The 72,089-nt window shown below is 36.7% G+C and overlaps 5 protein-coding genes and 3 pseudogenes across 5 annotated transcripts; 5 read left to right on the top strand and 3 right to left on the bottom strand.

Moving 5' to 3' along the window:
* The first annotated feature begins 2,469 nt into the window (after nt 1–2,469).
* Nucleotides 2,470–5,134, top strand: LOC122914148 (olfactory receptor 52K1-like). The gene is made up of 2 exons (XM_044260781.1): nt 2,470–2,492; nt 4,186–5,134. Exons 1-2 carry the CDS (start codon nt 2,470–2,472, stop codon nt 5,132–5,134), a joined length of 972 nt encoding a protein of 323 aa, XP_044116716.1.
* Nucleotides 5,135–11,939: 6,805 nt separating this feature from the next.
* On the top strand, nt 11,940–12,884 carry LOC122914147 (olfactory receptor 52D1-like). The gene has a single exon (XM_044260780.1). It carries the CDS (start codon nt 11,940–11,942, stop codon nt 12,882–12,884), a length of 945 nt encoding a protein of 314 aa, XP_044116715.1.
* A 10,194-nt stretch (nt 12,885–23,078) lies between these two features.
* LOC122913520 (olfactory receptor 52A1-like) lies at nt 23,079–24,029 on the bottom strand. The gene has a single exon (XM_044260218.1). The coding sequence runs from the start codon at nt 24,027–24,029 to the stop codon at nt 23,079–23,081; it is 951 nt and encodes a 316-aa protein (XP_044116153.1).
* Nucleotides 24,030–32,554: 8,525 nt separating this feature from the next.
* LOC122914146 lies at nt 32,555–33,474 on the bottom strand (annotated as a pseudogene).
* A 13,404-nt stretch (nt 33,475–46,878) lies between these two features.
* LOC122914145 lies at nt 46,879–47,814 on the bottom strand (annotated as a pseudogene).
* Nucleotides 47,815–55,899: 8,085 nt separating this feature from the next.
* LOC122914144 (olfactory receptor 52D1-like) lies at nt 55,900–56,844 on the top strand. Its single transcript, XM_044260779.1, has one exon. The coding sequence runs from the start codon at nt 55,900–55,902 to the stop codon at nt 56,842–56,844; it is 945 nt and encodes a 314-aa protein (XP_044116714.1).
* Nucleotides 56,845–62,303: 5,459 nt separating this feature from the next.
* Nucleotides 62,304–63,248, top strand: LOC122914143 (olfactory receptor 52K2-like). The gene has a single exon (XM_044260777.1). It carries the CDS (start codon nt 62,304–62,306, stop codon nt 63,246–63,248), a length of 945 nt encoding a protein of 314 aa, XP_044116712.1.
* A 6,737-nt stretch (nt 63,249–69,985) lies between these two features.
* On the top strand, nt 69,986–71,139 carry LOC122913519 (annotated as a pseudogene).
* The last annotated feature ends 950 nt before the right edge of the window (nt 71,140–72,089 follow it).

Genomic DNA, 72,089 nt, shown 5'->3' with positions numbered 1-72,089 from the left:
ACACTTTTTATTTTATATCTTCAAAATGTACATCTTGGTGATTTGATGTACAGGTATATTGTGAAATAATTGCTACAATCAAGCTAATGAACATACCCATTACTTTACATATTTACCTTTCTTTTGTATGTGGTAAGGAAACTTAGGATCTATCCTTTCAGCAGATTTCAAGTGTACAGGACAGTATTGTTATCCATAGTCATCATGCTATATATTAGATGTCAGGATGAATACATTTTGCATAACTGAAATTTTGTACTCCTTATCCAACATCTCTCCATGTTTCTTTTCCCTCAGTCCTTGACAACCACCATTATCTGCTTCCACTTTATTTTTTTAACTTTACTGAGAAGCCACTGACAAGTAAAATTGTATATATTTAAAGTGTGTAACGATGCTTTGGTTTACATACACATAAAATGTGCAGTAATTAGCAAAATCAAGATAACTAACACATCCAGCACCTCAAGTAATTAGCATGTGTGTGTGTATAAGTGTTCCTGAGTGGGTCTTAAGATCTACTTTCAGTAACTTTCAGTCCACAGTACCGTATTATTAGCTATATTATTAACAGTATTATTAACTATACTCACCAAGTTGTACATTAGATTTCCAGAACCTATTTTTATTATCTGAAAATCTGAACCCTTTGACCTATAGCACCTGTTTCCCCCTGCCTGTTATTTCTGCAACCTGGCATTCTATTTATTGTTTTGTTTCTATGAAAAAAAAAATTTTTTTTAGATCCCACATGTAAGTTAGATATTCAGTATTTGTCTTTTTGGAACCTACATTTTGTTCTCATGAAAAACATCTTTGATACTCACTATAAGTGCATTTCCATATTTTCAGTGAAAATTAGTAAAAAAATATTAATATTGTAGCGTTCTTGTGCTAAACAAGAGCTTTTAATTCTTATTCATATCAATCTTTCAGAAGTAAAATGTTGGAACTTTTTAAATTGCAGTCGTATTTTCTGAGTGAAGTATTGTTTGCCTTAGAGTTGACATTCTCATTACTATTTGATACACCAATTGATACCAGTCAACATAGCTCACTAACAACCTGATAGGTACACTTCACAGTTATTCCAGAACCATATAATGTAGTGTTTCGCTGTACACAAGACATGAAATTACTGTATGAATCTTTCTATATCCAAAAATCAATGGTTGCATATTTTCATTAGTAATAAACAAAATAGTGTTGGGTTGAGATAACAATGGCCATTTGATAATGAAAGAAATTTCAAGCAACCAAAATTTTTAAAACTTACATGCAACTAATAATTACTTCAAAAATATTAAAACATTCATACAGTTGTGGAAATAAACAAGTGGGAGCAAGCAGATATATTTTATTTAGAACTTGCTGTAGCAATAGTATTGGCTATCATTGTTTCCCTTTTGCTGAGATTCAAAGGCCACCAGACAGTGGGAAAGTTTTATAGGGAATAAAAGGGAAGGCTTAAAGTATGTTCTGACTGGAGGTTGTCAACATGTGGAAACTGGAAGTGGGCTAACTAGCACGCAAGAGACCTTTGGGAAATAATAATGTCCTTATTTATTATCTTAAGGGATAGTAAATAATAATTGCTAAACCTAAAAGTAATTTAGGTCTTGTAGTTTAGGAAGAGGCCCGGTATCTCAGAGGACCACTGGTTTCTCTACAATTGATACCCATAAATCCAGTGAGATTTACATTTGGATGTAATTCCAGCTCCCGTTTACTGGGCACACGTCTTAGCATCTTCTCCCTACAGAAGCTGACTTTGGATGACTCTCAGCTTTTAATCTGGGTGAGTTAAAATAGAGACACAGGACAGAGAAAGAGAGGAAAGGGCTACATTCAAACATTTGCATTTATAGAATTATCAGATCCTCAAAAAAAGTAATGTTTGCCTCTTCAAATACACTTAGTAAAGTTAAGAATAAAGATCACAGACATGTAATATACTGGAATCAACCTTTTATTCCACAACTGATATAAATATAGTTACTCTTGATTAGTTCTGAAGTAGAGGGAACATAAGGTCATAGATACTCCAAATTAGGATTAAAATAGCATTAAAGCTGCTTGACCAGGACAGGCTTTGAGGTCAAAGACAGCTGTGTGCAAAGAACAGCCAGTTTCCTCCCATTCAGCATTAGTTGGGGCAATTCTTGTGAGAGGAAGAATATTTTGGAATGAGGTTAAAAAAAAAAAAGTGTCTGTTTGTTAAGGGGGATCAAAAAACAAGCTATAGCCAGTCATTTCTCTATACATCCTTTATTGTCAAAATACTTCCCACCTCTACAATCCTTAGTCACATTAACTGTTGTAATATTTGATGTAGTTAATCTTCATACTAATTAATCTGCATGGATAAGAGAGTACAAAGTACAGAAAGACTTCCATAGTAGAACTTTGTGGTGTGTAAACATTCCTCCTAATGGGTTTTCTAAAAGAAGAGAGTTGAGGGATGCCTTAATGGCTCAGTCAGTTAAGCATCTGCCTTCAGCTCAGGTCATGGTCCCAGGGTCCTGGGATCAAGCCCCATGTCAGGATTTTTGCTCAGCAGGGAGTCTGCTTCTCCCTCTCCCTCAGCTGCTCCCTTGCTATTCTCTCTCTCTCTCAAACAAATAAAATCCTTTAAAAATATAAATAAGATTCTGAAAATAAATGAATTGGAAAAAAAATATAAATAAGAGAGTTGACATCTCTGTGTACCATCTCCACATTCAGATTTTGATTTCCAGCCTAATAATTCTAAGAAAAAAAATGGAGAGTGTATTTTAATAGGTATAACAGTGTTTTTATGTGCTTTAAAATATAAGCTTATTAAAATATATCCATGCATATTTGAATACACTTATGTGTACATTAATGCAGTGTGCTTGAATGAAGCTTAATGTTGTATTTAAAAAATTGAAGGGTTCCTTTGTACTTGCATCTCTGCATATAGGATACCATAATTTATGACAACACAAGAGAAAATGTCACATGTGAAAAATCTGCTTCTTTGCCTTTTTTAGGCATATGTGAATACTGGTAGGTAGGTCTTCTCTCAATGAATTTGTTAGTTTAAAAAGTGTTGGGAGAAAGAGGAACCCTCTTTTATACTGTTGGTGGTGATTTGAGGTGGTACAGCCACTTTGGAAAACAGTGTGGAAGTTCCTCAAAAAGTTAAAAATAGAGCTATACTATGACCCAGCAATTGCCTTACTGGGTATTTATCCCAAAGATACAGATGTAGTGAAAAGAAGGGGCACATATTCCCCAATGTTCACAGCAGCAATGTCCTAATAGCCAAACTGTGGAAAGAGCCAAGATGTCCTTCAATAGATGAATGGATAAAGAAGATGTGGTCCATACATATAATGGAATATTACTCAACCATATGAAAGGATGAATACCCAACTTTTGCATCAACATGGACAGTGAAATAAGTCAAGTAGAGAAATTCAATTATCATATGGTTTCATTTATTTGTGGAGCATAAGGAATAGTATGGAGGACATTAGGAGAAGGAAGGGAAAAATGAGGGGGAAGATCAGAGGGCGAGATGAACCTGAGAGACTATGGAATCTGGGAAACAAATTGAGGGTTGTAGAGGGAAGGGGGGTGGAGGGATGGGTTATCCCAGTGATGGGTATTAAGGAGGGAAATTGGAGGGGCAGAGAAACCATAAGAGACTGTGGACTCTGAGAAACAAACGAAGGTTTTGGAGGGGAGGGGATGGGGTTTAGGTGAGCCTGATGGTGGTTATTAAGGAGGGCATGTACTGCATGGAACACTGGGCATGGAGCATAAACAATGAATTTTGGAACCCTGAAAAAATAAAAATAAATTTTAAAAAGAAGAAAAATAAGAGTGGGTCAGATGGTGAATTCAGAAAGTGGTATTGAATTTTCTTGTACACGGATGTTACCAAGTTGGGTTTTTTTTTTTTTTTTTAGTTGGAACAAATTTGTAAAATTCATGCCTTGACTGAGAATAAGTGCTTTGTGTTTGGTTGCATAGCTTTGCCTAGTGTCACTAAGGTTTTTTCACTCTAAATTACAACCTTGTTGTCTTCTAATGTGATGTTTTAGGGTATTTTAGATTTGTTTTCTCATTTGTTGCCAGATTTGCTTGTGATGATCTTGCCAGAAAACTTTTGCCCTAAAAAAGAGGCTTCCTTCCAGAAAAGACAGAGAGCAGCAGCACAATGGGACCAGCCAATAAATCTCAAACATCTCCAGACACCTTCCTGCTGATGGGCATCCCGGGACTAGAGCACCTGCATGTCTGGATTGGGATTCCCTTCTGCTCCATGTATGTGGTGGCTGTGGTGGGGAATGTGACCATCCTGGCCGTGGTGAGGGCAGAGCGAAGCCTCCATGAGCCTATGTTCCTCTTTCTCTGCATGCTCTCCATCACCGACCTGGTCCTCTCCACATCCACCCTGCCCCGAATGCTCTGTCTCTTCTGGCTGGAAGCCCATGACATTGCCTTTGATGCCTGCCTGACCCAAATGTTCTTCATTCACAGTTTTACTGCTATGGAATCAGGCTTTTTCCTGGCCATGGCCTTTGACCGTTATGTGGCCATTTGTGACCCACTGCGCCATACCACGATTCTCACCCATTCTCGCATTGCCAAAATGGGAGCTTCTGTGGTACTCCGGGGAGTGGTCTTCTTTTCTCCACACCCCATCCTGCTCAGGCAGCTGCCGTACTGCAGGACTCGAATCATTGCCCACACCTACTGTGAGTTCATGGCTGTGGTGAAGCTGGCATGTGTGGACACAGGAGTTACCAAACGTTACAGCCTCAGTGTGGCCTCTGTCATTGGTTCCTGTGACGGCTTTTTCATTGCTGTCTCTTATGTCTTAATCCTCCGTGCAGTCTTTCGCCTTCCATCACGGGAAGCAAGTTTTAAAGCTCTAGGTACCTGTGGCTCCCATGTCTGTGTCATCCTTGTTTTCTACTCCACAGCTGTCTTTACCTTCCTCACTCACCGCTTTGGCCACAATGTGGCTCCCCAAATTCATATATTTATTGCCAATATGTACCTTCTGGTACCACCTTTCCTTAACCCCATTGTTTATGGTATTCGGACCAAAAAAATTCGAGACCATGTTCTTAGTTCTCTAAAGGTAAAAGTTACTTGACTATCCTGAACTTGTTTGCAAAGATATTATCATAATAGGAAGGAAATTATGAAAATAATCGATTCCATTTTTTTAACAGGCATGAAAAATTACCTCCCTGAAACATTTTAGTGGGAAAGACTGACCACACACAATAGAAATTCTCTCACTGTAATGAAACTAGAGGACATGAGATATTTTGTGCACACCTGGATATTAGGGAGCTTATTCAAAACTTGTTGATTTGGAAAGAGATCCCCTTCTGCTTCTTGCTGCTACTGATCTTCTGTGTTGTAACTGAGACTAGTAGTTTATTTTAAAATAGGGAGTGATTGAAAATGTGAAGAAACCCATGGGAACCTCAGAAAATTCCACAGGAAACATCTGCAATTGAAAAATTAATGAGTGCTGTCAATATTATACAGAAGAGGCAATGTAATAGGATTGATGTCCTTTTAATATAATAAATAATTGTGTTTTATTCACAAGAATGGACACACAGGACAGTTGTCAAACAGAAATGTGGAAAAGTTCAATATTGTAATAATGAAGCCCACAGAAGTTTAGACATTGTATTGCTCCACCAAGAATGACTTGTGCCTGCTATTATTTTGTTACTTGAACTAATTTTGGGTCTCTTTAAAAGTAATCTCTGCCTTCATCACAGAGTGTCCTGAAAACAGAAACAACTTTATGCTTGATGCTATATACTTGGGATGTATGTATGTAATTTGCCCAGAGCTTAGGCACAAGCCACTGAGCTAGCTTTGCCAGTCTTCAGATATTACATGTCCTTGCTAAAGGAGGAAGTCCATTGGTAAAATAACTGAATTAAAAAAAATTGTGATTATGCTACTGGTGATAACTAAAGACAAAATCATTAAAAAAGATGTAAATATTTTTCTGAAAAAAATCTGAGTATTTTCTCTTTAAAAAATATGACTCTTCACTTCTTGGCTTGTACAAAATGGAAATTACCCCAGAATTACTTAATAAATACATGCCAAATTTCATTGAATTGATGCTATTTGTGATTTATTACTTATAAAGTATTATTTGTACTTTCTTTTCTCTTTAATTTCCTTCTACTTAATATAGGAGCTTTTTAGAGGTAAATATCAGGGCTACTTCTCTCCATTTCTCTTCCTTAGACTCTACTAAAATATCATTGTTCAGGGTTTTATCATTTCCCAGTTGGGCTATTTCAACAGTTGCCACTGATATTTTCAAGGCATTAGTTTTTAATTACTATGCCTAGCACATCTCTACATTGAGATCAGTCATCCTCCTAAAAGTTAAAGAATACACAAAATTTGTATGTCAGGACCCTATAAGCACCAGTATAGCAAAGCAAAGCTTAACGAAATCCTTATCTGCTGTTTCTCTTCTCATTCTTATATATCCCTTGTACTCATTGTCCTGTCCATGAAGACTTCACCTTCATTCAAATAATAGATTTCTGGAGCACTTAGGTGGTTGAGTCAGTTAAGGGTCTGGCTCTTGATTTCAGCTCAGATCAAGAACTCAGGGTGTGAGATCAAGTCCTGCCTTGGGCTCTACATTCAGCAGAGAGTCTGCTTCTTTCTCTCCCTCCCTCTCCCATAACCCGCTCTCTCTATGTCTTTCTCTCTCTAAGATAATGCAGAAAAATGAGAATGACAGTAAGGACAGATCTAAAGAGAAGAGAATGCCTAGGGAAATGTAAACTTTGAGACTATTGCCATTATATTGAATGTTTCCTGAAGACAAATTGGTAAGTCTGGACCTTATTGCTGTATTTTTTTTTAATTTGGAGCATCATAAATCATGGAATTTAATTATAATGTATTCCTTAACCAGCATCAGAGCTGTTCACATGTTATGACTGGAAATAAGAACTAAGGAGTTAGTTACATACAAAATGTACAGGATGACAAATAGAAGATGTCCAACAATAACAAACACAAAACTAAATCTTCAAAGATTCTACATTAAATTCTAATCAAGAGGAAGAAGATATGCAACTTATTCATGTATTCATGCAGCAAAAATCTATTGATGGAGTGGCTAAAATGGGCTACATTGAGCTGGATTCTGAGGAGAGGTAGGCAAAACAAAGTCCATGTGTCAGGGACTTTCCAGTCTGGTGGAGGTGAAATGATCAAGTGATGCTCACATGCATAATTCCACTGGATATTAAGTCCTGTCAAGTAGAAACAAAGATTTATATAAGCACATATAACATGGGGTTTTGATATAGTCTAGAGCAACCAAGGAAGTTTTCCTTAAAAATGACACTTACTGGAATGTCGAATGGGAGTCAAGTAGCTGCGAAAAGGAAAAGAGGTCATGAAATGGGACTGGTGATGTTACAGGGAGAGAGAACAGGATGCATGAACATGTGTGGACCTTAAGATAGGAAGTGGTGTCATACACTTGAAGAACCAGAGAAAGTCCATTTCACAGGTCGGAGGATGGAGAGTGAGGTGAAGAGCAGATGTGTGAGGCTGAGACAGTAGCAAGCAAGGGTGATAAGCCATACTAAGGATTCTCAATTTTAGTCTAAAAACGAGAAGACTATGAATGTTTTATGCATAGGAGTGATGTATCAGGTTTGTGGTTTAAAAAGATCATTGGGGAGTGCCCTGGTGCCTCAGTCAGTTAAGCAGTTGCCTTCGGCTCAGGTCATGATTCTGGGGTCGAGCCCTGCATGGGGCTCCTGGCTCAGCGGGGAGTGTGCTTCTCTCTCTCCCTCTGCCTCCTCCACTCACGTTCTTTCTCTCAAATAAATAAATAAATATATATATATTTTTTTAAGTAACAAGAGCATTGTGGCTACAGTGAGGAAAATGGGCTGAGACAAAGAATGGAATAAATGAATGCAAAAAAGACCTTTTAGTGGTTTATAAAAGTTTTCTAGGGCAGTGTGATAGTCATTTGATCCAAGTTGGTAGCAATCATGATAGGAAGAATTAAATTGAATTGAGTACCCTGAATATACTTTAGGTTGAGGAACATGGCTTAATGAAGACTTTGACCAGCTCACAGGTTGTGCGACTGTTGCTTTCGCTTGCAGTGTTATTACTGGCCTAGAGTCTAGAGCAGATGCTTGATGAAGACCTGTGGAGGTAGGGACAGAGTGTATGCATTTATTCATATAAAAATATTTGAAGACCTACCACTTGCCAGACACTGGGAAATAATAGTAAATAAACAAGGCCCAGTCAGTGTTATTAGGATGTTTACCTTGGTCACCTGCAAAATAGTTAACTGTTTCTCCCTTCTTTGCTATTTACTCTCAAATTGAGTTTGTGACTTTTGCCAAGTCTTTCTGAAACTCAGTGTCTCCTAAACCTAGCATTTTGTAATATTTGTTTTCTAGAGTTCCTCTCTTGTTTCTACTTTAATCTTACCCTGATGTTCCTTTTTATATATCTTATTTACCAAACTATGGCTTCAATGTAGTCAATTAAGATTTCTTAATGTATACATTTTTTGAAGTATAATGTACAGTGTTATATTACTTTCAGGTGTACAGCATAATGATTCAGTAATCATACCTTTCTCAGCACTCATCAAGATAAGTATGCCCTTAATCTCCCCCTTTTTTTCAGCTTTTTGTGGATTTTACTTGCTTCCAGGAAATCAATATTCTTTTTTTTTCCAATTTATTTATTTTCAGAAAAACAGTATTCATTATTTTTTCACCACACCCAGTGCTCCATGCAAGCTGTGCCCTCTATAGTACCCACCACCTGGTACCCCAACCTCCCACCCCCCCGCCACTTCAAACCCCTCAGATTGTTTTTCAGAGTCCATAGTCTCTCATGGTTCATCTCCCCTTCCAATTTACCCAAAAGCACATACCCTCCCCAATGTCCATAACCCTACCCCCCTTCTCCCAACCCCCCTCCCCCCCAGCAACCCACAGTTTGTTTCATGAGATTAAGAGTCACTTATGGTTTGTCTCCCTCCCTATCCCATCTTGTTTCATGGATTCTTCTCCTACCCACTTAAGCCCCCATGTTGCATCACCAATTTTAGTTTAAGTTTTACTTATGGGGTCCCCAAAGTCACTGGAAATGAAAATGGTTTAAACTACTGGTTTTGAAGCAAGCTAAAGCAATTTGTATGTGATTATAGCAGTAAGCAGTTCTGCCCTCTATTACAGCAGGAATTCTTTAATTTCCATCCTAAGTGATTCTCCCATAGTCCTTACTCTTTCTCCCTCAAGTTCCTAACATAGACCAACAGTTATATTTACAGTGCTCCTTAATTATCTGCTCTTATCCTCCCGTGGTATCCTTAGTAATTGGCTCTAAGATGCGTTTCCCAGAATATCCAAGCTAGGTAAGGCATTTTGCCCAACAGAGAGGCCACTGAGGACCCAAAAGGGCCAGAACAAACCAGCATAAATCTGCCTCCAGCTTAGACACTCCATCTTATTCTGGCCATCAACAGGTTTTCTTCATACTTGAAGCAGATGGATGCTTTGCTGGTCCCAGTCCCACTGTGACCAGACTCACAACCATCTACAGGTATTACTCTAGGAAAAGGGAGAAAAGGATGAGGAAAGAGTAGAAAATCCTGGGATGCAAAGGCATATAAGGAAAAGAGATTCTCAAATCTTTTAAACCACGTACTACTATCACCAACTCTTGTAAGGCCATGATTGGGGTCCACAGTCTTTAGAATTCCCAGTTACATTCTCTAGAAAATAATAGGTGCATTTCTAAATTTTATGTCTAAATTGATGGTGTCTCTACTTATAATTAGTGTTGATGTGGTTGTTCCTGGCTGGCAACTGTTCCTGATCACTCAGACTTTACCATATTGCTTAACACACTAATGTCCTGATGTCCCTGTGACATGGAGAATTTTCATCTACATTATTACTCATAGATCATCATTCAATTTCTACATGGAAACTTTCACTGGTAGTGAGCCTCTGGTTTCACAGGGCTGTCTTTTCTGTGTGTATTTGTGATAGGATAATTTCCCTTATTGAACTAAAATGTACCTATTAAAATTTTTAGCATCCTTTTTTTGGCCAGGTATCTATTTCTGGTGACAGTACATATTTTTTTTTGTTCTCTAACAAATAATGAATCTAAAAATATTTGAGGATAAAATTGCTAGGGCCATTAAATATTCTTTTTTGCGATGTCAATTCAACACTATTTATTATCCTAGTTAGAGTTTTTTCCAAGAATCAACAAAAAGGACATTATTTTTTTAATATCTCACAATTTTTACTTCATAGAAAAGGAAGAAAATTTGCATTTATAGAACACCAAAGCATGTTGTATATTTTATACAATGTTGGACTTTAATGATGGATTTCATCCTTACTGCAAGCTTTGAAAGGTAAACCTCATCCCACTTTTGAGATGAGGAAATGAGACTTAGAAACTTAAACAACTTGGACAAATCACTTAAGTGACAGGACTAATATTGTATTCCAGACATATATTATCTCAAAAACTTGGCTATTTTCACTGTACCAAGTTACTTTCCAGGCAGTCTGCCTGTCTATCATTTGGCTGTGGTATGCTTTTTGCCAAATGCAGTTGGTATATGAAGTTCTTAGATCTGAATAACTCATTTTATGATGCATAGATGATACAGATATGCCACTCTATTTGGGGTTTTAAATATTTAGAATAAATAAATTAGCAAAAAAAATACAAATAACCTGAGTTCATTGACAATCAAAACAAAAAAGGCCACAGTATGATTACTATACTTTTACTTTTAGAGCAACTTTGTGTTATATTTTCTATCTCTTTATTTTCATCTTATATAGAAATTTTTCTTCTGTGATTATCTTTTATAAATATGTAGTTAGAGTGTTTCTAATAAAATATGGAGTCTAAACCTTAATAGCGGAATTTAATTTCATTCATAGTATAAGAAAAAAGTCGTATTCCTTTGTTATTTTTGTATTTATTATACACTTGTTTGATTTCTACTTCTAATGTATTCATTAAGTACACTCTTTCTGAATTTAATCAAATAACTTATAAATTTGTAAATATGCATTTTGATTCAAAATAGTTGTAGTTAAAATATTTAACAAATATAATAGTCTTAACTTCTATAGAAATATGTATTACCACTAATCTTAACCATATTCCTCACATAAATACACATATACATAAAAAATTATTAATTTGCCTTTACTTTGGCCCACTCCCTAACCATGCCTTATTGAATAATCTGGGACTTTAATACTAAATTATTATGAATTGAGGCCTTTTGGACACCACATTTGTCATCCAAAATAATAGTTATTGCTCCAAAATAACATCATGCTTTTCAAGTATAAAATTGGCAGAATTCTTAGATTCTCTGTCAAAATCAAAACAAACAGTCCAGAGAAGAATTTCAAAGTACCAAAGTCAGACTCAAGAACTGAAGACTCTGGGATAATGAATTCAACTGCCTCAATTCTGTATTAAAACCATGCTTCATAGCTTGTCCTTACCCCACCTCCTGCCTATAATGTCGGAAATGTCGGGTCTCCCATCAGATTGTATATCTGGGAAAAAGTCCTATAGGATTGCACACATTGGTTATTAAGTAGGATCAGAGCCACATGAAAATCTAAAGTATCTCTTTATTGAGCATTTATCCCTGAGACTGCTTCTGTAGAGACAGTAGTATAGAATTATCTCCCTCCATACTTTAAGTAGCTGAAGCATTCATTTGATCATTAGTTTATATAATTATGATTATCACTGTAAACTAGAATACACAGCATTTTAGGTCAAATGTTGCAGTGGTTTCAAAGTGTCCTTTATTTCTTTCTCCCTAGGAATCAGACTTTGAGGAGCTCAGGTTAGGGATGACCTCTTGCAACAACTCCATTCCTCAACCCCTGATATTTGTCCTGGCTGGAATTCCTGGCCTAGAATCTTCCCACGGCTGGTTCTCTGTGCCTTTTTTCTTGGTGTTTGTCATTACAATTATTGGGAATGCCACCATCTTATGCATCATCAGAGTGGAGAAGAGTCTTCACGAGCCCATGTTTCTCCTACTGGCCATGCTATCTATTGTTGACCTGTCCCTTGTCAGTGTCACTGTGCCTCGCATGCTGGGTATCTTCTGGATGAATGCCAAAGAGATCAGCTTCAAGGCCTGCCTCACACAGATGTTTTTTATCCCTTCTTTTTACGTCATGGAGTCTGGGATCCTCTTAGCCATGGCTTTTGACAGATTTGTGGCTATCTGGTTCCCTCTGAGATATACAACCATCCTTGCTAACAGCATACTTGGGAAGATGGCACTGGCTGTCCTGGCAAGGGCAATGGCAGTGCTGACTCCAGCACCCATCCTGGCAAAAAGACTGGAAGGCTTCCAAACTCACATCATAGCTTACTCCTACTGTGCCTACATGGCTGTGGTGCAGATAGCCTGTGGAGACGTGTCCAACCACATTGTCTATGGCCTCATGGTTATTGTAGCATCTGTGGGATTTGATCTGTTTTTTATCATTCTGTCATATGGGCTGATTCTTCATGCTGTCTTTCACATCCCCTCTTGGGAGGCACGGGGCAAAGCTCTCAGTACTTGTGGCTCCCATCTTTGTATTATAGCTCTCTTTTATTCTCCTGTTGTCTTCTCTGTCCTGGCCCAGATTTTAGGCTATCATATGGCTCCCTATCTACAGATTATTATTGACAATCTCTACTTTCTTGTGCCTCCCATGGTCAACCCCCTGATTTATGGGGCTCGGACTAAGCAAATGCGGGAGAGGGTGCTGTGGATCTTCCACTGTCATAGACATTGAGGCTGATATCTGAGGTGGATAGGATACCTGTGATATGGAGCTGGAAATCTTCTTAGGCTAGAGGCAGTGATAATGTCTGCCATATTTGAGGGTTCATGGGAACAGGAATAACCAAGGCAAGAGAAGGATTTCATCTGGGAACGTAACTGGGGCATGTCCTCTCCGTCAGAATGTAGTTGTCATTATGAAACCCATTATGAGCTATCTTTATCCTTTTCAGTCTAACCAAACAGTTCTTCTGACCAATAAAATATTTTTAAAATGCACACTTTTTACTTTAAGAGTATATAATGTCTAGAGAAAAAGTGAATGAAAAACAGTTATGTATTCCAACTCAGAAATACCTGAAGTTTTATGGTTTTTATGAGTACTATTTGAATATTAAACACTTATTTCTTTAAATTATTTTATCTATACATATTGTATTATAAGTGGCACTTTCAACATTACCCAGAAGTTTCCTTCATCAAATCCACCGGTTCATTAGGTATATTGTTTGCTTTCTACCTTAATGAAGGTGACAGTTTTGTTTCCACCATCACAAAGCACAGATTGCTTTCTTCTCTAACACACAGCAACAATTTTGTTATTCTAGTTAAAGCCTTCATTAACAGTCTTACCAGTACCCTTCAAGCTTCTGTCCATGCACTCAAAGCCAGTGCTTCATGTTTTAGGTTTTTGTTACAGCAGAATCCAACACTTAAATTTATTTTTTCTTACATTTTAATTAATGTTGTGTAATAAAACACCCCAACAAAATTATTATTTTTTTTCTCAAGGTTCTATTGATGGACTGGACTCAGTTGTGTAGTTCTTACTTGGAGTCCTTCAAGCAGCTGCAGATAAGAATCCATGACTGGACACTCAAGCCTTCTCCTTTACTCATAGGTTAGACACCTCGGTCTACCTCTGCACCAACTCCTGTTCCATCAGATTAGAACCCAGGGGTTCTTCCATGGCATGAAAATGGGAAAAGCTGTGATAACAGTTAAGGACTCTGCCAAGACCTGGCACAGATTCACTTCTGTTGTATTCATGACAGTTGAAGGGTCTAAAGCATATTCAAAGATATAGGCAAGAGTCCGTTCTTAACTGAGGAGAAGCAAGATCATATAACAGAAATGTGTCTGTTACAGAAGACATGGTTATTAGCCATTCTTAAAAAATAGAATTTGCTACACTCAGCTTTCTTTCATTTTCATCATAAATGATTCTTTAGTTTCTACCTCCTCTCAAAAGTTCTCTATTATGTCCCCAAACATTTATATCATTCTCACTCATGATTATTTGCCAGTGCTTCCCACATTAGCTCATGCACATCTAATTAGTCTACTCTCAATTTTGTGAATCTAGAGATTACAAGGTAGCCAAAACACCTTGGGTTATGTATACAGAAATTTATTGGGATTCATGAAAGCCCAGACACAACAGCATACATCTGTTTCTAGTTGAGACAGCATGCCCTATTCTGCACCACAGCAGTCTTCCTTCCGTAACTCAAGAGGTTAGCTTCTCTTCTGGTCCCTGCTCCACTGTGAAAAGACTCTCAAACTTAGGCTCAATTCCAGGGGAGGAAAAAGTTGGATTGGGTAAAGATATGGGATGTAAGGTCATATAGAAGAAAGAAGCGCTCAGATATCCTCATTAATTAAATATGCCAACAATCCATCATCAGTTCATACTTCTACTGAGTGAAAATAATTATAATTCCTCATAGCTCTGACTCAACCTAACCAGTGGTACTAAGAGCTGCTGTGATTTTCTTCTAATTCCATCTGCCATATAAAGAATGCCCACCCTTATAGAGGATTATTCACTTGCTATTGGAAAATCTCATTAATAAAGAGTCCCCCCACATACAATGGCACTATGTGGCATAATTTACATAATTCACACTATGGCGATGTGTTTCCATAGAGTTTGTAGCAATAGTGAACTAAGATTTACCTTCTTTTTATCACCCACTCTTGAAATATATAAACTCTGTTGGTCACAGAAGAAATAGATTTTTGTCTAACATATTCTCCTTATAATTAAAGACAGTTTCCAGAGCCTTGAAATTATGCTTTCAGAATGGTAAGAATTCTGGGGCACCTAGGTGGCTCAGTGGGTTAATCCTCTGCCTTTGGGTCAGGTCATGATCTCAGGGTCCTTGGATTGAGCCTCACATCGGACTCTCTGCTCGGCAGGGAGCCTGCATCCCCCTCTCTCTCTGTCTGCCTCTCTGCTACTTGTGATCTCTCTCTCTCTGTCAAATATATAAAATCTTAAAAAAAAAAAAGAATGATGATAAGAATTCTAAGTTGTTTAATAACATAAGTTGCTTTTAATTCTGGTTTGTATAGTTTGTTTAGTTTACAGATGACTGACAAAGTTTTCCACCTTATAGAGAAGAAATAACATTTGTACTTCTTAGTATCATTTAGATACAAAACTAAATTATTCCATATAACTGTCCTATCACGATCACAAGATTTGTATTATTATTTTTTCATCAAATGAGGAAATTAAAGCATAAAGTTTTTAAAACAACATGTTCAAGGTCACATCTAATAAGCTCTGAATGCTGGGGCACCTGGGTGGCTCAGTGGGTTAAACCTCTGCCTTCAGCTCAGGTCATGATCTCAGGGTCCTGAGCCTGAGCCCCCATATTGGTCTCGCTGTTCAGCAGGGAGCATGCTTCCCCGCCCCTCTACCTGCCTCTCTGCCTACTTGTGATCTCTCTCTCTCTCTGTCAAATAAATAAATAAAATCTTTAAAAGAAAATAAAAGGAGCTCTGAATGCATCTCAGATATGCAGTACTTTTGATCTGTGGGCTATACCAGCTGACTTTCCTACATGCATTATCATTTAGCTGTCGTTTCCCTCATACCAAGTACAGCCAGCATGTAAAATAAAACTAGAGACAAAAAGCATTTTTTCTCCAAAATATGTATAATTTTATGTCATTTTTTGGTTATTATGGGGCAAGAATGCTTGGGTGGCTCAGTCAGTGAAGTGTCTGACTCTTGATTTCAACTCCGGTCATGTCAGGGTCCTGGGATTGAGACCCGAGTTGGGCTTCACACTCAGCAGGGAGTCTGCTTGAGATTATCTCTCTCCCTCTCCCTCTGCCCTGCCCTTCCACCATCCCCCCGCCTCAAATAAATAAATAAATGTAAAAAAATTAAAAAATAAAAATGAAAAGATGGACTGTTGGCGGAAATGTAAATTGGTATAGCCCTATAGAAAACAGTATGGAAGTTCCTCAAGAAATTAAAAATAGAACTACCGTATAATCAGTAATCATACTTCAGGGTATATAGTCAGAGGAAATGACAATAGGATTTCAAAGACATATCTCTATTCTCATGTTTATTACAGCTTATTCCCAATAGCCATGATACAGAAATAGTCTAAGTGTCTGTTAGTGGGTGAGTGGATACACACACACACACACGCACAATGGAAGATTATCCACCTATGAGAAAGACATCCTGTTGTTTGCCACAACATGGATGGACATTAGTGTTGGGGTTAATGCAGAGCATGAAATCAGCCATAATACCTGGCTTGCTAAAATGTGACAAGGAGGCTGTTGAGGGTGATGGAGGATTTTCTAGAAGGAAGTAGGTTTTTGGAATGCCAAGGCCTGTGTGACCACTCTGCCATTGGAATGCTGAGGGGAGCTGCCGTCCCCAAAGTTTTCTTAGCCAAAATAGCCACCCTGTGATCTAAGAGTTGTATGCATTGTCCCTCACACTGTGTTCAGCACTGGTAGAATACTCTGATTAGCTTTTGTTTCTATCCCATAAACAGGTCCTCCTAGTTTCAGTAAGACCCCTTATCACACGTCACATGCTGGAGAAACAGTGATAAGGATTTGTGACTATCCTGAAGGACCAATAAAAGCAGGAGCAAAGAAGAGCAAAGGGTCTTCTTTTCTGAGTTTTGACCGCATTGTGTTTTCCCATCTTTCACAGCCAAGTTTAGAGTAACATCTTATCCACTGGTACAGGGGTTGCTGGCCATGCCTGGCACATTGGGAGTATTATGTTAAGTGATATAAATCACACAAAGACAAATACATATCACTTATATGTGAAATCTAAAAGAGTCAAACTCCTAGAAACAGAAGTAGAATGGTGGTTATCAGGGGCTAGAGGACAGAGGATAGAGGAAAAGGGTAGATGTTGATCAAACAGTATAAACTTCTTGAAGGGGGGTTGGGAGAAGGGAGGTAGGGTTATGGACATTGGGGAGGGTATGTGCTTTTGGATAAATTGGAAGGGGAGATGAACCATGAGAGACTATGGACTCTGAAAAACAATCTGAGGGGTTTGAAGTGGCGGGGGGGTGGGAGGTTGGGGTACCAGGTGGTGGGTATTATAGAGGGCACAGCTTGCATGGAGCACTGGGTGTGGTGAAAAAATAATGAATACTGTTTTTCTGAAAATAAATAAATTGGAAAAAAAATAAAAATAAAAAAAATAAAAAAAAATAAAAACAAAAACAAAAACAAAAACAAAAAAAACCAGTATAAACTTCTGGTTATAAGATGAATAAGTTCAGGGGGTCTAATGTATATTATAGTGGTTATGTTAGCAATAAGAGAACATTTTAAATGTTCTCACAATAAAAAAGAAATGGTAATTATATGTCATGATGTTTCTGTTAGCTAACACCAGGGTGGTATTATTTTGAAATATATAAGTGTATCAAATCAATATATTGTACATCTTAAATAATGTTATATGTCAGTTATACCTCCACAAAGCTAGAAAATAAATAAATACAATGTAGAATTAAATTAATTCTGCTCTGGTTTTGAAGGAGGTTCTTGAGTAGAATACACAAAGGAATTTTCTCTCTAATTGATCTCACTTGGACATTGGTATGTGAACATAAAGGCATGGACATCAGTAGAAATTTTTATAAAAATTAACTTCAGGTTTTCCCTAAAATTATTTTCAATTATATGTAATAAAGTAGGGGAGCTTGGGTGGCTCAGTCAGTTAAGCTTTACCTTCAGCTCAGATCATGATCCCAGGGTCCTGGGATTGAGCTCTGCATTGGGCTCCCTGCAGGTAGTCTGCTTATCCCTCCCCTTCTGTCCCTGACTTATGCTCTCTCATTCTCTTTCTCTCAAATAAATAAATAAAATGTAAAAAAAAGAGAAGAAATAAAGTGTCCATGTATCAAATATTTTATGATTTTTAAAATTTGTTACCTTTTTTCTATTTTTAATTGTTTAATTTCTTTTTTATTCAATACAGACATTGGTAATATGTCAGATCTAGAGTTCAAAATGACAATTCTCAAGGTTCTAGCCGGGCTTGAAAAAGGCATGGAAGATATTAGAGAAACCCTCTCCAGAGATATAAAAGCCCTTTCTGGAGAAAAAAAAGAACTAAAATCTAACCAAGTTGAAATCAAAAAAGCTATTAATGAGGTTCAATCAAAAATGGAGGCTCTCACTGCTAGGATAAATGAGGCAGAAGAAAGAATTAGCGATATAGAAGACCAAATGACAGAGAATAAAGAAGCTGAGCAAAAGAGGGACAAACAGCTACTGGACCATGAGGGGAGAATTCGAGAGATAAGTGACACCATAAGACGAAACAACATTAGAATAATTGGGGTTCCAGAAGAAGAAGAAAGAGAGAGGGGAGCAGAAGGTATACTGGAGAGAATTATTGGGGAGAATTTCCCCAATATGGCAAAGGGAATGAGCATCAAAATTCAGGAGGTTCAGAGAACGCCCCTCAAAATCAATAAGAATAGGCCCACACCCCGTCACCTAATAGTAAAATTTACAAGCCTTAGTGACAAAGAGAAAATCCTGAAAGCAGCCTGGGAAAAGAAGTCTATTTTCTTTTATTTAAAATTTTGCTAGTTAACATACAGGGCAATATTGGTTTCTGGATTAGAATTCAGTAATTCATCATTTATATACAATGTCCACTGCTCACCACAAGTGCCCTCTATAATACCCATCACCCATCTAGCCCATCCCCCCACCTCCATCTATCATCTTATTCTTTATCAATAAGAGTCACTTATAGCTTGTTTCCTTCTCTCCTTTTTTTTCTTTCCCCCCTTCCCATATGTTCATCTGTTTTCTTTCTTAAATTCCACATGTGAGATCATAAGCTGTTTTTTTTTTCCTGAATGACTTATTTCACTTAGCATAATACATTCTAACTCCATCCATGTCATCGCAAATGGCAAGATTTCACTCTTTTTGATAGCTGAATAATGTCCCATTGTTTGTGTGTGTGTGTGTGTGTGTGTGTATGTATATTTACCACCCGTTCTTTATCCATTCATCAGTCAATAGACATCTGAGCTCTCTCTATGGTTTGGCTATTGTTGATAATGCTGCTATAAACATTAGGGTGCATGTACCCCTTTGACTCTGTATTTTTATATCCTTTGGGTAAATACCTAGTAGTAAAATGCTGGATTGTAGATTAATTTTATTTTTAACATTTTTGCAGGACCTCCAATCTATTCTCCAGAGTGGTTAGTGCAGTCTGTATTCCCACCAACAGTGCAAGAGGGTCCCCTTTCTCTGCACCCTCGCCAACATGTGCTATTTCTTGTGTTGCTAATTTTAGCCATTCTGATCTGTGTAAGTTGCATCTCATCATGATTTTGATTTGTATTTTGGTGTTGATGAGTGATGTTAAACATCTTTTCACGTGTCTGTTAGCCACCTAAATGTCTTCTTTGGAAAACTATCTATTCAGTCTTCTGCCCATTTCTTAACTGGATTATTTATTTTTTAGATATTGAGTTTGGTGAGTTCTTTATAGACATTTGGACACTACCCTTTATCAGACATGTTGTTTGCAAATATCTTCTCCCACTTCATGGGCTACCTTTTAGTTTTGTTAATTGCTCCCTTAGAAAATAAACAAACAAGTAAATAGATAGATAAATAAATAAATTTGCATTTCTTTTAAAAATAGGTATTTTTAAAAATTGACATTCTTATTTTAATTCAGAACAAGAAGCTGTATGTCAAGAGGACTAGAAAGAGAAAATAAATCTTAATGTAGTAAGATTTTCTTTAAAATATTAACATTTTGCAATAGAAGCAACAAAAAATACACATCCAGTGTTTCCCTACTACCTCTAATTTTTCTTATTTCAGGTAGCTATCCAAGCAATTACTCCATTGTATTTTATACTGGATTTTTAATGTCTGTCCTCATTATTATTGTTAACAATTTTAATAATGATAATGCCTATCTTTTAAGCACCCTATCATTGTATTCTATGCTTAAAACACATTTTAAATTATAATTTTCATGCAACAGTTCTTTTAGGCAATTGTCATTATCCCAATTATAAAGATGAGGAAAACCACACTCAATTTAAATATTTTAGTTGTTTTTTTAATAACACATAACTAATAGACAGTTGAATCAAACGTCAAGCCTAGATCTGTCTGATCACTTTATCTATGCTTTTAATCTTTGTGTAATACTGTTTTCTTTGACAGAATTTCTTGAAAACAGGGACTACCTTTCATACTATGTGCATGATATATATACTGAGTTAAACAAAATGAATTAATTAATAAATGGATAAATAGATGAATAGCTCTCGTACCTGTTTTGGATCTCAATCAGATAGTGGCATGAGGATTTAAAGTTTCCTTCATTACTATATTCCTTACTTTTATCTGAAGACATTTACGTTATCTTATTTGCAAATATCACTCTTTTGACCTATCTTTCTTTTAAAAGGCTTTCTTTTAAAAGACTTTTAAAAGAAAAAGCCTTTTAAAAGGTTCCAAATGGAATTCTAGTCCCACAAAATATGTAGAATCATATTATAAAAATTACTTTAGGAGAAGAATTTAATCCAATATGCCTCAGTATATCTGGTGAGGACAGGCAAGATTATCCTAAATAAATAAATAAATATAAAAATAATCCAATGAGCACCATGTTGTCTTCCTGGGAAACTAAAGATGCCCTGTCCCTCCCAGTAGAAAAGGCCGTATTAACCAAATTCAATATCCCATTAGATCAGATAGTGGAGAAATTCTCCATGTACTGGAAAGCCAGTGTTTCCACTTGCTCTTCTAAATAGTTGATACTTTAATTTAGAACTATTGCCATAAATGTCAGACTGCCTGGTGCCTTACACCAATGTGTTAATTCTTCTACAAGTCTATTTCATGGTGATTCATCTGTCTGGAGTACAGTCTATGAAGCATCCAGCAGTGTCACATATTCTGTCTACCTCTGTGAAATCATGAAGGAACTTAGAATATGTCTTCAGTGTTTTTTTTTTTTTTGCATGCTCACCCAATAAAACATTTTTTTTTTTTTAGCTACACTTAAAAAGACTACCCATATACCCTCATCCTGCTCCATAAATTGCCTGTAGATAGTCTGTTAATTCCAATGGATATCTATGACTCTTTGTTTGAGCCCTTCCTCTGACCTGGGGAGCATGCTCTGATTGTGACTGGTACATGTGAGAAGTGTTTGGGAAGGTGATTACCTTCTAATAAGAGATGGAGAATTACCATCTAATAAGAGATTGAGATTGCTAGATAAATATGCTGTTTTGAGACCTTCAGTGGGACAGTTTCAAGTGTGATCTTTATCTTTTTCTAACACATCCAACAGGAAAAAGCTCTGGTAATTTATAGCAGTAATCTGCTCACTCATACACACATTATTGACTTTCTTCACTTCACTGTCTTACGTACTCAGTCCCTTACAAAATTTATTCTGGAGTCAATTCCCAAATATACCACATACCCTAAAATTATTGCTTCAATATGCTTCTGGGGGAACACTTGATAGACACTCCTATATCATATTCACCTGTTTATAGTTTGAGACCATCAGAAGATAAACTTCAATCCTCTCTTCCTACTGTAAGTAACTATGTAAGTCATTAGCTTGACCATTAAGAGGAGGGAGATAAACCACTGTGGTAAACAGAGAAATGAGCTGAGTTAAAATTATTGGTGTCCATGTGGTGATCGTGATGGTGGGATATGTGCTCTCAAGCCACAGAGACACTGGACAAGAAGGTCTGATATGAAAAGGGAACTAAAGGAGATATGGCTAAACTTAAAGTCTTTGGATTTTCTTCACTAGCTTGTAAAACCTTCTGAGCAGTAAGGATAAGAAAGATGGGAGAAAAGAAGCTGTTATGTTCCTAATCAAAAAGCCTGCTCAGATTGGTGGATTGTATCTCAAAACTTCCCAGAATCTCTCCAATGGCCTTTTAGGTGGAAAAAAAAAAGTAAGTTCATAATGAGTTGCCACACAATACAGAAAATGAACACTTTTTAAGGCTATCACAATCAATGCCAGCTAGTTAGTGGTAATTCTGAAAAGTTGAATTTTTCATTTACCCAACAAAAGGATTATATTTGTGAAATTAAATAAAACCATGTATCAAATACTGTTATATTAATACATTATTCCCTACATCAGAATTATTTATGTGTTTTGATCACGGATGAAAGCACAGATGAGTCTGGCTTTTTCCCGAATCATGCGCTCAAGCAGGTTAGAGTTATGCAAACCTGCATATACTTCTTCACATCTACATGAATTATAATGATAGTTAGTGCTTTAAAAACTTGAAATCTTGGTTAATAACATTTCACCATCTGAAGTAAAATGCATTATTCAAACTTCACATTTGCCATGACTTCTTGTATAAGGTCTTTTCTGATTTCTTCTAAAATCTAAATTAGTTGCTTCTCACATGTGAAAATAAATCTCTTCTATTCTCTTACCATGGCCTAAATAATATTAAATTATATTTGCTCCGTTTTTTATATCATCACTATGCTGTGAGCTTTTGAAATCATGGAATATGTCTTTGTCACTGTTACACATCAAATGTTAAACTGCCTCTTGGTATTGCAGAAAGATAAAATAGATGTGTGAAAAAGGGAAGACGAAAAAACAAGGAAGAATGATGGAAGGAAGGCAATAAGAGAAGACAAAAGAAGAAAGGAAGAGAGAGGTGGAAAGATGATAGGAACTTATAAATACATAATTATTTTTTCACTCAAGTTTATCTCACATTCAGAATTGTTTTGTTTGAGGAATATAAATCTTTTAAAAAGAGATCTTTATCAGATAAATTTTCACCAACATAGACATAGTACAAAGACTTTGCATATATTTGCATATATCTTTTTCCTGTGTCATAATATTTTTGGATCACTGTCCAGTGCCAGGCTTCAGAATACAAATCTGAGCAACACACATGTGGATCTCTTTTGTCTTCACACCATAGATAATGGGGTTAAGGGCAGGAGGCAAAAGCAGATAGATGGTAGACAAAAGGATATGAACATAGGGTGATACATGTCCAAAACGGTGGCTGAAGAAGGAAAAAAAGGCAAGGATATAAAACTCCAGGAATACAGCAATATGGGCAGTACATGTATTGAATGCTTTGAGTCTTGCCTCCTTCTGGGGAAGACGAAAAACAGCCTGAAAAATCAGAATGTAGGAAACAAAGACAAAGATCATATCAAAACCTAGAATTGCAAAGGCCACAAAGAGCCCATATGATCTATTAAGATGAACATCCTCTGCAGCCAGCTTGACGACCGCCATATGTTCACAGTAGGAATGAACAATAACCATAGAATGGAAAAGTTGCAAGCGTTTAAGTAGAATGGGTAAAATTCCAACAAGCACCGTTGCCCGGATGGCCACCATCAATACCATTCGAAATAGAAAGAGAGGTGTAAGGATGGATGTGTGCCTCAAAGGATTACAGATGGCAATGTAGCGGTCAAAGGCCATGGCCAATAGGGTACCAGATTCCATGCCCTGCAAGGCATGGATGAAGAAGAGCTGAGTGAGGCAAGCATTGAAAGCCATGGAATAGGAGCCAAACCAGAAGATGGCCAACATCTTAGGAGCAATGGCTACACAGAGACCTAGGTCAGTGGCTGCTAAAACTGCTAGGAAGATGTACATGGGTTGGTGAAGACGGTGGTCTGAAGGGATGATGATTAATAAGAAGATGTTCCCCAGCAGAGCCAGCAGGCACACGCCAAGGAAGGGAAATCCGATCCAAAACTGCACATGTTCTAGTCCAGGGATCCCAATGAGGATCACTGTTTGTGGGTTCAGATATGACATGTTTGTAGATCCCATCAGGTCGATAAATCCTTTTCTCACCATTGATTCTGAGACTTATTCAGAGAAAAATCATGAATGAAAAAGAACAAGGGAAATCTTATAATTTCTTCTATAACATGAAAAACATGGATAGAATTTGGCTTTATGACTTTGAATCTTTGGAAATCAAGTTAAGGCTGTGTTATATAGGATTCTTCAATATCTTTTCCCAAAGCCAATGTGGGTATTTGTGCATGAGGAAGTTGTAGAAATGAAATTTATGATTCTAATAGCATTGATGTTGTTAGGTTCTGAAATGTCCTCAGAAGCTGCTACAGATGACAACATTAACTTTTTTGTCTATATCCCTCTCCAAACTCCAGACACACTTCAGATTAAGTGAAATCCCTTTGTAGCACTTGAAGTTGTGGAATAGATTCTCAATCCCACAGCCCTGTCCATTGTGTTCAAAGTTTAGAAACTCTGGAAAGCAGCAGCCTTTCCCAGTCTTCTCATTTTCTCTGGTTTAGGGAGTAAAATATCTCCCTACAAATCTTAGAAATTGACTCTCAGATCAGGGAGTGAGGAGATTTTGTTCTTTCAGCAAATTTTATTTGAGTTGACTGTGTGCAGACCCATTATCCTGTTTTTGGAAGTGATGTGAAGGAGCTGTATTTTATCAGTAGAAGCAGAACATATTTGACTCGTTGGGATAATTCTGGACTGTTAGCTTTCAGAGTGGATGTGTAAGCAGAATAGGGTAGATGATGATGTAAGTCCTCTTGGATCTTAGAGGAGACAGAAAGTTGGGAAGATAAATAAATAGGAAGTTAATGGAATAAAGACAACAAATTAGGATAAGATGGTAACATAAAAACAGATCTATTAGAAAAGGAGTGTAGCTTAAATATTTTGATATTAATATATTTCAGATGCAAAAAGTCAGAATTAGGTTTGAGCTACTCTCTTGTCCATAATGGAGCTTAACCTAAACCTGGTACTTTCATTCATTTACAAGAAAATAATATGCTACTTTTGATTACAATTCACACAAATGATCCCATTTCACACTCACACCACACTTCTGAAATTTTAAAAATTTGTTCTTTTTCTTTAGAAATTTGTTCAGTAAACCTTAAGATAACTTTATGTACTCATTTTTACTTTTTCATTAATCATTCTACAAACTTAAAGTCATCCCAAAGTTTCATTCTGTTTTCCTTATGATTTTGTCATAGTTGAATCATTGAATAGGGAATACTGAATGGGATTTTATGTATTTTTCCTTGAAGAGAAACTAGAAGGATTACTGTTGTAAAATTATAGGAAAAAATAGTGGTTCCCAGTCAGTAGGATATATGTGTGGGTATAACTAGGAAGTCCCTAGTGCAGTAAAATCTAAAATACTTTACTAGTTCATTGAGATTAGGAGATCGTTGTATGACCTTCTGTAGCTATATATATATCCATTGACTATGACCAAGGCAATAAAGAGACATATATTAAAATTGGAATTTTTGTGAAAAACAATTCCCTATGATGCCCAAATAAATGAGTTTAGGTGAGCAAGTTGTGGATTCCCTAGAATTCATTGGGATAAACATGAATATACCTCAAGGTGACATGAGTAGACAAAGGCAAAATCTAAAGGAACTAGAGAAGGCAATACATCCTAGACATGTTTAGAAATGCCTGATAATGTAAGGATAAAATTCCATATAGTATAGCATATATATTATATGTAAATATATTAGTTTTGTAAGTATTTATATATTTATAGTAATGTGTATTCATATTCTATTATAATACATATACATGTAATATATATTTGTGTTACCTTGTATTGTAGCACAAATATATATTTGTATTGTTTATATATTTATAATGTATATTTATAAATAAATAAAAATATATGTTATTATAGATACAAATATATATGTAAATATAGTATAGACACATATAATTATACTATATATTATATATACAATATAATACAAAGATAAATATAAGTATATAATACATACATTATAAATACAAATATGTAAATACTAATATATTTGTATATAAATATATACTAAATATAATATAGATAATACAAATACTATGCATATATAATACAAATATATTAAATGTAAATCTAATATGTAAATTGTATGTACATGTGAATAATACAAATGTATTACATAAATTATATACATATTTAAACAATGCAAATTTAATATAAAATTGTATGTATACAATTAGATAATATAAATGTATGTTATATAAAACAGATTTGTATTAATAAATTTTATATTTCTATAAAATTTATGTATAATTACATATAATTTATACACAATTATATAATTAATAAATTAAATCAATAAAATATGTTATTAAGTTTTGTATTCATGTTAATAAATTTGTAATTTACAAATATATTTATTAAACATTTGTATATACTATGCATTTTTTAAAAAGATTTTATTTGTTTATTTGACAGACAGAGATCACACGTAGACAGAGAGGCAGGCAGAGAGAGAGAGAGAGAGAGAGGAAAGCAGGCTCCCTGCTGAGCAGAGAGCCTGATGCAGGACTGGATCCCAGGATCCCAGGATCATGACCTGAGCCAAAGGCAGCGGCTTATCCCACTGAGCCACCCAGGCGCCCTATACTATGCATTTTATATAAACATATAATGTTCAAATGTATCGAATATTTAAGTAGAACATAGATACAAAATATATAAAGAAACATAAATATAATAAAAATGAAATTTATATGCTATAATACACATTATACATAATGTCTTATATATAATATTTTATATATATATGTAATATTTTGTATGTTCATTCCTGGTTCCTGAATAAAAAAGGGCAGAGATTGGAAGACACTTTAAAATGAGGCAAGATAAAGTATAAGGAAGAAGAGACAAAAATACAAGATTTTGATACTGCAGATAAAGAGAAGACCATATTTCAGGGGATGAGATATGAACTGAAGTTGCAGGGTAGCAAACGCAGATAGCAAAACAGATACAGGCAGTAAATAATATGCTCCCATCTTCGATATCCTCTCCATTTCTTACAAGCTCTCCTGTTCAAACTGCAAACACACACACACACATACAGACAGACAGACACTCCTTTCCAAAACAGAGACTGCCTTCTTATTTTTGATAAACCAAGCAATGTTAAAACTACTTTGTAGTCAAATTAGAGGAGGAGCCTGAAAACCTTATTTTTCTTGCCCTGCCACTAATTAACTGGGATGTCAGTTCAAAAAAATCACATGTGATTAAGAACATGCTACTAGATCACCTTTGCATTACTTCCATCTCTAAATGACATGAATCTAGCCCATGCCTCATATTACTGATAAATACACTTGGGTCAGAGAAAATAACATGGCATGCCAAAGGAAAGTATGTTACTGAGAGACACAAGACTGAGATCATCTAATTCACTGTCCTTTCCATTACCTTTGAACGTTTGCTATGGTTAGAAACACTGAGCTATACCCAGGTTCTGATTCATGGTGGAGTAACTCACCCAGAGAAACAGACAGCCGGCTAGAATATAAAACTGATGGATGGAACAGGTTTTTTTGTCTGCCAGGATTTGGATTTGCTAAGCGTCTTTTATCATCTGTCTTTAGCTGTTGCTTTTTTTGGCCTTTGAATCTGAGGCCATCCCCAGGCAATTTTCAGACCTGTCCCTAAAGAGTTCATGACATGTCTGAAACTCAGCTCTGTTTTGGAGCAGAAAGGTATCTCTTGCCTGAACACAAAGCCAGAAAGCACTGTTACTTTCAAGGAACGATAACCAGGAAATCTCAAGTTATGGGTCATGTTCAGATCATGGTCAATCTGAGATCAATAGGAATGTGAGGGTTAAAAAAAATCTAAGAAATGGGGTGCACCTGGCTGGCTCAGTTGATTGGGTGTCTGCCTTTAACAGAGGTCATGATCTTAGGGTCCTAGGATCCAGCACCATGTGTTGCTCTGCACTCAGTGGGAAGTCTGCTTGTCCCTCTGTTCCTCCCCACCACCCCAAGCATACTCTCTCTCAAATAAATAAAATCTTTTTTTAAAAATCTAAGGAATTGAAAAATTGGAAACTGAAGAGGGAAGAGAGCAATTTAGTTTACTTTCTGGCCTGTGGCTAGACTTGAGGCTTAAGGGAACGGAAGATGCTTATCTTTATAAATACACTTTTACTACAGCTGAAACTCATACCATGCAAAATCATGTTTGAAAACTTAGTTTCCTCTTCTTTACTCTGTCAACTTAGACATAAAATAGCCAGTTATTTTACTAGAAAAATCAGTTTATTCAGGAATACCAGGGAAGTTGTAAGTCAGGACAAGCAAACTATGGCAGACCATTGAAAAGTTCTAAGAGGCAAAGGAAAGGTCAGCTATTACTAATTTTTGGAGAAAATTGGGGACAGTGGTTTTGAACAAAAGTTCATGGAGGAGAACAAGAGTCCGAGGTTGTGATGGGGTTTTTTTTTTGGCTGCAATGGAGTGTGCTGTTGCTGTCAGGGAGAGATCTTCACTCTTTTTCTTAAAAGCAGTAAATAAAATTCCTATGTGAAGTGTCTTTACTTGTCAAGATAAGAATTGTCTTCCTTCCATGTGTCTGCATGTTTGATAATGTGTTTATTACACATAAGTTGATGTAACACTGTATCATGTAAATGACATTTGCTGAGAGTAGAATTTCAATGTTCTCAATAACAACAACAAGGTAAAAATATGAGTTAATAGGTGTGCATTAATTTGATGGGCAAAATCCCCTCACAACGTATACATATATCAAATCATCATGTTGTTCATCATATTGTACTTACAACTTTATTTGCAAATTATACCTCAAGAAAGCTGGAAAAGTGTAAAAAAGAAATTATGTTAGGTGTTCGACTAGGAATGAGCCAACTCCCTAACTCCAACCACCAGGTTGTCTCAGTTGTTGATTCTATGATCAGAAAAAAGATATTAATTCTACATGTTCAATATTCACTGTAAGTAAAAGGGATGGATGAAATATTTCCTTATCTTTTGCTTCCTTCGTTTTTCTTTTTTTTCCCCTACCAGACCTGTGATCAATCAGTTTCTCCACAAATTTGGCTTTAAAGTCTATTGCATTTGTTTTCCTTTCTACTAATCTTTTAAAATCTCTTCTGTAAATATGATCTTTATTTTGTCCCCACAATATCTTTTTCTTCTTTAATTTTTTTTTCATTTTCTCTTTATGAATGACTTCAAAGCAGGGGTACCCCATCAATTGCCTTTTCTTCATATCTTCCAGTATTGCCTTTCTATTTGATCCTTCTTTAAACAAGCAAGCATGTTCAAGTCTTAAAAAATAAGGTTTTGAAAGCTAAAAGAACTCCAGAGAACTATCTCTCAGTCTTTTTCCCCAAAGCAAGCTTTTATTGCCCAGTTGCTCTTGTTTTCATCACACCTTTATATTGTTTCCTTTCTCTCTATTAAATATTCTACCTCAGTTTGTTGAGGGAAACCATGTTTACAATTAACAACCTAAGCAAGTACTTCCTTGTCTCTGTGGAATTAACTTATTCATAATTTTTTACATGACCAATAACTAACTTTGAAATTATTTACTGTGTTGATTTTATCCCAACATTGTCAAATACTTCACTTTTCAATTCTCTCACCATTCCTTTGTTTGTGGATTGACTTTAAAAATGTATGCTAGGTTCCCCTAGGGAGAGGGGTTAAAAGTCTAGGAACAATTCCTGTCAGTCACTCTCTTTCTAAATGTGTTTGTGTGTATACACATGAGTATATAAGAATGTACACAGGGATTAGAGAGTAGGTGGGTTGCAATAGTCTGTTGCAGTGTAGGGTAAACATGAGCCTCATGGATATTGGGGGAGGGTGGAGTTGCAATCAAGAAATATAGAAAATGCAAAGACATAGAAATAGAACATGTTATGCATGTTTGAGCTGCTGTAAGGGGGCTTGGGTAACTAGAAAGGAATAAGCAAAGGGGGATTCACTTACAAAACATAATTTCTTAGAGATAAGAGTGGTGCAGAGAATATGTGTCCTGTAGCAATTTTAAGACTAGGCTCTCACTAAAACTAAAGAAAAAAAAAAAAAAAAGGATAAGGAAACAGAGAGAGAGAGAGAGAGAGGGAGAGAAATCTGGGAATCTAGGTTGGCTTTCTGGTAAAGGAGTGCTAAGGTCCTGAACTGTAGTTAAGTAAGATGCCTGGCTATTCCTTTAGTAATTGCCTAAATGGAAAATGCTGAGACAGGGAGCCATTTATAATCTGTATCAATGAAAACAGACTAAATAATGTTCTGATAATATGAGTTCCCTAAATCTCAAGAACTCATAATAATAAAGACATAGTTCTCACTGATATGTCCATTTTGCAGCTTTGATCTGGGGCTTAGGCTGAAGATGGAGCCCCTTTGTGAACCACTCTGTTGTTGTGTCAGTGGAGAAAGAGACACTATGAAAGTGAATGATGAGTTTTAAAGCATTAGCTCACAAGTGATTAAGTCTCTCCATTTACATCTCCTTGACAAATGGAAGTCATATGATGGATACTGATGTGGCTAATATGGAACAATAATGCTCACGTAAGGAGAGGACTGGTATGGATGACATTATTAGGAGAGCTTAGTAATTATGAGGAACTGATAATGCAATCTACTACATTGTGACTGCAAATGAATGGTTTGTAGCAGGTAGTTAGTAAAGTGGCAAGATTTTTTTTTTATTTTTTAATTATTTATTTGACAGATAGAGATCACAAGTAGGCAGAGAGGTAGGCAGAGAGAGAGAGAGAGGAGGAAACAGGCTCCCTGGTGAGCAGAGAGCCCAATGTGGGGCTCGATCCCAGGACCCCGGGATCATGACCTGAGCTGAAGGCAGAGGCCTTAACCCACTGAGCCACCCAGGCACCCCAAGGCAGCAAGATATTTTAATAAGAACCCCATACACTAAGATATTGAACGAGGAAAAAATTCATATTGATACATGCAGATAAAGAATTTTTTAAAAGTTCTATATGCAATTTTCCTTAAAAAAATAAATATCCAGTCATGAGCAAAATTGAAGTATCACTCACATCAGCCCACGTGTTTCATTTTCATAGTGGAAAGCCGATTACGAAACATAGCTGGCCTATAGTACCTTGTACCTCAGCTCTTAAAATACCTTCAGCTTTGATTTCAGGAGAGCTGAGTATTTACACTTGGTCTGAGCTTTCTTACCCTATTGCTGACAACAGTATCAGAATAAGATGAATTTCCATTTGCTCATCCTGTCCTTTGGTTTCATTCTTTTCTTTAGTGGATGTCGAAGAGAATATTTAATTGTCAGCTCTATAGGTGAGGGAGGCTGCGAGCACTAACACTCACTGAAGAGAAATGGCAGACTGCCCCTGCTTACATATTGTGTTCCCAGTACATGTCCCAATAACTTTATTGTTTGCCATGCAGGTTGTGCTGGTTAAAGACTGATTGCCTCTCCGCTCCAAGTTCACTTTTTGCCTTCTTGGTGAAAATGTACGTTGGCCCTCTGAGTACTTTTTCTTTCTGAGCTGGAGCAATGCTGAACTTTGTCAGTGGGAGGGCACTGGTAAGCCATTGCAAAAGGAGAAGGTTTTGCTCCCTGGTTCCTATTTGGTCAGTCCACAGACTCAATGCAGTTTGTTGGCCATCTCTAGTCTACAGTGAGCTCCTCTAGCTCTTGCAACTTTTCCAAGGCCCAAATACTACAGTAAATAAAGCAGGCAGCACCCAGTGGCCAGTGGTTTCTTAGAAATCCACCAACAGCTCTTTTGGGTATCCTAGAAGGTGGATTTCTGGCAAGTTCCACTGGAGCAGTGTCACAGTCACTTTTCAGTGATCCAAGGCTGTTCGTTCTCTAATGAGGTCTGGTTTACAGACTTGAGATTTATCATTTTTTTTTAATGCTTAAGTATATGATTCACCTTAAATTAATTTTGCTATGGAATATGAGGTAGTCATCAAAGTCAAAGTCCATTTTCTCATACAATTATTTAATTGTTCCAGCTTTCCATTTCAGGGAGAATTTCTAAATCCCATTACATTGCTCAGACATCTTCAAAAATCAACCATATATGTATGATTTTATCTCAGTATTTTATAGGTAATACAGAAACACAATGACTATTAGTCTTGTTTTTAATAGAATAAATGAAAACACAAAATACCAAAATGTGTGGTATAGAAAAAAGCAACAGTTAAAAATAATCCATACTTGAAAATGCATACATTCCGAAAGGGAAAGTTTGAAAAACAATCAAACCTTCCCTATGAAGAAGTAAAAAGAAATGCAAGTGAAACACAAAGAAAGTAAAATAAAGGAAATGATAAAGATTCAAAGTCAGATGCATTGCAGATAGAAAACAAGTATCGTTGTTAATCTCGATACCTTTTATGTCAACCTGACCGTAAAAATAAAAGCTTTATGATAGAGCATGTGAGTTCCCAACAATGAACACACAGAGTCCAAAGTCTGTTCATCTCTAAGAAATGAAAGTGTTCTCTACATGACCAAAGCATTTGATAGATCACTTGTGGGATATATGATTCAGAAGAAAAATATGTGCCACACGCTTACAGATTACCTTGTTTTTTACATCATAGACAACAGGGTTGAGTGCAGGTGGCACAAGAACATAGATGGTAGACAGAAGAATGTGGGTAGGGGGAGCAACATGTCCAAAACGATGGCTGAAGAAGGAGAAGGCAAGAATATAAAACTCAAGAAAAACAAAAATATGAGCTGTACATGTATTAAATGCTTTGAGCCGTGCCTCCTTTTGTTGTAGATGAAAAACAGCCTGGAAAATAAGGATATAGGAAATGAGGATAAAAATCATGTCAAAGCCCAGTATGGTAAAACCCACAAAAAGACCACATGTTTTATTGACTTGGATGTCTTCTGCAGCTAACTTGACCACAGCCATGTGCTCACAGTAAGAGTGGGCAATTACAGTGGAATGAAAAACATGCAATCTTTTGATTAGGATGGGTTACAGACCAACCAGCACTGTAGCTCAGATTGCCACTATTACTATCATGTGAACCAAGATGGAAGGGGTAAGGATGGATGTGTGTCTTAGTGGATCACAGATGGCAATGTAGCAGTCAAAAGCCATAGCCAACAGAGTGCCAGACTCCGTGCACTGCAAGGCATGAATGAAGAACAGCTGAGCTAGGCAGGTGTCAAAGGCCATGGAGCAAGATCTGAACCAGAAGATGGCCAACATCTTTCCTATGTCGGTGGCTGCCAGCACTGCCAAGAAGATGTACATAGGCTGATGCAGGCTGCGTTCTGTAGGAATGATGATTAGTAAAGTGATATTTCCCAAAAGAGCCATGAGGCAAAGAAAGGAAACCCAATCCGAAACTGCACATGTTCTAGTCCAAGAATTCCAATCAAGATTACGGTTCTGGGGTTCATATATGAAGTATTGATGGATGCCATAGAGACTGGTATTCTGTCTTCTTGTTGCAGATTCTGACACCTGCAGAAGAAAATTTGGATAAGAAGTCAAAAGGCTTTATCCCTCACTATCATTCAGCTATCATCATACAACCATATTGAACATTGAACAAGTAAGTTCAGTTCTTTGGATGGCAGTTTGGCCAGAGTGTTCTGGTGAAATTCTGTAATACAAGTTGTAATGGCAGAAGCAAACAATCCTGTAGATCTTAACCAGAGGTAAAAAATGAGAAAATTTTGGGATCCCTGCCTTAGCCTTTGTGGAAATGGAAACCATGGAACTGAGAACACTGATTTTTGTCATTTTTCTTGAGTTCTAGCCTAGGTTGCTTGAAAAACCACCATTAGATGTTCCTTCTTTACCTAGATGACAACCCAATTTCATGGCAGTTTGAAATTCTCCTGGTCCTAATGTCCTAGAAGAAATCTTGTTTCTGTGTGTGCATTAGTTTATAATACTTTGGGAGTTTTCAATATTAACCACATTACTCCTGGTGCTGGGGAGGGAGTTATTTATCTCAGAGGTGCTGGCATTTGTTCTCAAAGAGGTTTGTTAGAATGGTTTGTCTTCCTTATATTAACTCATTCCTGATCAAAATATTGAACAATCTACTGTTTTTCAGTGCACTAAGTGTGGCCCTATGAGGAAATTTGAAGATGGTGGTCGTCTTTCATATACAGCCAGCTGAAATTAATTCTCTAAATAATTCATGCTCACTTATTTAGGATAACATGTGTAATAAGGAATATGAAATAGACTATTTTTAGGGGGGCTTAAGACAAAGAAGAAAAAGAGAAAGAAGGAGAAAAAAAGAATGTCGAGTTACCAAATTCAAGAAGAATGTAGGATAGTGTATAACAAAAAGCATAATCTAGCTAGTTTGGTCCTAGTCTGAAGCTAGGTTACCAGAATTATGTTTTTTCTCCCAGTGTTTAAAGATTAGCAGATCACTAACCCCTTGAGCTCTGGATAAGCTTGCATATCCTGTTTTGCATGGTAAACTCCCTACTTTTGCTTTTTAATAACTTTACACTATACTGTGAGTGATTAACTGTCCCAAAGCTCCTTTGAGTACAACGCCCAGCTCTTAATACCTCCCTAGTTCTACAGTTTTTCCTGGGGAATTCTTCTTGGGGAATTCAAATCAATTTGACAAAATCTTTTTTTTTCTCCCTTTGGTCTCAGTTTCATTAATCACTCTCTAATATTTTAACGATTTCACATTTTGTTCCAATCTTTCCATGCCTAAACACTGATTTTAGTTGCTCCCACAAAGAGATCTTCTCAGGTCTGAACCTTTGTACATACTGGAAAAAAATCCTTTATGAGGTAGTAGAAGTCTCTACTTCTGTTTTCCTCTGAATTCCAATTTCTTGAAAAAATATTGGATAAGTAGCTGTTTCATGGTCACATGGAATACTTGTGTGGGGGTTTAAAAAGGAGTTTTTTGGTGCAATAATTTTTATTTGAAAGAAAAAAATGGTAGAAGGACATTGTGATTTCTTTGCCAGTGATTCTGCAACAATACTAATGAGTGGACTAGAGTCACAATAGTCATAAATATGGATTAAAGTCATAAACACTATTCTGAAAATAATTGCTTTGATATTTCTATGTGGTATCTAGGGGTGGGTGGTGGTAGAAATAGTGAAATGTGTGAACACTATTGCTAATACTTATGTGTACAAGTTGCCAGAAATGACAGACACTGAGAGAGAAAGAGATCTTATAAATTAGATGTATCAGTCTTTTCTTAAAAATCATTCAGAATAGATAAAGAACAGGGGGTATAATATACAATGGAATATTAGCCATTCAAAGGAATGAAATTTTGCCATTTGCAATGATGTGGATGGAACTAGAGGGTATTAAGTGGATCAAAATAAATTGGAAAAAAATACCATGATTTCACTCATGTGGAGCTTAAGAAATAAAATGAATAATCATAGGGGAAAAAAGAGAGAGACAAACCAAGTTCTCTTAACTACAGAGAACAAACTGATGGTTACCAGAGGGGAGATGAGTGGGGAAATGGGTTAAATAGGTGATGGGGATTAAGGAGTGCACTTATGATGAGCACGAGATGATATATGGAAATGAATAACTATATTGTAGACCTGAAACTAGCATTACCCTGTATGTTAGCTGTTAAAGTTTAAATAAAACTTTAAAAAAATCATTCAGTAGTTGATAAAAGGCAAATATAAATATTATAGTTAACTCCACCTACTTGATGATAATGACTTTATCATATTACTTATTATTTATTATATTATCATATTACTTGCCTAGTGTGATGTAGTGATTTATAATTGGAAATACACAGTTGGTCTTCAACCCCTTTCCTGGCACTGGGCTACTAAAGCTCTTGGCATTTTCTAAGTGATAAGAGCAATGGGAACATCTTTTCTTGTAATAGTTTGTCCTTTGTCCTCAGTTCCTGAAATAGCTCCAGAGCAATAAAGGTAAAAGGAGTATCTTTTGTTATTCCCAACACCTTTTAACCACAGTGGAGTTTATGTTCATGAGGAGATTTTTGGAAAGCCCCTAGATTAACTACAGAATGGGGCTGGTTGTCAAGGGAATGAAACTTGTGACTCCTGTGTTGGGACTTTCAATCCTATCCCCAAATTCTGCAGAAAGACAAGGGCTGGAGGTTGATTTAATCACCTATGACCAATGATTTAATCAACCTCACTTATGTTTTGAAGCTTCCAGGAAAGTCACTAAAATACAGGGTCTAAGACCTTCTGGTTTACTGAACAGGTAGAGTTGATGAGAGCATGGTATACCTGCAGAAGTTAGGCAAGCTCCATACCCCTTCCCATATTGTACACTATGCAACTCTTACATCTGGCTGGAAGTAAGTAAACTGTTTTCCTGAGTTCTGTAGCCATTCATTCTAACAAATTATTGAACTCTGGAAGGAGGCTGTGGGAACCCCTGGTATTGTAGCCAAACTCGACATAAGTTCTGGGTAGTTAAGGAATCCACTACTTTTGGATAACCTAAGGTTAGCCTCTCAGACAGGGATGGTCTTACAGGACTGAGCCCTTAACCTGAGAAATCCAAAGCTAATTTCAGGTAGATAGTGTCAGAATTAAATTAGATATATAGGACACACAGTTGGTGTCTGCAGAAAAATTGGAGAATTGCTTATGTGGACCCCCCTAACACGACCACCACATACAGGTACATACACCACATATACTAGATAGTGTGAGAAGTGCTGGAGTGAATGTAGAGAAAAATAATGTGTATGTTTTCCTTTCACCCAGTATTCAGCAACTAGTTAAAACCAAGGGCTGGAAATCAGAAAGATGACCTGTATACTAATTTTGGATCCCTCATCATTTATGGACTCTTGCTGAAAGAGCCATACCTACTACTCACAGTTTACTCATCTAGAAATTAAGGATACTGTCCTCATTTGGCTAACGTTAAATGAGTTAATATACAGAAGAGATGAGTGTCTGGAACATTCAAATACACAAAATATGGTAGATTATAAAAAGCCTGGTGTTTTTTCAAGACAGAAACAGGCTATAGGATATTAAAGATAAATAAAACAAAACACAGAGAAGTGAAAATTTTTTCATGATAAAAATGAAAACTAAGGGATGCCTGGGTGGCTCAGTCAGTTAATCATCCGTCTTCAGCTCAGGTCATGATCCCAGGGTCCTAGAATAGAGTCCTGCATTGGGCTTCCTGCTAAGCCAGCTAGCCTGCTTCTCCCTCTGCCTGCTATTACCCATGTTTGTGTTCACTCTCTCTCTGTCTGACAAATAAATAAATAAAATCTTAAAAAAAAAAAGAAAGAAATGAAAACTCCATTGAAAGAGGAAATTTCTAGAGCCTAAGAGCTTTCCTCCATCATCTGTTATATAATATTGGCTATTCCTTCAAGTAGTCATCAAATGGTCACAAGTGAAAAAATAAAATGATATCCTAACTAGTTTACAGACTTTTTCTGCAATTAAAAAAACTCATATGATTTCTTTGAGTACATAGAACAAAAGCAGGAAAAATGAATGCTTCTAGATTTCATTAAATCCAATTTCTATGAAAGACAAAAGAGCATAAGCTTGATCACTCTTAGCTGTTAGAAAGTAATGTAACTTACATCATATAAGGAGCTGTCTCATTCCTATCTACTTAGAGGAAGAAGAAGAAAAGGTGATAATATTTGATCTCCAGGAAGAAAGAAGGTAAAAAGGAGATTGTGGTGTCCTTTATCCTTTGCCTTAGGGAAAACAGTTGCTGGAATCTGATACTAAATATTTTTAATGCATATGTTTCTCCTATCTTTCCTCTACTTTCTACATTTTTCAAATACCTACTACATTGCAGGTTACTTCAAAATAATCCTTTTTCATTTTCAATAAACCAGGAAACACTAGAATTAATAAGGAGCTAGTTAATCAGAACCCAGAAAGCTTGGGAATGACCTTTGGTTTTTTGGGATTCAGAAATACAAACTGTGACTTGATTACCTATGAAAATCTTTCAACTCTAAATTACATTAATGCAGCCCCTCATCTTTTTCTAATAAAATATTTTAAACACAGAGACAATGTCGACAGAGGGGGAAAAGAAAAAAAAAAAAAAAAACACACCAAGATTTAAAACCCCTATACTGTCGGGCGCCTGGGTGGCTCAGTGGGTTAAGCCGCTGCCTTCGGCTCAGGTCATGATCTCAGGGTCCTGGGATCGAGTCCCGCATTGGGCTCCCTGCTCAGCAGGGAGCCTGCTTCCTTCTCTCTCTCTGCCTGCCTCTCTGCCTATTTGTGATCTCTCTCTGTCAAATAAATAAATAAAAAATATTAAAAAAAAAACAAAACCCTATACTGTCAATGTTTACTAAAAGAAACTGCCATTACAACCCCTTATCAGCTACCAGTTCCCAATATGTAGGGACAAAAACTTACCTGGAATGAGCCAAAGGTTGGCTGGCATGTAAATGGGATGGTTGCATCAGTCTGTTTCCATCAAAATTTCTGGTACATATGAATGGAAGAGTAGCGGGATATTCTTGAATGCCTGGGTTGATCACGGAGCATCATTATCCTTCTGATCTCCCTAGAGTATGATTATTCTCATCCCAGTTGGCCATCCCGGTTAGCCAGGAGGTGCTCTGGTTTCTAGAGAAAGGAGTCTCCCAGGAATGAGAACTGGATAATATCTGGTCTTGGATCACATTTAGATCAAATTGGCTCTGAGTTCATGAGGGATTCTATAATACAATTTCATTGTGCTTACAAATACAGTTATGCCACCACCATTACTATTACTACTTTAATGAATGTCAGTCACCTGTTTCCCAAAATTTTATAGTAACTTTCAGATTTGAATGAAAATTGAATACATTTTTTCAGGAACAAAATTTTTCAAGTTTCCTCCATTAACTGACATATTAGATAAGTTACTATTATCACCTCTATCTCTTGATAGCCGTTTAAGATTAATTACAATGATGATGCTTATCCAGTGGCATTAGAGAGCTACTCAAAATTTCCAGATAATAAATTGCATAGAATATTAACCATAATATGTTTTTCCTTCCAGCAGTCTGGGAATACACACACACACACACACACACACATACATACACACATGAAATATTTATTTTATATAAAATTATATATAATTTATAAATATTTATAATTAAATATAAAATTATATTTTATATTATACACACACATATACATACACACACACACACACACACACACACACATGCTAAGATTTCATTTGTTCAACAGAGAAGGAGAGAAAGAGACAGTACAAGCATGGGGAGGAGCAGAGGAAGAGGGAGAAGCAGGCTCACCACCAAGCAGAGAGTCCGAGACAGAGCCCGATCCCAGTACCCCAGAACCACAACCTGAGTCGAAGGCAGATGCTTAACCAACTGAGCCACCCAGGCACCCCCCAGTCTGGGGATATTTTAAATGTAGTCTGTCCTTCTAACTTCAAGATTTTCAGTAGTTCACTCATTTACCATAGAAAGCCAGTAATTCACCAGTTGTAATACGAGGCTGGCAAAGTGCTTTCTTCTAGCAGAGTCCCAGATAACAGAACTGTAAATCATAATGACCAAAATGTGAGCATGATTCCCACGTAGATATTTTTTCCTCTGTTACTTTCAGTGTTGTTAAGCTGTGAGCAATTGTCCAGCTTCAGAATCATTCATCCAGCCCAAGTATTTATGCAAAAATCTATTTGAGAAGAAAACACTTTCAGGCAGAGTCAGTTGTCATTTTCATTCTTTTCCTTTTTCCTCTCAGTTTCCACAGCAATCTGTCTATGGGTCGTTTTATCTATTTAGTTAGTCTAGCTCAGTTTCCATGGAATCAAGTCTCATCAATCATCTACTCCTTCTAGTACAATAACACAACCCCTGTCGTTCAAAAGGTAGTTCTGTTCTTAATTTATTGCAACCTCCAGATTATTTTCTTTCATTTTTTTAATAGTTATTTAACTTTGAGAGAAAAAGAGAGAGAGTGTGTGATCAGAGAGAGAGAGAATCTCAAGCATACTCTTTGCTGAGTGCAGAACCCATCACAAGTTTGACCTGGAGCTTGATGTCACAACCCAGATCTCACCCTATGAGCCAAAGCCAAGAGTCTGATGCTCAATTGACTGAGTTACCCAGGAGCCACAGTTAACTGTATGTACACAGCCCTGTGCCTCCAGGATCAACTTACTATCCAGGGATTAGCCTCCTCAGGAAACCAAAATGGCCTCAGGACAGCCTTGGGGGAGGGGCCATAAATTATCCCAGACCCTACCTCCCAAAAGCCTGGGCTGCAGTGGGGTTGTGGCCATGGTTGGAACCTGTCAGCAACATCCCACAGAGGGTCTCCTATGGCTAATACCTGAGAAATGATTTATCTCAGAAGAGATAAAGTGTTCTTTGAGGAAGCAGGAAGCACTTGACTTTTTTTTTTTTTTTTTTTTAGCACTTGACCTTTTAAGAAACTACTTTGGAGGAGAGAAAAATTGGGAGTGGAGATGATTAGAAACGGGTGGGCCAGAGAAAAGTAAATTACAGATGACATAGCAGATGAGTATGAAAGAGGAAGGGGAAGGTCTTTGAGACCACCATGAGCTACTGCTCTGCATCAAGTCCAAAGCCTCTGCCCCAAGGTGACAAAGAGGATGAGGATTCCAGCAGGCACCTCAGAGCCTGTATGCCACACTCACCCTTTCACTGCTGGTACCCAGGCCCTGCCTTCAGTGGTGTGCTTTAACAGAAAAGAAAGACCCTCAGACAGCTGATATTTTTGCCTCCCATCAGTCAGCTGTGACCTTGTTCTCAGTCATGTTACACAGTGTCCTGGCTCCTCTAGAAGACAGGCAGGACTGCACATGGTACTCTATGTTCTTCCCTGAGTGATCATTTGCAGAGCAGAAGAGGAGTGGGAATGAATTCCAGTTGCCTTGTCCCTCCTTTCCCAAGTCAGAACAGAGGCCTCTCTCTTTGTGTGAGCAAGATAACTAGGTTGCTGTAACTTCTAAAGTGTGGACTCCAATTGGCCAGAAACTCAGAGAGACCAAAACACTAGCAAGTGCTGCTGTCCTGGCCCTAAGGCCAAACCTGTGAGAAGCGCCTGGGCATGGCTCCACCCAAAGGGCCTATTGTCAGCCGAAGGCCAGAGTCAACCAGACCTGGCCCATGATCTGAGGAGGCTGTCTCAATACTGCCCACAGGCCATCACCAGGTCCTTGTAGGTCCTGGGTGCCACACACTTCATCTTCATGAGCAGTTACAAGTGGACAGCTTCTGAGATCCCTCTCCCTTGTCTGATGAGGCCACTCCAGGCCTCCCACAGAGCCAGATCAGTTCATCAGTCCATAGCTCAGTAAACTGACACCTTCGTGGGTTTGAATCTCCTGTTTGGTGTTTGATGTCAGCTTTTTGTTTTCTCTGATGTCTTTGTTTACCTTCCTCACCCTTCTGCCTCCCAGCCAGGTCTCTCAGCCTATCTGTGCCACTGTGGGGTGTTTTCAAATCTTTCAGTCACAGTTGCCTGGCCTCAGGCTGGACAGTTCAGGGGTGAGAGTGAAGATAGGAGCCCTGTTTGTCTTGTTTCCTCTTTGTGATGGTTAATACGCATGTATCAGCTTGGCTAGGCTATGTATGCAGATCTTTGATCCCCAGTCCAGAGGTTGCTGTAAAGGCACTTTGTAGATGTGATTCACAAATCAGTAGATTTGAGTAAATTGAGTAGATTGAGTAAAGCAGATTGCCCTCCCTCCCATGGATAGACCTCATCCAATCAATGGAAGGCCCTAAGAGAAAAGGACTGAGGCTCCCCAGTGAAGAAGAGGTTCTGCACCCAGACTGCCTTTGAATTTGAGACTGCAACCTCAACTCCTCCCTCGGTCTCCAGCCTGCTAGCCTGCCTTACAGATTTCAGTCTTGCCAGTCTGCACAATCACATGAGTTTTCTCTCTGGAAGATGAGAGATGATAGATAGACAGATAGATAATAGATAGATAGGTAGTCCTTTTATATTCATATGTATATTCTAGGGGTTCTGTTTCTGTGGAGAATTCTGATATAGATTTTGATACTGAGAGTAGGGTCTCAAGGAAAAGAATCTTTTTTTTTTTTTAAGATGTATGTATTTATTTATTTATTTGACAGACAGAGATCACAAGTAGTCAGAGAGGCAGGCAGAGGTAGAGGGGGAAGCAGGCTCCCTGCTCAGCAGAGAGCCTGATGTGGGGCTTGATCCCAGGACCCTGAGACCATGACTTGAGCCAAAGGCAGAGGCTTAACCCACTGAGCCACCCAGGTGCCCCAAGGAAAAGAATCTTAAGGATGACTTTTCTAGATTAGTTTCAAGGTTTCTGGAAATGGTTTTATAATATGATTATATTTAAAGGTATTAGTGATCCAAAGGATCCAAAAGGATCTATGGACTTTTACTAGGGCAGTTGGGAAAAAGAAAATAATTAGATGACAAAGTTATTCCCTATTCCTCTTCTTGGTGACTATTCATTAAAATTTTATGATTTATCATCAAGCCTTAATGCTGGTGCTAATATTTAAATTCTTCTGGAATGTGGGGCATGGATGACTCAGTTGGTTAAGGGTCTGCCTTTATCTCAGGTCATGAGCCCAGGATCCTGAGATTGAACCCCACATCAGGGGTCCTTGTTCACTGAGAAGCCTGTTTTTACTTCTCTCTCTGCCTGCTTCTCCCCCTGCTTGTTCTCTCTCTCTCCTTCGAATAAATAAATAAAATCTTAAAAAAAAATTCTTCTGGAATGTGTTGTTTCCCATGACTTAATATCTTCACTGAGTGGAACAGCTACTGGGTTTTCAACTTACTCCTCACCATAGAACTAAGCTAAAAAATCAGAGTCCAGGACAAAGGTCTAATATGCTATTACCTTACTGGAGACTCTGATATCAAAACATTTGAATAAAGGACAAGAAAAGTAAGAGGTCCTTGATTATGATGTGTTATGCAGCTGGCTTTTCCTAACTGTGTCTACATGATCTATCTCATGGGCCCATTCTATAAACTTTTATCTCATAATTGATGCTTGCAAGAGAGGAAAGGGGACATTCTTCACCCACTAACACCTACCTGCCATTTGTAAAAGGATCACTCCATTACATTTTCTGATTCATAGTGTTGATTGCTCTGACCCTAGGAAGGGGATTTGGAGCATGGCATAAGGTGCAGCACTATGTGGCTGTACTTGAATTAAATTATTCAGCGTCCATTAAGGGTTTGTCATCTCAGATCAGTTGGAACAAGAGGCACCTTAGACCAGTGGTTTTGGAGGCTGCTTAAGAAGCACTTGATTTAGTTTTATTTTCCATGTTTTTAATAATTCTGAACTTTCAATAAATGTGTGAATTCTTTTGTTTTCCCAAACTAAGTCCTCTGCATATCTTAGGCTGAGGCACTTGATTTTCTATTATTTACTTATTTGTGTTTAAATTTATATAAGAAACTATTCAGAGAAATTAAGTAAGCATTTACCTTTAAAGAAATTTTTAGAAACTGTCTCCTACTAGTAAGAACAATAATAATAATTATTAATAGTAGTTGTAGTATCTACTGCATGTATGTAAGATTTGGAGTAAAGATCTGATTCACCCAGGAAGTGTGTAGGAATTAAAGTTAATGAGGCATTAATGAATCAAGCTGAAATGTATGGGGAAAGCAGAAAACCCTTCACTATATATGAGGCTTAATAATGGGACCTACAAAATATTTACATCTTTACCAGATTATCAAAATCATGATGCATAGAGAGATACATTTTATGAAATAGTTCATTTTTCTTACAATTTTGTATGTCAAATACACTTTTTATGATTATATTTACTAGCAAACATATTTATCTTTATTTATAAATGCCAAAGAATATTATTTTATGGGGAAAAAATAGAGACTCAGTCCATTTAGGAAATAATCTTTATTCATAAATATTGAATGCTTGCTTATTATGTTTTAGGTATTATTACAGTTACTAGCAATTGAACAAAACACAGGGATTGAGTAAAGTAGGACTATGAAATTTATATGACTTGCAGAGGTAATGTTATTTGTCCAAATAAATATAAAAAGCTATAGTATAAATGTCCTCTCACATACACTTAGGTTATTATAAATGTATTTAACACTTAAAAGAAAACAAGAACACCATTATTAGGTTATATATGGACATATAACATATTTTAAAATTTAGAATTACCCTTGTATTTTTCAGTGTTAATGTACTCATGAATTAGGTCCATTCTTCTCACCAATAACAAAGTAATAGTAATCATGTATCTGAACATTGCTGATGGAGTGTTGTTTTGGGGGGGTTTGTTTGCTTGTTTGTTTGTTTTTTCCTAAAAAGAGATGGACAGGTTCACTTCTCAGCACTGTGAGACTCTGACTATCTGTCATTGTGAGCCCCTAATGCTGCTGAGTTCAGGAATTCTCTTCAAAACTTTGATTCTTTTCCATTAGCTGGGACATTTATAACTTCATTTAACATGATGCAACTTCCCCAGGTAGTCACCTGTCAAGAACCTTGTGTTTTTAACAACTCTTTCATGTAGTTGTGAGAAAATGAAAAGGCACAGCATGGCACCATTTCAGTTATGAATGTACTACAGTTGGTCAAGGAGGAGAAATCTAGTTCTCTCTGACTCCACAGCCAAGGTTTTAAATAATGTGGTTAGATTAATATAATGTCTGTGATACCTGACAACATTCTTGAAGAATTAATTTTACTTATACTCTCTGTATATTTTACTCTTATATTGTTTTCTGTGTTATCAAAAGTTTAAGACTGCTTTATATCAGTGTTTTCTTCAAAACTACCACTCCTAAAGATGCTAGGGTCTTTCATCCCTCTTCCTAAATGAGTTTTTGTAAGGTTTAATAGAATCTGTAGAGCTGAGTTTATTACATATAAGACAGTATTGTATTGTATTTTCAGTACTTTTTTACTGACTTATTTTTGTCTGTCTTGAATGCACACAAAAATAAATTAGGAGCTGGAAATAAGTAACATATTCCACAGTCAGGCCAATACATATCTTTAGAGTAAGAGCTTCAGTTTTTCTGGAGGTGTTATTTTTTTTTTTAATCTTTGCATTTAGGTAGAGGTGAAATTTGCAAAACAGCCAGAAAGGAGGTGTAAATGCTTCTAATCCATGAAAATATTTTCAGTGTTTGTACTATATTAAAATGTTAAATTGAAAAATTGAAATATATTACTTAATAATGTAAAGAATCACTTCATATTATAGGTACCTTATTTTCATATATTATTATACACTCATTTTTCTTAAATTATTATAAATTCATTTTACTTAATGTGAAATTCACATAACAAAGAAGTGAATATCCATTAGGTACTCTCATAAACACATTAAAAAATATAAAAACATTTGTCAAAGTATTTGAGAGGAACTGGGAACAATGAAACTTTAAAATCTAAGAAAATGGGCAATTAAAGATTCCTGACACTTATGTGTATCATCATATTATTAGATATCTGATCCCTATTTTTGAATTTTTTTTAAAGATTTTTTATTTATTTATTTGACAGATAGAGAGAAATCACAAGTAGGCAGAGAGGCAGGCAGAGAGAGAGAGAGGAGGAAGCAGGCTCCCCGCTGAGCAGAGAGCCCGATGCGGGACTCGATCCCAGGACCCTGAGATCATGACCTGAGCCGAAGGCAGCGGCTTAACCCACTGAGCCACCCAGGCGCCCCCTATTTTTGAATTTTAATTAATGGATAAACTACTTGAACCCTGCAGTGATGTAAATTACATTGTTTCTATGGTTTCTATCCACTTGGAGCCTGAAAGTTAGGAGACTAAACAGAACATTGAGACAGCCTCATGACAATCAGTTCAAGATATCCTGTATATCTACTTACATTATTAACATAGGAGCAAAGAAGAAAAGTAAACTGATTTCTGCTTACCAACCTTCATTGGGAAAGAAAGAGTAGACTTACCCTAAAAATTCTGCCAAATGTTCCAGCAAAGCACTAATCAAAGATGACTCTAAAAAAATGTTTTCCGGGTTTTTTATCTACTGTGATATGACATTCATTTCTATTAGAAACACATTGTGTTCACAATGGAGTGGTGTTGGTAAACTCTGAGACTGAAGACTCACGTAGAGGCTGTACAGATGACTGCCAAAAGGTACAATAACTGCAACAGATAGGATGATTCTGGATTTGCATTTATAGCATCAGTTTTCCTTTGTTAAGAATAAAAATTGTACTCTCAAGCCTCTTATTTATGTCATCTTTTGGGGGGAGTGGAGGAAAGTGTTAATTATTTTTAAAAACTTTTTGATATATTTCCCTAAGATTATATTTATGAGGTAAAATAAGGAAAATTAGGGAATTTGAATATAGACATAAAATGATTTGGACATAATATTCTTGGAAAGAATATTATAGTACTGTTACATACTCTAAGATTTATTTGAACATTTACCACAGATAATTAGAATAAGCTTAGACTTACTAATAGACATTTCACACAGAATTCTGTTACATTATTTGAACACCAAGTTTAATCAGAGAAACTTAAAAACATTAAATTATAGGGGCCTATCTGCAAGTTTTCTGATTTCTCTTTTCTTCAAGAATAATGAACTACCACAGTCAGAGGCTACAGCCCTTCAGCACAAATAATGAGAACTTAAAAACAGACTTAAATCAGGAATTATTTCCCAAGGCTTGGATTATTTGTTATGGCATATCAGTTTGCGGCTTCAATTACTGTTTTCTCACATGGACAAATATGCTGGCAACTGCTTCTCAAGTATTAATATGAAGGTAGCGTTAATGTTGTGACTACAGGCAGCTCATCCCTAAAGACCAAGTATAGTGTTCCTTATTTCCCAATAAATACTTGACTCCCAATAACTACACACTCTCTGATTTGTTTGGTCCTTACCCCATAGATGATAGGGTTGGGGGCTGGTGGAAGGACCACATAGGTGTTGCCAACAAGAATGTGGACATAAGAGGGTATTTTTTGGCCAAATCGGTAGTGAGAAAGGAGAAAAGAGAGGGTGTTTAGAAAACAAACATGACCGCGGCATGAGAGCTGCACGTGCTCAGCGGCTTGTGGCAGGCCTCTTGCAATTTGAGGCGGAATACAGCATGGATGATGTAGCCATAGGAGATTCCAACAAGTACCAGAACAAGAACAATGAAGGAAGCAACGAAGAGACTATAGATAGCATTGATTTGAATGTTGGCACAAGCCAACTTGGCAATGCCCATGTGCTCATGGTAGGTGTGGGCAATAATGTGGGCATTGCAAAAGTCTAGACAGTGGATTAGGTAGATCATGGGCAGTGTGAGCACGACTGCACTCAGTGCAACCCCTGCTCTAATTCCTGACAACACTCGGACTGTCAGGATAGTTGTATAGTGGAGGAGGTCACAGATGGTTACATAGCGGTCAAAGGCCACAGCCAGCAGAACATCAGATTCCATTCCTGTGAAGGTGTATATGAGAAAGATCTGGCCACACAAGTTCCAAAGCCGATTTCATGAGCATTAAACCAAAAGATACCCAACATTCGCGGTACTGAGGTAGAGAGGCAAGAAAGAATGATAGAATGGCAAGAAAGAAGAACATTGAATTCCAGAGGGTTCTTTCTGTCCATACAACTGTCAAGATTGTGACATTGCCAATAAGAGCCATAAAGTAAATACAACAGAATGGCAATGAAATCCAGGCATGGGCGGTCTCAAGCCCTGGGATGCCTAAAAGAAAAAAGGTGGATGGATGGAATATGGTTATATTTTGATGGGGCATTCTGGATTTGGCTAGAATAGGAGAAGAAGATATGTATGTCCATTCCTAGAAGAAAAATAAAGCACAAAAATAGTTTCAAATTATTTCAAATTAATTCTTGTTTTATTGCAGTGCAAGAGAAGGCATTGATATTGTTTCCTAACTGGTTCCTTATACTGGATTTACCAAAAGGAAGATTCCCATTACTGGACACAATTGAATTCAAAGGACACAACATTTATGATGACTACTAGCACAGTCAATGCTTACAGATCATATAACATCTTATGCAGTTCTGATCCAAAATATTCTACAATCTGGTACTTTTTTCATGAGTGAAGAGTGGTATCTGGATTAACACATAATGTAATAACTACCTAAATTGAGGATGTTGAGGACAAACATAATAAAAGCAAAGACAAAAATGTGTAGCTACATATACAGGCCACAATGATATAGAAAAACACAGATAGTTGTCTTTCTCTGCTTGACTTATTTCGCTAAGCATGATACGCTCTAGTTCCATCCATGTTGTCGCAAATGGCAAGATTTCGTTTCTTTTGATGGCTGCATAGTATTCCATTGTGTATATATACCACATCTTCTTGATCCATTCATCTGTTGATGGACATCTAGGTTCTTTCCATAGTTTGGCTATTGTGGACATTGCTGCTATAAATATCCGGGTGCACGTGCGCTTCCGATCACTATGTTTGTATCTTTAGGGTAAATACCCAATAGCGCCATTGCTGGGTCATAGGGTAGCTCTATTTTCAACATTTTGAGGAACCTCCATGCTGTTTTCCAGAGTGGTTGTACCAGCTTGCATTCCCACCAACAGTGTAAGAGGGTTCCCCTTTCTCCGCATCCTCGCCAGCAAGTGTCATTTCCTGACTTGTTAATTTTAGCCATTCTGACTGGTGTGAGGTGATATCTCATTGTGCTTTTGATTTGTATTTCCCTGATGCTGAGTGATATGGTCTCCCTGATATGAGGAAGTGGTGATGCAACATGGGGGGTTAAGGGGGTAGGAGAAGAATAAATGAAACTAGATGGGATTGGGAGGAAGACAAACCATAAGTGACTCTTCATCTCACAAAAAAAAAAATGAGGGTTTCTGGGGGGAGGGGGGTTGGGAGAAGGGGGGTAGGGTTATGGACATTGGGGAGGGTATGTGCTTTTGGGTAAATTGGAAGGGGAGGTGAACCATGAGAGACTATAGACTCTGAAAAACAATCTGAGGGGTTTGAAGTGGCAGGGGGGTGGAAGGTTGGGGTACCAGGTGGTGGGTATTATAGAAGGCACAGCTTGCATGGAGTACTGGGTGTGGTGAAAAAATAATGAATACTGTTTTTCTGAAAATAAATAAATTGGAAAAAAAAATAAACTAATCCAAGTCTACTTTCAAATAACACCCATGAGAGTAACTTTTAATAACAAATTAACCCTAATACCTCCCTCCTATCCTTTGTATCATTGCTGGCATTCATTTTGCTTATACATGTACATGCACATACATTTATCTAACAGGTAAATATTTATTCAAAATAATTATAGCAACTGTGTGTAAATGTATGTTTATATATAATGTTCATATAACTATTTTGAACAGTCAACACTTTAGATAAATTACAAACAAGAAAACTAAAAGATTTTATTTTACTTTCACTTATTTCGTCCTTAATACTCTTCCTTTCCTTAAGCAGATTTGGATGTTTGACCTATATCACTTTCCTTCTCTCTAAGAATTTACTTAACATTTCTTTCAAGCTGGTGTACTTATACCAAATTATCTCAATTTTTGTTTGAGAAATTTTTTATTTCTCCTTCATTTTTGAAGAATTATTTTTCAGGGTACAGAATTCTCCTTTTTTCCCCCCTCCTAACACTTTAATTTCACTCCACTTCTATTGCTTGCATGGTTTCTGAGGACAAATTAAATGTAATTTTTATCTTTGTTTCTTGATAACCAACGTGGTGGTGTTGTTGTTTTTTAAACTCTGGTTTCTTTAAGGATTTTTTCCCCCCATCATTGACATTTTGCTGTTTGGAGATGATATGCCTAGATCTATTGTTCTGTTGGCATTTATCCTACATGGTAGTCTCTGAAATTCCTTGATAAGTACTTTGGTGTCTGGCATTAATCTGAGAAAATTCTCCATCAGTATCACTTCAAATATTTATTTTGTTCCCTCTCTCCTTTTTCTCCTTCTGATATTCCTGGAGTTACTCATATGTTCCATATTGTGTTGTTATTAGTTGTCCTACAGTCCTTAGACATTGCTTGCTTGCTTGATTTTTTGTTTGTTTGTTTGTTTCTTTTTCTTTTCTTCTTTTTTTTTTTTTTAAGTCTTATTTCTCTTTGCCTCTCATTTTGGGAAGTCTCTATTGAGGTATTCTCATGGTCAGAGATTCTTTCTTTAGTATGTCCAATATACTAGTTAATAATTCCCTCAAAGTCTTTCTTCATTTCTGTTACTTTTTTGAACCTTAGCATTTCTTTTTGGTTCTTTCTTAGGATTTCCAGCTGTCTGCTTACATGGCCCATGTGTTCTTGCATGATGTTTGTTTTATCCAATAGAGTCCTTAGTATATTAATAATAGTTTTCAAGAGTCGTGGTCTAGGAATTCCAACATCCTTGCCATATTTAAGTTTGGTTCCAGCTTTGGCTCTTTCTCTTCAAATTGTGTTTTTTTGCCTTTTAGTATGTTTTGTAATTTCTTCCTGACACAATGTCCTGGGTTTGAAAACTGCCACAAATAGGCCTTTACTAATGTGGCAGTAAGATGTAGGGAGAGGGGGGATTGCTCATTGTTCCATGATTAGGTCTCAGTCATTTAGTAAACTTTTACATCTGAGCTATAAATTTCCTGTGTTTTACCCAATTTCCCCTTCATTCCTCTTAGGAGGAACCAGATGTCTAGGGTGGACTGAAGTTGGCTTTTTCCCTTTTCCTACCTGGAAGGCTAGAGCCAGCCAGAATTGAGTATTTCCTTTCCTTCAGACCAGTTAGACTCTGATAAAACCTTACCAGGTTAGGGTTTGGCTAACTAGATTTTTCTAAATGTAGATCTTGTTAAGAAGAACAGAATGCTCTGATGTATTTTAAAATGGTTCACTTTCCCCTGCCCCAGCTGAATGAGAGGATTTTCTTTTATAACACTGTGAGGACTGATGAGTTCCTGTATGTAAAACTTATGAAAGAGTGGGGACCAATCAATGAATGGGTTCCCCTGGAGTTTATCTCTCAGGTTTGCCCACACTAAGCCTCTAGCAACTTTTCAATTGTGGTTTGTATTTTCTTATCCTGGCACTGCTTCCCATGGAGATTTCTGCTCCAATAAATTGTATTCTTCTGTTTTAACTTACTGGTTTCTTCAGCTTCAGAAGCAGCAGTTTGCCCTGTGATCTTGCTTCTCTTATGGGCCCAAGAAGAGTTGCTGACTTTTCAGTTGGTTCCACTTTTTACTTGTTGTTAGGTTGCAGTGTAAACTTCCAGTGTCTCACATTCTAGACTGGAAAAATGAAGTCTGAATTCTGTTTTTTGTTGTTGTTGTTGCTGTTGTTTTAAGATTTTATTTATATATTTGACAGAGAGAGAGAGCGAGAGATCACAAGTAGGCAGAGGCAGGCAGAGAGGGAGGGGGAAGCAGGCTCCCTGCTGAGCAGAGAGCCTGATGTGGGGCTCAATTTGAGGCTCAATCCCAGGACTCTGAGACTGTGACCTGAGCCGAAGGCAGAGGCCTAACCCACTAAGCCACCTAGGTGCTCCTGGATTCTGTTGTTTTAATCCATCCTGCCACTCTTTGTTTTGACTGGGGATTTTTAAACATTTACATTTAAAATAATTGTTCATAAGGAAAGATTTACTATTATCATCTTACTGTTTTCTGTATGTCTTATAATTTTTTGGTCCCTCCTTTCCTCTCTTACTGCCTGCCTTTGTATTTTTTTTAATTTTTTCAATGACACTTCTTGATTCCTTAACATTTTTTTTGTGAATATTTGACAAATATTTTCTTTGTGATTGCCAGAGGGATTATATATAACATCCTAAAGTTATAATAATGTATTTGAAACTGATAACAACTAGACTGCAATTGCATACAAAAGTTCTACTCCTCCCTTCGGAGCTTCACCATCCACACTCTATGTTATTAATGTTACAAAGTACATCCTTTGTGGGAGGCTAAGATAAGGCTTGAGATGAGGACCAAACCAGGCCCTGACTTGTGCCTGCTTTAAAGGCTGAAGAGCCGAACAAAAGGCTTAGGTCGATGAAGTCGAGTAGCACGGAGAAAGGGTCTGTGCTGTGTGCTGTGCGCTCGCCGACGTGACTTCCCACACATTTGCCTGTCAGATAGAGATGATTTGGTCGGGGTCACGAATTCTTGGCTGGTCCTTGCTGTCCTTGCACAGGCCATAAGCTACACCATTGTAAAATTGTGCTATGCTTACGTAAACTATGTCTTGAGTGGCCTTGAAGTCAGTACATCTGGTGCTAGAGGGTCTGCTCTTGGTGCTTGGGTAATAGATAATGGGAAAGCTTGAAGGGTTTTCTGTGCATGTTGCAAACTCTTTCGTAATCAGTTAAAAATAGATACTTTTTTGTAGTTGTTTCTGTTAGCTATATAATGCCTCACAGCCTTGAATAAAATTGGCACTATTGGACATCCTCCTTGGTGCTCCTCCTGCCCCCATCTCTTTGTCTTTTAATTTCTTTTCACCATCCTCTTACCCTCACGTTCCTGGTCGATTTGTCGCGCCAGCCGCAACAATCCTTATATGTCCTATACCTATTAACTTAGATTTATAATTCTGTTTGTGCTTCTGTCCTTCCTATCCTGTAGCAGAATAAAAAGTAGAGTTATGAACCAAAATTGTGATCATACGGGTTTTTATATCTGTGTGTGCTTTATCTTTACTGAAGAACTTTATATTTTTGTATAGGTTTGAGTTACTCTCTAACTTCCTTGAATTTCAACATAAAAGGGGTGCTTAGGTGGCTCAGTGGGTTAAGCCGCTGCCTTCGGCTCAGGTCATGATCTCAGGGTCCTGTGATCGAGCCCCGCATCAGGCTCTCTGCTCGGTGGGGAGCCTGCTTCCTCCTCTCTCTCTGCCTACATGTAATCTGTCTGTCAAATAAATAAACAAAATCTTTAAAAAAAAAAAAAAGAATTTCAACATAAAAGACTCCCTTTAGCATTTGTTGCAGAGAATGTCTAGAGATAATGAACTCTCTCAGTTTTTGTGTACCTGGAAATGTCCTAATTTTTCCTTTATTTTTGAAAGGCAGTTTTGCTAGATAAGGAATTCTTGGTTATTTTTTTAAATAATTTAAACATACCATCCCCCTCTTCTGGCCTGCAAAGTTTATGTCTCAAGTTGACACTGGGATGAAGTTGATGTATACAAGGAATAAAGAATGTGTTCTGTATTTTTTCAGTTTCCTTCAGGCCCTATTATGTGATTGATAAATTATACCAAAATACTAAGAGATGGCTTCATCTGTAACTATCCCTGAAATTAGGAAGATAATCAAACCTTTTACCAAAGTACTAATACTGCCCCTCTCCTAATGATTCCATAAGGACCTGGTTGTGTCAGATGTTATCCCTGCTTATCCTCTGAGATTACCATGTTGAAACTGCTATATATAGAAACTGCATGTTTAGGTTGCTTCTTTATTCTGAATCAGTTTCTTCATGAACTAATTAAGGTTATGAAACAAGAAATGGATGGAGAGAAAGATATAATCTGAATGATCTAAGGAAAACTTTCAAGGACATGGGATTTTCTTAAACTCTTTTTACTTTCTGAATGTCCTGGAGTCAAGAGGGAATATGTAATTCTTTGAAATTGAGAGAATGCACATTTTTCATTCTTTATGGATAAAATGAAGAAAAAAAATTCTAGGAAGCAAAGATCTTTTAAAAGATATTATTAAGTGAGGGTTATCTCTTATTTTGACCATATTTCATATTATATGAATCTATTGGAGGAACAAAATAAGGCTACTTCATGATCTCCATATTCAATGACAGGTTGGCATTTTCAGGGAGATGATACCATAGAGGTTGTATTATGTGTGTTTGTACAAGAAAAAAAAATTAGAAACCAGCATGTGTGTATCTGTGAGTGTGTGTACTTTCCAATTCTGTTTTTGCAATGCTCTGTATTGTATCTGTAACCCCAACATGTACTTAGCACTTAAACAAGTGATAGCCACTCCATTAGTCTAGATTATAACATTTCCTATTGGTTATGTGCTTACACATGAATGTTGGGGACTTTTGTTTACTCACAGAATTTTATTTCACTTTAATCTCTTTGTAACCTTTGAGTCCAGCTATACTAGATTTATTTCATTACATCATGATTGTCCTTCAGGTGGAACTTCGCTTATGCTCCTTTCCTTTTCCTTTGTTTTCCTTTGTTTCCTTTTCCTTTGTGTGTGTGCATATGGGTGCAGATAGGTAGGTATGCATTATTTATATCTATACCTAAATATCTATATTCAGAACTCAGGGGAAAAGCTCATGCAATCTTCACATTCTAGCCTAAGTAGAAGACTTTTCTTAACTCACTAAACTTAATTTGATCCCTTGCTGTCATTTCTGTATAACTCATCCTTCCCTCTCCTTTGGGAAAAAAATTTGCCTTATATATTACCTGTTTAATTTTATAGTGTAATTACCTGTTAAAAGCTAAATCATGGGCAGGAGGGAAAGCCATAGTTGTGTTCTTCAAGTGTTTTTCACTATAATAAAGCTAGGTTCTAGTAAATGTAAAAGCCTAGACCATATATATATATATATATATATATATATATATATATGGAATATAAGAGTTTTGGCATGATTCAGGAAGGCCTATATAGCGATAACTCTGTGTAACTTATTAGTTCATATTGCATTTAATGAGAATTTGTTTGAGATATAAGGAAAGCAGATTTTCCTTAAAAAACTGATGACAACATAACTACATACATGCTAAGTATTGCCTTAATAGGAGATAAGAAAAGCAGAAAACTAGTAACCAAGGGTTACTCTACAACTAGAGCATTTGTAGTGACTTAAAAGTTAGTTCTTTTCTTCAACTCTCCCAGCTCCTGCCTCATGCTCAACCCCTTTATCCCAGGGCTTCTTTGCCACGGAGGTTTGACTATATGTTGGAACTATAGGAAGATGTATTGAGAAACCCACTGCAGTCAGTAACTGGTACCTAAAGCATCATTAGGTAAATATACCAGTCCAATAAATAAACTGTTGTGCATGTTTGGAAATTCGGGTTTCTGGATCAATAAATGAAGGAGCACTATTAGTATACAGCTATGCAGTGAAATAATCTAAATCTGAAAAAAAGAGGATAAAAAGGTAGTGAGGGGTTAATGTTAAGAAATACCTTATCTTTACAAACAGATATCTGCTGGTTCAACAAAACATAATATGTGCCTACTTAAGTAGTACATGATAGAAAGAAATAGGCAAAAAGAAAAAAGAAACATCATTGATAAAACTGACAGATTAGTAACATATGCAGAGTGGCAAGTGAAAGGCTAAAGATAGAAATAGAGTTGATTCTACTTCAAAAATTGTGCCAAAGTCTTCAATATTGTGTCCAGAGAGGGACAAAGACCATTTATTTCTATTCCTCGCATGAATGGCAGAGTGGATTATAAGGGTCCTTTCAATAACTCCTAGATATTTTCACAAGGTCTCTGCTAGATCACTTCCAGTTATGGAAAACTCACTGACCTGAGGGAAATACTGAATGAGAGCTTAAGGAAGAAACTCAGTAACCTCTCAGTAAATATTTGTTGAACTAAGTACAGGTGTGACTAAAGATGGAATCTTTCATTGCAAATGAATGGACAAGGTCCCTAATATAGAAAGTATTACCTTTCTGTATTTCTGTCACTTGGTATGTTATTACCAATTTTAGCATTATTATCCTACTGAATTTAAATACACATGATTATGACTTGAATTGTTTTTAGCAACAAATCATTAAGGGTCTTCTTGAACTGAACCTCCATGTTTTCAGCATCTGGTTGTGCTGCTTCCTCTTCAGAAGTAGTGACAAAAAGCAAAGGGAAAAGCAACATGCCTCCTCTCAACACTTCTCGTCCCTCTCCTGTCACCTTCCTGTTGATGGGCATTCCGGGACTAGAGCACCTGCATGTCTGGATTGGAATTCCCTTCTGCTCCATGTACGTGGTGGCTGTGGTGGGGAATGTGACCATCCTGGCCGTGGTGAGGGCAGAGCGAAGCCTCCATGAGCCTATGTTCCTCTTTCTCTGCATGCTCTCCATCACCGACCTGGTTCTCTCCACATCCACCCTGCCCCGAATGCTCTGTCTCTTCTGGCTTGGAGTCCATGACATTGCCTTTGATGCCTGCCTGACCCAAATGTTCTTCATTCACAGTTTTACTGCTATGGAATCAGGCTTTTTCCTGGCCATGGCCTTTGACCGTTACGTGGCCATTTGTCATCCACTGCGCCATACCACGATTCTCACTCATGCTCGCATCACCATAATGGGTATTATTGTGGTGATTCGGGGAATAGCCTTCTTTTCTCCACATCCCATCCTGCTCAAACAGCTGCCCTATTGCAGAACACGAATCATTGCCCATACCTACTGTGAGTTCATGGCTGTGGTGAAGCTGGCGTGTATGGACATAAGGGCCACCAAGAGTTATAGCCTCAGTATGGCTTCTATCATTGGCTCGTGTGATGCCATTCTCATTGCTGTATCCTATGCCTTCATCCTCCGCTCTGTATTCCGCCTGCCATCCCGAGAAGCTGGCTTTAAAGCTTTGGGCACATGTGGATCACATGTCTGTGTTATTCTTGTGTTCTATTCCACAGCTGGTTTTTCCATTTTCACTCACCGTTTTGGGAAGAATGTGCCTGCACATATCCATATTTTTATTGCAAATATGTACCTTTTGGTGCCCCCTTTCCTCAACCCCATTGTGTATGGAGTAAGGACAAAGAAAATACGGGAGCGCGTTCTTAGGACATTAATGGTCAATGTTTCTTGATTTTAGTTGGATTGACAAAATGAATGAAATAAAAGAGATGATATGAGTAAGATAACTTGCTGCTCTTACTCCTGCAAGTTGAATTGCATCTACTGCCTGAGACTTCTCTTGCTTACTACATGTCTGTGAATTCCAAATATTCTAATCTAACAAGTTATTTCAGCTTTGTCATTTATTAAATATTGAAGGACAAATTGTTAATCTCCTTTTATCTGTATGTCTTTTGGAGGATAATTACAAATAGAGAGTGAACAATAGAAAGAGAAAAAGAAGAGAAAAAGACATACATCATAAACAAAATAAGATTTCTCTAGAGAACTAAATGATGGATACTTTCCTACTCTTTCTTATGGAACAGTTTAGGGTACAACTGAAAGAAGCTTCCCCTGCTGTTTCTCTTTGTTAATATATATTTGTATGTTGGTAATAAAGAAAAAGCCATGAAGGTCAATCTATCATTTACGTGTGTATCTATCTAATATTACCATTCATGTTTTTAAGCATTAAGGTGGAATGTAACTAAAGGGTGTTTACTGGTACCTTTTTTATTATTGTGGTAAAATACCATAGCTAATAGTTATTATTTTAACCACTTTTAATTGTCCAGTCCAGTGATTCCTGAATTCACATTGTTGTGCAATCATCACCACCAACCTTCTTCAGAAGGTTATCTTCCCCATCTGGAATGCTATGCATTAACATTAACTCCCCATTCCCTACATCCCCTGACAACTACTAGTATTCTTGCTTTCTCTGTGAATTTGGTTATTCTAGGTACTTCATCCAAGTGGAATCATAACCGTATTTGACCTTTTGTGATGGCTTATTTCATTCAGCATAAAATCTTCAAGGCTCATTCATGTTGTAGAATGCATCAGAATTTCCTTCCTTTTTAATGTTGAATAATATTCCTGTATATTATAGTGGACTATAGTTACACAGAGAAAACATATATATATCTAGATGTAGATTCCTATCTATCATCCATCTATCTATCATCTATCATCTACCTATCTTACATTTTACTTATCCATTTATCTGTGGATGGATATTTGCTTCTACCTTTTGGTTATTGTGAATATTGTTGCTATGAATATAGTTGTATAAATATCTGTTCGAGTCCCTATTTTAATTTATTTGGGATATATATCCAGAAGTCAAATTGCTGTATCATATGGTAATTCTTTATTTTCATTTGTAAGGAATGATCATGGCTTTTTCTACAGCATCTGTATCATTTTACATTCCCACTAGCAATGCACAAGTGTTCCAATGTTTTCATATCCACACCAACTGCTGTTTCTTTTTTAATTTTATTTTTTAAAGTAATAGCTATCCTAATAAAAGTGAAGTAATGTCTCATTGTGGTTTTTGATTTTCATTTTCCTAAAAATTATTGATGTTGAACATCCTTTCACGTGTTTATTTGCCATTTGTACACATTCTTTGCAAAAAATGTTTATTCAGGTCATTTGCTCATTTTCTGATCCAGTCATTTGTTGTTATTGTCATTGCTGTTGAGTTTTAGAAGTTCTTTATGTATCCTGGCTATTAATTTCTTATCAGATGTATGATTTTGAAGTATCCTCTCCCATTCTGTGGGTTGCCTCCTTTTTACTCTGTTGATAGTGTCCTTTGATGCACTAAACTATGTTTTCTGTCATTTTTAATTAAAGAATAATCAACATACAGTGTAATATCAGTTTCGGGTGTACAATATAGTGATTCAACACTTACCTATATCACCTGGAACTCATCACAGCAGGTATACTCCTTAATCTGCACCATCTCTATCACCCATCCCCCCATCCACCTCTCCTTTGGCAACCACCAGTTTGTTCTCCGTATTTAAGCACAGAAGTTTTAGTTTCGATGAAATCCAGCTTTTTTTTTTTTTTTAACTTCTGTTGCCTATGTTTTGGTGTCATATCCAAGATATTGTCAATTACAATGTCATGAAGTTTTTCTTTTATTTTTTTTCCCTAAGAATTTGATAGCTTTAGCTCTCCTGTTTAGGTGTTTGATCTATTTTTACTAATCTTTTATATGCTGTGAGTCCAACTTCATTCTATTTATGTGGATCTGTACTTTTTTCATCACCATTTGTTGAAAAAAAAATTATTCTTTCCCCATTGAATGATCTTGTCGAAATTACCTGACCATATGTGTGAGAGTTTAATTGGGAACTCTCCTTTTTATTCCATAGGTCATATGTCTACCTTTAGGCCAGTAACATATGGGTTTAATGACTGCCACTTTGGAGTAAGTTCTGAAATCAGGAATTATGAGACCTGAACTTTGTTTTTATTTTTCAAAAAAAATTTTTTTTGGCTATTTTGTGTTCCTTGAGATTTTGTATGAATTTTACATTGGATTTTCTGTTCAAAAAATGCCAGTATGACTTTGATAGGGATTGCATTGAATTTATAGATCACTTTGGGTAGTATTAACATATTAACAATATTATGTCTCCCAATCCATGGGTATGGGATAATTTTCCATTTATTTGTGTCTTCGTTAATATCTTTCAACAATGTTTTATGTTTTTTACTGTGCAAGTATTTGTCTCTTTGCTTAAATCATTCCTATTTTATTCTTGATATTATTATAAATGGAATTATTTAATTTCCTTTTTATATTGTTCATTATTGGTGTATAAAAATGCAATTTTTGATATTTGCATGTTTCGTATCTTTGAGATTTGACTGAGCTATGAGATATGATTTGTATTTCTTATACAATTTTTTTTTAAAGAACTATGGGAAGCCATACCAACTTTAGATCTGTGAAACAGAGAGAAGAATCAGGAGTTCAATCATATCTCAAAAATATGAGTCTCTCAGTGGAAGCTTAAACCATGGAAGTCCCTTCTGGCAGGATCTGGAGTCCTGGAGCAAATGGCAGTTAAAAAGAGTAAGAAATAGGGAGAAATAAACACGGTTTTTCCTTATTTTTCCCTAATATTTTCCCACCAGTGCCCCCACTGAACAAACCCAGCATAAATATAGATCATCTGTGATCCTGGAAAATATAGTCTATAATGTTCATCACTCCTGAAATACAGAAATAGAATAGGAGGATGAGGAAGGACATATCTATAAGGAAAACATACCCATTATTTGCAAAAGGCACTAACCAAAATGTAATTAATGATTCTTTTGTAGAGGGGGATAACGAATATTCTGTACTTGATCAAACAAATAAAGTTCATGGGTGATTCAAGAACAGGAACATGACTAGAAAATATCCTAGAGCTTCAGTTGTTTTTCAGAACTAAATAAGATTCAGTACATTACTTTAGAATATCTGGAGATATATGGGAATATTAATATTGAACCCTAATTAATTAATAAACATGCACCTTTCTGGTATCCCCCACTCCTTCTAGCTCTCATCACATACAATGTAAGAAGACATTAATTTACAACCTCTGAATGTGCTTAGGCCCAGGGGGTATAATAAATCAAGCATCTCAAGAGACTTGGGAGTCCAGAGGCCATCTCCTTTTTGTTTCTAAGCTAAGAGCTTAGGTGGTGAAGACACTACAAGATTGATTCCCTTCAAGAGACCAAATTGTGCCTAGAGAGACTGGGAGAGACTAGTGAAATTGTTTACAATCAGATAGCATTCTCATGAGTGGCCATAGGCAGGATATTCCTTGCAGGCCTCTAGTCCCCCAAGAAAAGAGGTATAATGGTTCTTGCAGTTATAGCCAGTATTAAGCTGACCCTCAGGGTGAGCAATGAGACCATCTCATTGTAAAGGTAAGATAACCAGGATATAGGGTGAGAAATTGTAGTTGAGTTTGGATGGGAAAATTCAGGGCTTGCATGAGAAGAAAATTATGGAGCTTATGATGGGGGCTCTAGATCCAGTCTTAAGTAATGAAGACAGCACCTATGGTTCTCTGAAAGATGCTTAAACTTTTTAACAAAAAATAAGGTAGAAGATGAACTCAATATTTAAGATGATCTGAAACCTTTGTTCATAACTATTAATTCACTCAGGATTTAGTACTGAGCCACATTTGTCAAAACCTTAAAAAAAATCACACTGAGTTTCATTCTGAGTGAAGGGATACCTCAAGTTATATAAGATCACCACATACCAATATTTGAGCCAAAATAATGATTTATCAATTTTGTATTGTTAGGATATCTTTCCAAAATAATTGCTCACAGATTTTAAGGCACTCTATCTGGCAAGCTGATATGTGGGAGCCAAGAGTTACATTTAAAAGTTGGCTTCAGGAATCAGACCTGTAAATGCAGACAACAAACCGAGGGTTGCTAGAAAGAAGGGGGTGGGAGATAGAAAAAAAATGGGTAAAGACAAGTGGTAGATAGAGGCCTTCCGTTAGGGAATGAATTAAGTCACAGGAGTAAAAGGCACAATATAGGGCATACGGGGCGGGCAGGGGGGAGTTTGCTTTGGAAACAAAAGTCAGTATGAAGTATATTGTCTGATTGATGGATGTATTACTCACTCACTTTCTAGAAAATTTGATTGCTCTTTTACAAAAAACATACAAATATCTGGTAATCTGAATACTCGTGCTTTTCAGACTTAGTCATTTTCTCTATAGTTCTTTACTAAATATTTTCTTATCATTCAGTTGAACTCATTGTATGAAGATAAGTGTCCTTCATTTATTAGCTCAATGAATCATCTTTAAAAATAGGACCAGTTTTGTTCATACCTCTTCATTCTGCTTTTTTAGATCATTTCCCCAATTGTTCTTTAGTATTTCCCAAGTCACCTTTTCCTTATATCTGTAAGTTCTATCATTGGAAGGGGATAAGAGAGTTAAAATATCACAAATCACTGATCTCATTCGTGATGGTGGTACTTACACTTTTTTGCTTTTCTCAAACAGTAGAAAACTATATCTTCATTTTTTTTTAAAGATTTTATTTATTTATCAGAGAGAGAGAGGGGGAGAGAGCGAGCACAGGCAGGCAGAATGGCAGGCAGAGGCAGGGGGAGAAGCAGGCTCCCAGCCGAGCAAGGAGCCCAATGTGGGACTCAATCCCAGGACGCTGGGATCATGACCCAAGCCGAAGGCAGCCACTCAACCAACTGAGCCACCCAGGCGTCCCTATCTTCATTCTTAGCAATGTATCAACTACTACTTCTGGAATACTTCTGAAATGCATCTGGCTATCTGAGCAACACTTTCTGAAAAAAAAAAAAAAAGTCAAGGAGATAGAATAGATAGGTAGATAATAGCTAGCTAGCTAAATAGATAGATGATTTTCTAATGATTTTTCTTACCCTCCAAAACGCAGTCCCATGTATTTGATGCCTTTTAAGATTATATTACAGAAGGATTAATTCAATAGCCAGCATCCATTCTGGCCTAGAATAATGAAAAAAAAAAACCTGGTATTCATATATTTATAATTTTTGTGATTTTTTAAAAATTTGAACAGGGCCATGGACTATCTACTGTAAACATAATGTTAAATTATAACAGGACCAATCTTCACCCTTCCACCTTCCTACTGCTTGGCATCCCAGGATTGGAGACTGTCCACGTATGGATTTCTATCCCTTTTTGTCTCGTCTACATAGTGTCACTAATGGGAAATGTTGCCCTTCTATTCATTGTCAAGACAGACCACAAACTGCATGAACCTATGTACCTCTTTCTATGTATGCTGTCCGTGGCTGATTTGATGCTTACTTCTTCTACACTTCCCAAGATTCTCAGCCTCTTCTGGTTCAATTACAGAGAGATCTACTTTGAAGCCTGCCTCACTCAAATGTATCTTATTCATTCTCTGTCTACTATGGAATCTGGGTTTATTTTGGCCATGGCTTTTGACCGCTACATAGCCATCTGCCACCCATTAAGACATTCCACTATCCTAACACCTGCAGTGATTGTAGGCTTTGGTTTGGGCATTGTCTTCAGAGGAACTATCCTCCTCAGTCCACACCCCTTTCTACTGAGGTGGCTTTCCTACTGCCGAACTAATGTCATCCCCCATACCTACTGTGAGTTTATGGCCCTGATAAAGCTGGTTTGCACCGAGACCAAGATTCGTAGAGCCTACAGCCTAATTGTGGCATTCCTGACAGGGGGACTGGATTTCATACTGATCATCTGTTCTTATGTCCTTATTCTTCTCACTGTCTTCAATCTCCCATCCAAAGCTGCCCGCCTCAAGACCTTAAGCACATGTGTCTCCCATGTATGGGTCATCTTAGTGTTTTATACACCAGCCTTTTTCTCTTTTCTCACTCATAGGTTTGGCCACCACATTGCTCCACATATCCACATTTTTATAGCCAATATATATCTTCTTATTCCACCCATGATGAACCCTATTATTTATGGTGTGAAAACCAAGAGAATCAGGGAGAGATTCTTTAAATTCTTAACAATTAAATGTATTTAAAATCATATCTTACTGCTTGGAAGATTATCCCTTTGTTTTCTTCTTTCAAAAGTTTGACACTCTGGTTAAGAATATCTTGATTTCATCCTACTTGATATTTGCTGAGCTTCCTGTATATGAGGAATAAAGGGTTTTTTTAAAGCAATTTTTGAAAAATTTCAGCCAATATTTCTTCAAATGTTATTTCTGTCTCTCTTGTCATTTTCAGTTTTCTTTTATAAGTATGTTGCTATTTTTTGTTAGTATCCTGAAAGTTTTTGAGACTTTGTTTTTCTGCAATTCCTTTTTTTTCTTGCTCCTTTAGTTGGGTAGTCTCAATTGGCCTTTCTTCACGTTTGCTTATTCATTTTTTTCTACAAGTTCAAATATGCTTTTGAGCACCAGGAGTGAATTTTACATTTCATTTATTGTATTTTTCCATTATATTTGGTTCTTTTTTAAAATTCCTATCTCTTTATTTATATTTTTTATTTGGTGACACATAATTCTCAAACTTTTTTTTTTTTCTGCTTTAGACTTGGTTTCTTTAGTTCATAGAACTTATTCATAATAGCTGATATAAAGTCTTTGATTAGAAAGCAAATTTTTATTTTGAGTGTATTTTTTTAATCTTGTGCATGTACTATGCACACAGGTATACAGTTTTCTAGATTCTTAGGACTATATTGGAACTTTTCAAACTCTCTGATTGGCATCTTATTCTATGTTTTTTGCTTATTTGTTTGTTTAAGTTTTATGTTCAGTCTTTTGTTAGCCCAATCAGTAAATTTTCCTTAAGATACTCCAATGGTAACAATTGCCACTACAAATGTCTTTTATTCAGGGTGATTTCTGAGTCATGTCAAATTAAAAAAATAAAAAAAAAAAACTTTCAAATGGGGCATTTTAGTGAGCTTCTAGTTGTGTCAAATAGTGACAGTTTATGTTGATGGTGAATTTTGGACTGCCATCCCAATTTTATCCCTCCCTTGGATGCTAGGATGCTGATTTTCAAAGATATGGAATGAATTTGTAAAGACTTTAAATGCTTATATCAGTTAATTCTCGTACCTGTGTCATTTGTCTGGGTCAGTTTCAGTTGATTCATTGTTCTCCTCACTTATGAACCTTTTTTGTACTTTGTTTCATGACTGGTAAATAGGAACAAATGCCAGACATTATGTATTTTACCTTGCTGGGTGCTATTTTTATTTTTAATTTCTCTGTTTTCAAGCTTTATTCTGAGACTTGATTAGATTGCAAATTGGTTGATTTTGCCAGGTTTTGTTTTTATACTGTCCTATGTGAAAGCAGAGCATCTGGTACTCAATTTGCCTCACTGTATGGTCTCCCTCTATCTTTCTATCATTATTGTGATATTGTGACATAGAGATTACTCTATAGATAAAGCTATCACAATAAATTATGAGAAATTCTTGTGTGGCTGCTCAAACAGGGTTAGCTTCAAGTATTGCCCCATTTTTGTGTGTGTGGTTCTTCCTCCAATTTCAGTAGACTGGTTCACACATGTTTTGGGTAGATTAGCTAGAACTAATTAGTTTGTGCATGAACTAATCAGCATTAAAGTAAGTTCTTAATACAGTTCTTTTGAAGATCAAAAGAGTACCCTCTCTGTGCAGATTTCTTCTCTTTGGTATATTGGTTGATTGTTTCTAATTGTTTGATTCTCCCAAGAATCTCAGCTCCAGATCCTGAATTTAGGAATCATGTTGAACTCTGCATGGGTTCTACCTTTCCCTAATGTGTTTTGATAGCTTTCCCTAGGCAGTAAGCTTGGGGATCCTCAGTTGGTTCCCATCCCTCAGGTTCCATTGCCCCCCATTATCTGATGTCCAGTATCTTGAGTGCCTTGACTTCATTTATTTTATGGTATTTTAGTTCTTTCGTGCAGGTCCCTTTACCCCAATTTGTCCAGAAACAAATGTCCCCATATAATCCTTTAAATTCAAATTTAGAAAACCTAAGCTATCTAAACTCTTATATCTGAGTCTTCATTATACAAATTGTGAGACATTTTTCCATACTATTCATTGGTTGAGTAAACATACAGAGACACATGCATATACATACACACACAATGTATCTACACAGATTGCCATCAGAAACGTCAGTTGAGGACAAGCGTATCCAAAAGGATACAGAGTGGACTGTAGGTTTACTCTTTAAAGTGTTACCTTTTCCTTGTACTCTTTAAATGAGTTGCATTTTATCATGTTATTTTCCTCATATTATTAAGTAAAAATATGTCCTAAGGAAATAGAAAAGTCTGTGAGAACTATATTCCAATCTAAGAGACATGGAAAGGCTCACATACCGGAAGCAAATTCTCATTCTCCTACCCCACTACTAAGCAGCAATTATGACCAGAGCTGCATCTCCCTTTTTTTCCCCAAATTTTTATTACAAATATTTTTAAACAAACAGAAAAGTTGAAAAAATCACACAAATACTTGTCATGTTTACTCAGTCCCTCGATTTTCCACTTAACATGTTATGTTTCATTTATCTCATATCGATCCTTCGTTTCATCCCTCTATCATTTATCCATTCATCCTATTTGTTTTCTGATTCATCTTTCTCTTACTGACACCAAAACTTATTGAGGTAATCTCAGTAGGTAATTAATCATTTCAATTGGCTCTGATTATTACATTTTAATTTGCTAAGGAAATGACTACAAATGTGCCATGATTTTTTAACTGTGTATTAATGAAAGGGTGTATGTTACTGATGACACAGAGAGTAGAATATTTGGGACCACTACATCAAAAACTAATGATGTACTCTATGTTGGCTAATTGAGCATAATAATAAAATAAAATAAATTAAAATAAAATGAAGGGAAATAAATTATTCATATCTATTCTGTTTATTATTTTGCATATATACTCCAACATTCAAATAATAAGGCAAGTGTAATAAGTAACTGATGTTAATATATCTATATTGGATAGAAATAATTGATATAACATTACACTCTTGTTTTTGAGTGTTTAAGTGATATCTAGGGAAATCTGGGAAACTTTTTAAATTAGCTAGGAACAGGTTAATATTGTTATTTATTTAAATAATGAAATAGGGGTTGATACTATTCTAAACTTTATTTCCTACTATATTTTCTGTAACAGGTATCATTTAATAAGTAATTGTATAATTCTATTTTTTTAAATTTATTTATTTTCAGAAAAACATTATTCATTATTTTTTTTCACCACACCCAGTGCTCCATGCAAGCCATGCCCTCTATAATACCCACCACCTGGTACCCCAACCTCCCACCCCCCCGCCACTTCAAACCCCTCAGATTTTTTTCAGACTTTTAATACAATTAATTTTTCCCTATGAAAATAGCCTACTACGTGGAAGACGTATTGCCAGATATCAGGCATAAAACAGTGATAAAATTTAGATATTGCGCTCAGGAATCCAGAAATTTCTTTGGAAGATAAATTTAAATATATATTGTATAGGGGGCACCTGGGTGGCTCAGTCGCTTAAATGCCTTCAACTCAGTCATGATCCTGGGGTCTTGGGACGAGACCCCCATCAGGCTCCCTGCTCAGTGGGGAGCTTGCTTCTCCCTCTGCCCCTCCCTCTGCTCGTGCTTTCTCTCACTGGTCCTATCTCTCAAATAAATAAATAAATATTAAAAAAACATATATATATATATATATATATATATATATATATATACATTGTACATATATGTAAAATAGCATAAAAATTAGAACTACTTGAATGTGTGTTCTGTGAGTGCAAATGAGAAGCAAATAAACTAGGCTTTATCACCAGAATTATTCAGAGATAATTTCCTGGGAAGTTAATACTTGCTTCAGTTGAAACTAGTGGGTATGGGGATTTTCTTGATAAAGAGAAGAGTGTGTTCTGGGAGGGTTATGAGAGAGAATAACTCCTACAGAGAATCACAATAATTCTAGATAAGTTGCATATCTGACCAAAAAAAGGGATCTCTAATTTTTCTTCATAAACAGATCTGTTGATTAAACTTCACAAAAAATATGGCAGAGTGTTTTGCTTTTCAAAAATTATCTTCACATTTGGATATATTTGGACATATATATGTATATGTGGACATATATATGTATAAGTGTGTGTATATGTGTGTGTGTGTATACATATATATATATATATATGTATTTATATATTTCCTACATTACCCTGAGAAAAAGAAAACAGGGACTTTAGTCTTTGAGAAAGGAAACTCAGGTCCTGGGATAAAATTCATTATATAGCTTTATAATTTTTTCCCCTTCCATTCAAGTTGACATATGAAATCCCCCAATTCTAAATGTGTTCTCTGAGAAATCCTCAGTTGCTCTTTGTTTGATTTGGACAAATCATATATCCTATGAACTTTATGAAGATATCATAAACAACATACACATCATATGCAAATATCAGTGGTATAGTTGATGGTCCAGGAAAGTCTGTAACCACAGACTGGTCAGAAAAGACTAATGATAAGAGAAGTGATAGAAAAGCGGACAAAGTGACTCATTATATGGTCTGTTTTGACTCATGTCTGGTATAATAGTTCCTTCATTAGTCATCAATGATTGCCAGTACTAATTTCACATATTCTTTCCAAGGCCATCAATTAAAGAGTAACAGGGAATTTAATTACACTGCTTGACATTGCTACTTAGCTCTTCATGTTCATTTGGAAATGGAAATTCCAGGATTAGTTTGAAAGGCAACATTACAATAACAACAATAATAATAAATATAAAATGACTTTTTACTTGTTAAATAGTAAATAGCTTGGCTGGCTCAGTTAGTTGATAGCCTTTGGCTCAGATCATGATCCCAGCATCCTGGAATCCAGTCCCTCATCGGGCTCCTTGCTTGGCAGGGAGTCTGTTTCTCCCTGCCTGCTGCTCCCCCTGCTTGTGTTCTCTCTGTCTGACAAATAAGTAAAATTAAAAAAAAAAAAAAAAAAAAAAGAACTTTACTGTTCAAAAATGTGGGGCTATATAAAGTTTAATCAACTTCATGCTGTGAAGACTGATGCTTTCCCTATGTAATCTGTAATGTTTAGTCCCACAAAAGTACAATTAAATAATCACCATTATGACCCTAATAACCACGACTCTTTCATTATTGGTTCCCAAGGCTAGTCCTCTAGTGACTGCAAAATTCTCAAAGGCTGTCATCTCTCTGGTCAGTAAGACTCCTTTAGAAAAACAAAAAGAGATATTCTCATTCATGATCATTGACAGCCAACTCCATGGGGCATTAATTTTGCATAACCCTCCTGAAAAACCCAAAGGCACCAGAGCAAGAAGTAGGAGGCAGCTGATTTGTGTTGCCACCATCTGAAAGCTGAGTACAACCCAGGTAAAAAACAGTCAAATAAAGAAAAAGGACTACATGATACAGGCATTTCTACTCCAGAGAAAAACAGAGGAAGAATTAAAAATATTTAACAGCATGTATAGCAAATTTAGTCACCAATGAATGGACTCCAACTATAGGAGAAAAGCAAGGTCAGGACGGTCTCCTGCTGTGCCAATCTTTACCTCAGAAGCTAAACTGTAATTGTATCTGAGGGTCTTCGATATAGTAAGGTGAGTAAAAGAAAGGTGGCACTTAGGGAATTTAAAATGGACACCATTGACAAGAACATTTTATGGACTTACTGGTGCATACAGCTGAACAATATATTTTGGAAATTTAAGGTACTTAAGAGCAAAAACGATGATAAATGAAGTAGGCTAAATTCTGAAATAGTGCTTATTTTGTTGCTGCTATAGAAATGTGTCTGAGAGATGTAGCTGGATGCTTTGTTTGAACTTCATAAAGTGAGAGTAACAGAGATCAGTAAAACTAAAAATCAAGGTTTAGTTTTTAAAATGAAAATCAAGGGGCGCCTGGGTGGCTCAGTGGGTTAGGCCGCTGACTTCGGCTCTGGTCATGATTTCAGGGTCCTGGGATCGAGTCCCGCATCGGGCTCTCTGCTCAGCAGGGAGCCTGCTTCCTCCTCTCTCTCTGCCTGCCTCTCTGCCTACTTGTAATCTCTCTCTGTCAAATAAATGAATAAAATCTTTAAAAAAAATAAAATAAAATGAAAATCAAGGTTTAAATGGTCCAAATTTTCATATTTGTCTTTGCATATCAATCTGATCACATTCACAGAAATTGATTTGTACTAGGTTCAGTAAGTTTTTAATCTAAAATAGCAATATGCTTTTATAACGAGTTTTATGAAAAAACGAAATTTTCCAATGAAGAGAAAAAACAAGCTTAATAGAGCGAAAGATGTTTTGGAGACATAATCAGAGCAATAAGTTTCTACTTTTCATTTGAAAATAAGCTTCTTTTGTACTTTTTTATTTCTTTAGTGAAAATATGATCAAAATAAGTACTTGGCATGTTTCCAGCAATTACTAGGTGGTGTTTATGCAGTGGAGAATAAATGAGATATGGAGCAAAATGTCACAACTGTAAGTTCTATTCTTTCTTTCCCTGGATTTCTGTTCTTTCTTCTGAAATCCCACTCTTTCAAGCACCCTTTGAATTTTGAGATAAAAACAAATATTATTGGCTAATTCCATGTCCTCACCCTGATACCTGAATCTGGAACAAAGTTTCCTACTATAGATTGTCATAAAATATGTATCACATATTTCAGGTATAAACAAAGAGTATTTTTTATGCTCAACCTATTGAAAATAACATTGACGACACTTAAATTACAGTAAGTTCAGTGACTGAAAATGTTAGTTCAGAATAGAACCAGTTTCCATCCAGCTACTTTCCTTCTCCTTGGAATTCCAGGACTGGAGGCGGCTAATGTCTGGATCTCCATCCCCTTTTGCCTGGTCTACCTTCTGGCTCTGAGGAATACTGGGGAATTGTGTTCATCATCAAGATCGACCCCAGTCTTCATGAGCCCATGTTTCTCTTCCTCTGCACGCTCTCTCTGAATGACTTGATGCTTAGCACCACTGCCATTCCCAAGATTCTCAGCCTTTTCTGGTTCAATGACAGAGAAATCAGCTTTAAAGCTTGCCTCTCCCAGATATTCTTCATACACTCTCTGTCTGCCATGGAGTTAGGTTTTTTATTGGCCATGGCCTTTGAATGTTATGTGGCCATCTGCAACCCTCTAAGGCATTCCACCATCCTTACACATGGAGTAATCATGGCTTTGAGTTTGGCCATTGTCCTACGTGGAATTATCCTGCTGAGTCCTCATCCTTTCTTACTGATGAGGCTTCCCTACTGCAAAACCAATGTCATCACCAATACCTACTGTGAATTTATGGCCCAGATCAAACTGGCCTGTGCCAATACCAGGATCCACAGACTCTAAGGCTTAACTCACCTCCCTTTCAGGTGGGCTGGACTTCATATTGATAATGTGCTCTTATATTCTCATTCTTCATACTGTGCTTCAACTTCCATCAAAGGAGGCTAGACTCGACCTTAAGCACATGCAGCTCTCATGCTTGGGTCATCCTAGTGTTTTACATTCCCGCCTTTTCCTCCTTCATCACTCATAGATTTGGTGATAACATAGCTCCTCACATCCACATCTTTTTTTTTTTTTTTTAAAGATTTTATTTATTTATTTGACAGACAGAAATCACAAGTAGACGGAGAGGCAGGCAGAGAGAGAGAGAGGGAAGCAGGCTCCCTGCCGAGCAGAGAGCCCGATGCGGGACTCGATCCCAGGACCCTGAGATCATGACCTGAGCCAAAGGCAGCGCTTAACCCACTGAGCCACCCAGGCGCCCCTCACATCCACATCTTTATAGCCTACATTTACCTTCTTATCCCTCTGATGATGAACCCTGTCATCTATGGTGTCAAAACAAAAAATATCGGGGAGAGATTTCTTAAAGTCTTCATAAACACATACATTTGATATGTTTGGTTTGTAAAGTTTGTTGTTGTTGTTGTTTTGTTGTTTTCAGTTTTTCTTTTTGTTTTAATTAGCCAGCAAGACAGGTGGATACCATGGAATTATGGCCTTGTTTACATTCAATTAAATCACTACTACCTAAGAAGACAGAAATTTCCCAGGTGAATGTGTCATACTTACTAAAAAAAATTGTAAAAAAAATTGAAGTGGCGGGGGGTGGGAGGTTGGGGTACCAGGTGGTGGGTATTATAGAGGGCACGGCTTGCATGGAGCACTGGGTGTGGTGAAAAAATAATGAATAATGTTTTTCTGAAAATAAATAAATTGAAAAAAAAAGTAAGGAAAATAGGAAACACCCGCAGAAAAATAAGTATATCTGTTAAAGGACCCATAAAATAAAAGGATGTAAAGTGTGACAGTATATTACTAAAACATGGGGAAGAGAGGAGTAAGAATGGGTTCAAACTAAAGCTACCATCAACTTAATATAGATTGCTATATACAGAAGACCATATATAAAACAGAAATATAACAAATAAAAAATGAACAAAGATATGCAAAAAATAAAGATAAAAGAATCCAAGTATATCACTATAGAAAATCAACTTATCATGAGAGAAGGCAGCAAGGGAAGAGAGAAGAACTACAAAAACAACCATAAAACAAAATACCAATATATATACAATCCTATCAATAATTACTTTGAATGTAAATGGACTAAACACTCCAATTAAAAGACACAGGGTGATAGAATGGATAAAAAAATCCAGGACCCATTTATATACTACCTACAAGGGACTCATTTCAGACCTGAAGACACATGCACATTGAAAGTGAAAGGATGTAAAGGATTTATCATCCAAATACATAAGCAAAAAAATTAAAATTAAAAAAAAAAAAAGCCAGGACAGCAGAATCTTATCTCAGACAAAATAGATACTTAAAACAAAGAC

The sequence above is a fragment of the Neovison vison genome, chromosome 7, assembly GCF_020171115.1.
Source record: "Neovison vison isolate M4711 chromosome 7, ASM_NN_V1, whole genome shotgun sequence".
Taxonomy (NCBI): domain Eukaryota; kingdom Metazoa; phylum Chordata; class Mammalia; order Carnivora; family Mustelidae; genus Neogale; species Neogale vison.
The sequence above is the reverse complement of the archived record's forward strand: the minus strand, read 5'-3'. Positions and strand labels throughout refer to the sequence as shown.

Excerpts from the sequence above, each read along its gene's own strand:
- LOC122914148 (XM_044260781.1), top strand. The coding sequence starts at position 2,470 with ATGGCTCAGTCAGTTAAGCATCT. Across the intron at positions 2,493-4,185 it reads GCTCAGTCAGTTAAGCATCT|CACAATGGGACCAGCCAATA; the intron begins GCCTTCAGCTCA and ends AGAGAGCAGCAG.
- LOC122914147 (XM_044260780.1), top strand. The coding sequence starts at position 11,940 with ATGACCTCTTGCAACAACTCCATTCCTCAACCCCTGATATTTGTCCTG.
- LOC122914144 (XM_044260779.1), top strand. The coding sequence starts at position 55,900 with ATGCCTCCTCTCAACACTTCTCGTCCCTCTCCTGTCACCTTCCTGTTG.
- LOC122913520 (XM_044260218.1), bottom strand. The coding sequence starts at position 24,029 with ATGGGATCTACAAACATGTCATATCTGAACCCACAAACAGTGATCCTC.
- LOC122914143 (XM_044260777.1), top strand. The coding sequence starts at position 62,304 with ATGTTAAATTATAACAGGACCAATCTTCACCCTTCCACCTTCCTACTG.